General features: G+C 55.4%; 1 protein-coding gene across 3 annotated transcripts; it reads left to right on the plus strand.

The window, feature by feature from the left end:
• Positions 1 to 1,906: 1,906 nt before the first annotated feature.
• Positions 1,907 to 49,310, plus strand: IGSF9B (immunoglobulin superfamily member 9B). 3 transcript variants are annotated; one of them, XM_030829056.1, is made up of 22 exons: positions 1,907 to 2,171; positions 12,462 to 12,659; positions 14,512 to 14,658; positions 20,814 to 20,965; positions 21,280 to 21,397; positions 22,564 to 22,705; positions 22,996 to 23,141; positions 25,751 to 25,893; positions 26,169 to 26,309; positions 26,395 to 26,511; positions 26,940 to 27,090; positions 28,225 to 28,348; positions 30,851 to 31,026; positions 31,982 to 32,208; positions 33,038 to 33,122; positions 35,208 to 35,369; positions 35,715 to 35,760; positions 36,484 to 38,139; positions 38,774 to 38,853; positions 39,586 to 39,631; positions 45,886 to 46,007; positions 48,584 to 49,310. In XM_030829056.1, the coding sequence occupies exons 1-22, from the start codon at positions 2,108 to 2,110 to the stop codon at positions 48,790 to 48,792; spliced, it is 4,452 nt and encodes a 1,483-aa protein (XP_030684916.1). In that variant the 5' UTR covers positions 1,907 to 2,107; the 3' UTR covers positions 48,793 to 49,310. The 3 variants fall into 3 exon arrangements, with proteins under 3 accessions (XP_030684916.1, XP_030684918.1, XP_030684917.1); XM_030829058.1 differs by lacking the exon at positions 12,462 to 12,659; XM_030829057.1 differs by lacking the exons at positions 38,774 to 38,853; positions 39,586 to 39,631 and having other exon boundaries at positions 28,225 to 28,336.
• Positions 49,311 to 68,996: the final 19,686 nt, after the last annotated feature.

Genomic DNA, 68,996 nt, shown 5'->3' on the forward strand with positions numbered 1-68,996 from the left:
AATGGTGAGGAACTGGGGCCAGCCTTTGTGGAACCAGCACTTTTCTCTAGGCCACAGTTAGCTGCTTAGAGGTTGTGGGAGCAGAAGGATCCTGTTATGACCAATTCTGCAGATGGATTCCAATATATCTTTACAGTCCTGGGTCCCTGGGAAAGTGTGTAAGAGTGTGTGTGTGTGTGTGTGTGTGTGTGTTGGGGGTGGAGTTATTCCGGGTCATGCCACCTGGAAATCACTGCATCAGTGAGGCCTGGAGCAGCTCACTTCATTGTCCCCAGAAAGGCATCTTTGCCCAAGAAGAGAACCAAACTCATGGCTCAGGGAGAGATAGCCCCAAGTTATGCATCTTGAGTGTGTTTGCACGGGTGGAGGGGTGGGTAGGGTAGAAGGTTATTCAACAGTCCTGGTTCTCCAGATCTATCTAGGCCCTCGACCTTTATCCATGTGCGCACTGACTGCTCTGTTGGGGGCCTCTTTCCGCCTCCCGGCTGGCGGTGAGCTAAGAGGCTTCCGGTGTCAGGGAAGGCTCCACCTCCGGTGTTCAAGGCCACTTTCCGTGCATGTGTGTGCACCTGTGTGCACGCTTTCCCAGAAGCAAGTCTCCTTCTTGTTGTTCTGGGAGCTTCGTGTCCTGGAGCCAGGGCTTTGTGGCTAATGAGTGCTCTGAGAGGATGAAATTCCTGAGCTCTCGCTCGCTGACCCTCTCTGCCTTCCTTCCTTGGCCAACAGCCCATCCCAGGGAGCGGTGTGATTCTTACCACTGCCTTCACTCCTTGAAAGAACAAACATCTTCACTGCAGCCTCTGAGCGCTGGTGTGAGGTGATTGTTTGTAGTAGATGTTTCCATGACACTCATTTATTTCTTCTGCAAATACAACTGTATTGGGGGAGGGGACGGAGACAGGCTAGGGTAGGGAGACTGGAACATGAGAAGACCTTCCAGTTTCCTATTTACATTCCTCTGTAGGATGAGAAGCTCCTTCCCTTTCCCTGGGTCTCCTCCATCCCAGACTCCTAAAGCTTCCCTCAAACCCATCTTGGTTTCATGCGGCCGAGACGGGGCTGGGCTCCGAGTAAGGTGGGGAGGGGAGGAACCATGTGCGTGAGGAAGCAGCCTTTATCAGGAGAAGTGGGAAAAAGACCCAACTTTGACTGCTCGGAGCCGGGATTCAGTAATGATGACCAGCACTGGGGTGGAGTGTGCGTGCACGAGTGTTCCTGAGGGGTCTGTGGCACTTCGCAGCTGAGCCAATGACTCACTCTAAATCTTAGCGACTTTGAGAGGTCATTTTAGTCATCCCCCGGTCTGCATCACGTTTGGAGGGGGTGGTGCGCTGCTCTGGGGACGTGTCTGGGTGCGGAGGGAGTGGGGGTGGGGAGGCGGCGCGTGACCTCTTTGAAAAGATCTCCGGCGAAGGACGTTCCCCAGCTCTCCCGGACCGCCGGCCCCTGGGTTTCCCCATCATAGAATCAGCCTGGTCCTCTCGGGAACTGCTTTTTGCCGGATGGAAACCGGATGTTGGGTTCCATGAGTGGGCGGGGGCTCCACTTCCCTCAGACCTGTCCGGGGTCATTGAGACCCGTCAGGGTCCCGTGAGAAGCTACCGCTTCCTTCACCAGAAACTTGCCACGCAGTGTGAGCCGAGAGAGAAGCGAGCAGAGACGCTATACCGCCTTCTCCCCGGCAATGCGCATGATTCTGCGGCTCTGTGCTCGCCACACTTCAACGCACCTTGAAATGGGCTCGCCTCCTTCGCGCCGCGACGGGCGGAAGGCTGAGCCAATCGGACCCCGGGCTTGCGGGCGGCGCCCAATAGGCGGGCGGCGGGGGCGGTTCCGGAGGCCCGGCCCGGCTAGGCTTCACCGTGGACCTGGCTGCGCTCCGCCCGGGCGAGTAGTGCAGGTGCCGCTGCGCCGGGGCCGGGGAGGCGCGCGCCGAGCCGAGCGGAGCCTAGGAGGGATGGAGAGCTGGCCACCCGGGCTGCAGGAACACCGGCGCGGGGCGTAGGCGGCGCGAGGCGGGCGCGAGGCGGGCGCTCGGGCGCGAGGCGCGTGCGGGCGCGGGAGCACTTTGCGATAGGATGAGGCTCCGGGCTGGCGCGGTAGTACTATGATTTGGTATGTGGCCACTTTCATAGCAAGTGTGATCGGCACCCGAGGGCTTGCGGCTCAAGGTGAGTTGAAGTGCGGCGTCCCTCCCCTGCCCCTCCCGGCGCCCTCGGCCCCTCGCGCCCGGCCCCTCGGTTTCCCGGTTCCTCGGCCCCCCGGTTCCCCAGCTCCCCAGCGCGCCTTCCCGCGGGCGAGGCTTGGGCTCCGACGCGGGCCAGGCGCGTCCGGGAGCACTGCCGGGGAGGGCCTGGGGGCCGTGGGCTGGAGGGGCGGGCGGGAAGGGGCCAGAGCCCACGGGCTGCCGGGCACTCGGGGAAAGGACGCAGTGGAACCCAGGTCGACTTCGCCTACGACGGGCCCCACGGTGCACACCGGCGCGCCGAGCCCGTCGCCTCCTGCCCGGCGGCCGCCTCCCAGAGCTGCGGGAAACTCTGGCTGCGGGAGTTTGCGGTCTCCGGGCAGGCTGCAGCACGCTCGAGCCCCGCGCCGCGAGGAGCGCCTGCAGGGAGGCGCGACCCGGAGGATCCCTGGGACTCGCGGCACCCGCGTCTAAGGCCCCGGGTTCGCGCGGCCCTGCGGGCGTCCATCGCTCTGCTCGCGCCCCTCCTGCCCACACATCTTGGCAGCTGGAGGTCGGAGCCCCCTAGCAGGGGCGCCCGGTGAGAGGAGGATTGATGAGGCCGGCTTTGAGGTGTGTCCGCTTTTGGCTGGACCCGGCCGGCCCCCGCGCCTCTCAGCCGCACCTGGGCCCCGGCCAGGCAAAAGTTCCCCGGGAGCGCGCCGCAGCCGCGCGGGCCCCACGCCGCCCTCCCCAGGCTGCGAGGCAGAGCTGGCTGGGGGCGGGGGGGAGGGGGTCCCCACGCTGTGAATCCGAGCGGAGGGGGGATTTTCTCTTTCCGCTTTCCTGGGTCTGAGCTGGGGGAGACGCAAGGGGGGAGCCACCGAGTTGGGCGATGCGTGCGTGAGCGCGCGGGCTTTTGCTTTGGAGATGGGCAGAGCGACCTACAAGCCTCTGGGTGGCACCCCCGGCTGTCGGCCCTTGTATGGAAGTGGGAGCGGAGCCTGGAGGGTGCCAGGACTGTGAGCTCAGGGCTGTCAGCGCGCAGACACGACCCGGCTGCGGGCAAGTTCACCAAGCCGGAGGAGATGGCGGCGGGAGAGAACCCGCTGTGGGTGGGAGTCAGCAGGCAGGACTCGCCGACAGAGAACCCTCTCCCAGCGGCATGGGGCACCGGGTGGGCCGGAGGCGCCTCTCACGGGGTCCCCTCGTCACCCGTCTGTGCAGGGGGGTGTGCTTCAAGAAACTTTCCGGAATGGAATGAATATGTCGCCTCTGCTTCTGAGGGGGGGGTGGTGGTGTCTGAAAACAGAACGAGCAGAGGGCGAAGGGAAGGGTGATTTTGTTAACTGACGTGTTGGTCCGGGCGGTTTTAAAACTCTTCATTTGTCAGGTGGGAACACTGAGGCAAGGGTGATGGCGGAAGCTTACGGAACGGGGGGGGGGAGTGGATGTGAGGTGGGTCGGGCTGCGCTTGACAGTCTGCCTGTAGCCTCATCCTCTCCCCCATTTCCTTGCCGTCTTCCAATGCCCGCATCCTCCTCCCCTCCCGTTTTTGGTATGTTCCTGCTATGGGACTGTCCCTGAAAGCACAAAAGGATGAGCTGGGATCTTTGAATAGAAAAGAGACGCTGAAGGAAGGCTCTGAAATAGCCTCCAAACCGAAGTCAGGGTGGGCAATGGACTTCTTTGCAAGTTTAAGGCCAGAATAAAGGAATATGAGTTTATACTGCAGCAACACACAGAATCGCAAGATGGAAGGGCTTCCCAAAATTGAAGGCTGCCCGGCATGAAGGTTATGCCCTCTTTCAGGGTGCAGAGGGGTCCTTCTGTCTGGAATGGCTGGACACGTACCCCTGTCTGGAAGCAGAGTGTGACCTTACTGGTCTTGGGGTCTTTTTTAGCCTCAGTTGCTCTGTGTGTGGTAGTTAAGGACCTAGGTCTAGAGCCATATGACTGGGATGCAAATTCTGGCTGTGCCACCTGCCGACCCTGTGACCTTGGACAAATTCTCAACCTCTCTAAATGTCACTTGCCTCAATAGAAAATGTGCTAATAGCATGTACTTTTAGGGTTTTTAGGTGGACATGAGTGTTATAAGGAAACAAAACAACTACCTGTTATACAGTACGTGCTCAGTAAACATTAACATTATTTTCTCAGTGTCCCTGGGATTCCAGGATCCTCCTCAATTTCTTTCCCTTGGGCCATTCAGGGCACTAGGAGCTGAGAATGTGTTGCGGGGAAGTTCGGAAGGCTGCCTGTGTCAGGAAGTAAGACCCCTTTCTGGGCTGACCTTGTCTGGGCAGAACCTCTTGTCCCTGGCATCCCAGGGACACGTGTGCAGGGTGTGCAGGCCTCAAAGCTGCTCGGAAGTCCTTTGCAAGGTCTCCAAAGCTGGAGTGTTGTCAGTGGCCAGAGGTTTATGGAAGGACACAGCCCGGGAAGTGAGGGCTTACAGCACACAGCCTCTGGAGGGAGAGGGTGGGCGCCTGCTTGTGTGAGCAGCACCAGCCAGTGTTCACATGCTGGTGAGGCTCCCTGTGAGAGCTCAGCTGTTCCTTGACTGGCAGAGGTGACTTCTGGGGCAGTCCCTCAGCAGGAGGGACTTTGAGATGCCACCCTTAGGATTTGGCCATAGCAGGGGCTGCTCTGGCAGAGGGGGGAAAGGGATGATGTTGTGTTGGGACCTGACTCCATCAGCCCTCGGGTGCGGGACAGAGGTTGGAATGGGCTGAGTGTGTGTGCCTGGGAGGTGAGTAAGGTCAGTGGACAGGTTGGGGGAGTGTGGAGAAGAGAGGGGCTGGAGTGGTACCCAGAACCTGGAAGACAGTGATTGGTGTAGACTCAGACGGCTGCTGAGCCAGTCCGGGGGAGTTCCTACTCTGTGGGAGGGCCCTGGGCCGTGCTTAGCTGACTGTGGACCTTGGATAGGGGAGGAAAGTCCCAGACTTTACTCCCACGGCTGCCTCCTCTGTCTGCCACAGATTCTGTGGTTGCATTATCCCTGACTACAGTGTCCCCAAATACAGCGAGGTTCTGACTCAGATCCTGCTGGTAGTTGGGCCATTGCCCTCTACTTTCTACCTGGCCTTGACCTATCCTTCTTCCTTTTGGTAACGAAGATGGGAGGGTGGGGGTTTGGACTCAGAGGTTGCTGTCAAGACCCCGTGGTGAGCCTATCAGCTGAGAAGGACTTAACTCAGGAAGTGGTCAGCGGCTGGATGGATGTGTGTGTGTATCCTCAGCACACACACGCTGGGGACCGGAGTGTGTCTGGCAGCCTGTGCCCTGTGGGAAGCTGGGGAGACGGGGATGTGGGAAGGGCTTGGCTGAGGGGCAGTGGGAAATCAGCTTTCAGCCCCGGGCCTGTGGCCCTGCATGTGCTGGTCCTGGAGTTGCAGGGTCCTAGACCTTGAGTGGTTTCGTGTTTATGGCTCTGAGACAGAAGTCTGGGATCTGGTTACAGAGGAGCAGAGTCTGCCTCGCTGGAAAATTCTGAGCCCCAGCATCACTCTGGCCCTCACTCCAACCTCCTGTGCCTTTGCCCTCTCCCCAGCCAGGGTGCTGGCTGTGTCTTCTTCCTTGGCCCTCTCTTCCTCAGTCCTACCAGGTGCTTCAAGATGTGGGGGTGGGAGATAAGCTCCAAAGAGGGCTGGGCCTGAGATTTAAGGTAGCTCTCTCCTCCACATCCTGTGGCCTTCTCAGGTTGGGGTGCAGGGTACTTAGGGAGCGGTCCCCTTCCACCTGCTTCCTAGAAGAGGTTAAGCAGCTTGTGTGAAGAGTGGATCTGAATGGACAAAGAGCTGCAACTGCTGAGAGCTTCTAGCTGTCCAGAAGTGTGTGTGTGTGCACATGCATACGTGTGCACGTGTGCGCGCATACACACGTGTTCCTATATGTGTGTACCTATGTGTGTGCCCCTGCATGTGTGCATATATGTGCCCCTGTGTGTGTATGCATGCCGGCATGTATATGCATTGCATATGTGTGCACACCTGTATGTGTGTGCACATGTGCCCATACGTGTGCATGCACACGCATGTATGCCTATGTGCACATACATGTGAAACCTGTATGTGTGCATGCCCACGAGTGCTTGAGTGCCTGTGTGTTTGTGTGCACGTGCGTGGAGTGGCAGGGTGGGGAAGTTAGTGTGCAGACACGAGGTGGGGGCCACTCCCCTCCGTGCTGCAGCCCTGAGAGCGGAGAGACCCTTGGAGCCAACTTCTTGCCTTTGTGTCCCCTCCCGCTATGCCACGGTGCCCTTGGTGCTGGAGTCTAGGCAGCACAGAGGTTACCAGAGTGGCAGGCCGCAGCCCTGGGCCTCTGTGTCTCCCTGAGGGTGTGGCTGTGGTCTCAGTTGCTCACTCCAGAGGACTCTGGGGTTGGATACGCAGCTTATGCCCCTTCCCCAAAAGGCGCTGCCCATGGGTGTGAGCCCAGTCTGCTGGAGGCAGCTGACCTATTTTTCTTGGGAATCTTCCTGCTTTTCTGTTCTCTCTTGCGTGAATAAGCAGGAGATGGGGCCTCCAAGAGGGCTCTGGAGAAAGAGTCGGAGTGCGCCAGGGCTGGGAGGAGTCTCAGCCGGCCTGACTGTCCTTTCTGAGAAGGTCCCTCTCAGCCTGGCTTTCTGTCCCCCGTGGCCCCTTGCCTCCCTCCTGATCGTGTGTGTCCCCGAGATGGAGCGGGGGCCTGTGACTTGCACACAGGCACAGACTGTACGAGGTGAGTCACCGTCTTCATTTTCTGGCTTTGGAGTAGGAATGTTGATGTTGCCCGGGGAGTAAACACGGGACTTCGGCTTCCCACGGACTTACTGCCTCTATCTGGCACCTTACCACGGAGCCCAGCCTCCTGGGGGCCGAGCCCACGGTGCCCTCAGTTGGCCAGGCTGCCTGCCGGCTGCAGGGGTGTGTGCACCTGGGCCCTGCGAGTGCCGGTCAGGCCTCTGCCCAGGTGGGGAGAGGGGCAGTGGGGGTGTGGCTTTGCCTCTGCTGAAGAACCATTAAAGGAGTGGAGCAGAGATTGAATTACCGACTTCCTTCCTGCCAGTTGCTCCTGGGGAAAGGACTCTTGGAAATACAATCTAGCCGAGAGCAAATTAAGGTTGCTAATAGCATCCCGGCCTCACAGCTGCTGGGGGAGCCCAGCCGAGAAGGGTCAGGGCAGAGCGGCCACCGCAGAAGGAAGGAGCCTGCCGAGCTTGTACCTCCCCAGTGCCTCCCTCTCCTTAAGGAGCGGCTGGGGCTGCCTGACCCCTGGCTTCCAAACCTGAGAGGTTTGGTGGCGAGTGGGGGCCGGGAGGGCTGTGAGGGCATGAAGGGGAGATCACTGAAGGGTGGAAATGCTCTGAGGTGCTGTCGGGTTGGGTGTGGGGGCTTTCCTGCAGGCAGAAGGGTGTCCAGAACAGCCTGTACCTGCCTGCCTTCCTGTAGGGAGAACAGGACACCGTCGGCGTTTTGGGCCAGGTCTCTCCCCCGCCGCCTCGTCCTTTCTGGGTGTTCGCTGTGCTTTGGGTCCCGCCTTCCTCCTGCCTTCCTCTGGGCGTGTGCCTCCCACTTTGTGAGAGCCCGGGTCTGCCGGCTTCCTGGAATCTCCTGGAGCCTCCTGGCTTATCAGGGAGGAGGGGTTGGGGGACTATTGGGGGCTGTGCCTTTTTTGGACTCAGCAGGGATTATTTTTAGGCTGGCAGATGGAGGTGGCGGTGGCTGTCGCTGGTATTATTAGACAACAGGCCTGTGGTTTGGAAGTCTGGTGCCCGGAGGAGGAGGAGGCTGCAATAAGGACTTGTACTAATGAGCAACGGATGCTGGTGCTCACTCCCTTCCCCGCTTCCCCAGCCACCAGCCAGACCCAGCTAGGGGTCTCAGAGTCTCAGGCAGAAGGCCAGGCTCCTCAGAGCTGGTCAGAGCCCACCCGGCCGCCTTCTGAGACAGGCCCACCCTATGGTCCTAGGCTTCAGAGTCTGGACTGGCAAAACCTGTCCCAAGTGTGGGGTGGGAGTTGCCGACCGCTGGCTCAGGTCCTAAGAAAGGGAAAAGTGAGGGACAGTGGGTGAAAGGCCTTGATCCTGGGGCCTGGGTTGGGCCAGGATGACCTCTGCCCCACCTGCTTTCTGAGAAGGACAGGGACACCACCCGTGCACCAGGCACAGCTGGAACTGAGTAACTTTGGGTGAGCGGCGCAACTCCCTGTTTGCTCATTTTTCAATGGGAGACAGCGGTACGTGTGTCAGGAGGCCATTGTGGGCAGGGACTGAGATTCCCTGTGTTCCCAGCACAGAGCCTATTGTGCAGCAGGCATTCACAGCACGCGAGGCTTGCGTGCCAGCTGATGCTCGCCCGGCCCTGCTCCTCGCACCTTGCCCTGCACACCTCCCTCTGTATTTAGAGCAGTCCTGCTTTCAGGTACCCTCCTCCCCCAGCCCTTCTCTGGCGGAGGATCTCCAGGTTGTGAGTGCTAGACATGGGCTGTGCCAGGCCCTGGACGCCTCATGGTTCTGCACAGGGGTCCAACGGCAGCCCTGGACTCAGCCACCCACTGGGTACCACCTGGCCCACAGAGCGGGAGATTTGTACCCCGTGGGCTTCCCAAAAGGTCAGCCAGACCTCTGGGGGCTACCTTATCTTTCCTTGCCCTCCTACTTTCTCTTCCCCACCGTGACTGCTCCAAAGGGAGCTGGGCACACCCCCAAGATACAGATTTACTAGGTTCTGGGCACCGCTATTTGTGGCCTTCTCTAAACAGAGTGAGACCTATGGCACCGCATGGGTACCTTTCACTGTGCCCACCCCTGACAATGCCAGTTTTCCCCCTTTGAGGGAGGAGCCTGGCCCCTCTGGGCTGCTGTGATGGGAGAGGGGCTCAGCACCCTCCACCCTCCCCTTCCTCTCTTCCTCCTGTTCCTCCCCTTCCTCCCCACTCCCTTCAGGAGCCAGCCCCTGCCCCTTCCAGTCTCCAATCTGCCCCCACCCAGGCTCTGGGGTGTTCTGACCGTCTGTGTCTGTGTCCAGCTGGCCTGAACTCACCCTCCCAGGGCTGGGCTCCGCACCTGGCCCCTCCTCCGCTCTCCTCTTTGCTCTCTGCTTTGCACCTCTTTTGCTCCTGGATGTGGGTTTGGTTTCCCCCTGTATTTGGGTTTCTCTATCTATCCTCCATCTTCCCTCTTTACTGCCAGGCTGATTACTTTTTTTCACATTGAGCTTTTCTGGAGAGAGTGTGTTATTAGACATACTTTGGCTCAGAAACGATCAGGCTTAGGGAGAAGTGCTTGTGGGTGATGGAGTGAGAGAACATGCCGTGTGTGTGTGTGCGTGCATGTGTGTGTGAAGGAGATGACAGAAAACCAATAAATATTCTAGGATCCAGAAAAGCAAGAGGGCTTGGTGCGAGGGTGGAGGCCAGGACATGGGCGCCCACACCACGGCTTTATTCTAGGGAAGCTCCCTGTCATTTTGTCTTGCTTATCCTCTTTGGGATGTGTCCTCTCTGCGGCTGCCTCTCCCTGGTTGAAAGGGTCTTTGGGAAGAGATGCTGGGAGGGGACTGCCTGCCTTGGAGGTAGGCCTTGGATTGGGTGCTCAGCGCTTAACCCAGGGGCTGGCTGGGGTGGAATCCCAGCGCTGGGGAAGGTTTGAAGAGCCTGCCTCATTGCTGTGCAGTGAAAATGAGGCCGGCTCTGTGCAAATGAGCAGCCTTACAGCAGGAACCCACGTCAAAGCCAAGCCACCTCCTGGCGTCGTCTCCTAGAGCCCTCCACCTGGAAGCCAGCTCACCAGAGCAAAGCTTCACTGTTGGAGGTGACTGCTGTCCCCCTAGGCCTCTGTTCCTCCTGTCTGGGCCCTAGGGCCAAAGCCCTGGGAAGGAACCACCTTCTGTTGCCCTCTCTGCCCTCCTCCAGGTAACCTGGCACCTGGGAATAACTCCCTCCTCTTCCCATAGGCTCCTGTAGTTTCTTATCTCCTCACAGGTCTGTGCTGTAGACACACACACACACACACACACACACACACACACACACACCCCTTCTCTGCAAGCTCATGGCGCCCATTATTCACCCATTCCTCTTGGTCCAGCATCTGCCTTTGTGGTCCTGGCTGCTGGGAGGCAGGCTCTCCTGCTGAGGGCCCCTGGGGCTGTGGGGGAGGCGAGGCTGCAGCTGGGCACTCTCCCTGCTTTCCCTGAGGGGCTGGGATGCAAACTTAGCCTGAAGCAAGGTTGGGGGTGGCGGAATTGGGAAACCTGCTGGGGCCTCAGGCAGGTGAGTGCAATGCTCTGCTCTGCTCCAAAAATACTCTGTGATCTTAGCTCTTTTCTCTAGAAAACAGTGATGTCACCGGGAGCCAATCAGCTTCTGGAAGGGCTTGCCTCCTCCCCCTTCCGCAACTTGCAGGGGAGGGGGAGGGGGAGGGGGAGAACAAGACACACAGAGATGACATACAGACAGACACGGAGAGCCACAGACACAGAAGTACACACATGCAGAGACGGAGCCCTTGCATACAGAGAAGCAGGCAGAACCCCTCCCCTTGCATGAGCCAACCGAAACACACACACACACACACACACACACACACACACACACACACACACGCTGGTAGACAGAAACAGGGAGAGAGATAGGCAGGTAGACACAGTCACCCACACAGAGCAAGAGCTAGAGAGAAAGAGACAGAGGGAGACACAGAAAGACATGGAGAAGGAGCAGGAGCCAGACAGAGATGGACAGATAGACACATATGCAGAGATGGAGCCAGCAAGACAGATAGGCAGACAGACAGACACACAGAGGAGCCAGCAAGGCAGACAGACAGAGATCCAGAGATGCGAGAGAGAGAGAGAGAGAGAGAGAGAGAACACAGAGGAGCCCGGCATGTGTGTGTGCGTGCACAGACACAGAGAGGTGGCCAGACACAGACATGAAGGGATAAGAGACAGCGAGGTGCACACAGGGGTCCGAGATGCAGAGAGAGTTAGACCGAGGCACTGGAATGGGGAATGGCAGGGGCTGGTGCTGCCCTCCTCTGGGCACCCTCCCCTGCAGGAGTCCCCAGCTGGCTCTGTCTTTAAGCTGCCGCTTCGGTACTGCAGCTGCTGTCCTAGGTGCTGCCCTGGAGAGTCAGGCGCCCGGCCTGCGACCAGAAGGGTCTGGGGCTGGGGAAAGCTGTGGTCAATTGGCGGTAGGGGGTAGTACCAGGGAATGAAGGGGGTGAGGCTTCCCCTCAGCCATCCTTTTCCCTGGGACGTTACTGGACAAGGTGACCTTGTGGCCTCCCTGGCCCTGCCTGGCAGTGGAGCCTGGCGTGGGAGGAGGGCTGCATGCCTTCTTTGGGCCCAGGAATGGTGCTGCAGCGCTTGTGGTGCGTGGCTGTTCCTCTCCGCAGCGTCCTCTAGCTTGCGGTGGGATGGAGGCAGGGGTGGTCCTCCCGCCTGCTGCCTTGCTCACCCCCTCTGCTGCCAGCCAGGGTGGGTGTCCCTTATCCCACCGTCTGATTTCGTTTTCCTCTGCCCAACGTGGGGACAGCCCTAGGATCTCCCTCCTCCGTCGCCAGCATCCTGCTCTCCTAGTGGTGATGTCTGGGGCTTGGGCCCCTCCCACTCCCCCCTCTGCGGCAGGGCTGGCAGAACTGTGCTGGGAGGAGGGGCTGGAGAGGCCGGCTCAGCCTGCGGGGTTTCCCTCTGGTGTTGCCACGAGCACTCGGCTGAGCTTGTTAGGGATTTCCCTGCTCCTGCATGGAGTACCCTTGTTTTGTGCCGTGCACATCGGGCTGAGCTGGGGGTGGGGTGGAGGAGGAAGGCTGGCTCTGTCATTCCCACCAGGCTGTAGTGGCAGGTGTCCTGGTGCAGAAAGAATGTTCCCTGTGCACGGGCGGCCACAACTGGGCAGTGCTGTGGACCTCCAGAGGGGTCCGGGCCCCTCACCTCCACGTCCTGGACTCCTTGTAATTCTTGGGGCAGGATGCCAGCAGGGGTGGGGCCGGATGACGCCTGCGGCTCTTTGAGACTGGGGAGGGAAGAGCTGGCGTGTAGGGCTGAAGAGAATGGCTTCCATCTCCTTTCCTCCCCCTTCCTTTCCCCCAAGTTGTGGATGCTTGGGGGCCCCAGGACAGAGGGAGGTATGAGCAGCGAGGGGGAGAGGGATGGAGGGTGCGCGTGGGACCCTCCTGGGAGGGCACGGTGGCCCATGGAGGGCAGCTGGTGGGGGGCGGGGTGACCCTGTGACACGGACATGGGGCTGCTGGGGCAGGATCTCTTTGTCACCTCCTTTCTGTGTCCAACCTGGCTGTCCCCATCAGGCGCCCACGGCCTGCGAGAGGAGCCCGAGTTTGTGACGGCAAGAGCTGGGGAGAGCGTGGTCCTACGATGCGACGTGATCCACCCAGTGACGGGACAGCCCCCACCCTATGTCGTAGAGTGGTTCAAGTTCGGGGTCCCCATCCCTATCTTCATCAAGTTTGGCTACTACCCCCCACACGTGGACCCTGAGTATGCAGGTGAGGTCTGGGCACCCAGTTTCCTGCACCTTCCCCATCTGGAGTCGGCTCCTCTGTGCTTCCCCTCTGGCCCCTACCTTTTCCTGACCAATCTTATTTTCATTTTTTCTTTTTTATTATTATTATTATCATACTTTAAGTTTTAGGGTACATGTGCACAATGTGCAGGTTTGTTACATGTGTAGACATGTGCCATGTTGGTGTGCTGCACCCATTAACTCCTGACCACTCTTTATCTGTTTCCCAGTGTCTGGTTCTGCCTGGTTCCTCCCATCCTTTGTCCTCTGGTAGGTTCTAATTAAGTGGTGGGAGGAGAGGGAAGTGGAGGTGATGCAAGGTAAAGCCTTCTAAACAGCACCGCCTGGGGTGTGGAGAGAGAGGGCTGGGAGCCATGGGGGAAGCTGGAGAGGCCTGGGTGGGAGAGTGGGATGGAGAGGACCGCAGGCTGAGTCAGGCAGCCCTGGGCCAGCATGGCTTTCCCTGCTTGGCTGCACCCACTCCTTTCCTCTTGGCTCTGAAGTCGGGGCGCCTTCCCGTCCTGAGCGTATGGATGAATCTTTGGCCTCCCACCGTTTGCAGGTGGCTGGTCTTTGCCTCCTTGTCATGCTGTCCTCTCCTTCTCCTGGCCCCGTCTGTGTCCTGCTTGGCAGTTACTCCTGCCAGCAAAGGCCTCGTGACTCACTGCCGCTGCCTGCCCCCCAGCCCGCAGGAGAGGAGGGCGTGGGTGTGTGTGTGTGCGTGCGTGTGCGTGTCATTAAGCAAGCGTGTGTTGGGGTTGAAAGGAAGGGAGGAAGCAGGCAGGGCACTGCCTTCACTTTCATCTTTGCTGGTGGCTTCTGAGGTCTGCCCTGCCTTTCTCAGAATGCTTCCGTCTCTGTCCCTCTTTTGCTCCTGTGCCTATGTCTCATGCTCTCTTTTTGGCCAGGGTTGGCTTTGAGAGTCTAGTTTTTAGGCAGATTGCCAGCGTCAGGACAAGGAGGAGAGCAGAGGTGCTGTGATATTGGCTGTAGTGAGGAGTGAGCTAAGAGCGGGTGAGGTGGGCTGACCTCGGGGGCTGCTCCACCCTGCTGGCGTCATGGAAGAGGCTTCTGCACCTCTGGCCTCCTCATTGCCACATGTGAGACACAGATGGCATCCTACTGGGGCAGGGGTTAGAGCTGAGGAAGGGTGCCTCCAGTATGTTTGCTCTGATGGCCAACCCATTCCTTGTTCTCAGGCTTCTGGGCCCTGCTGCCCTCATCTCCTGGGGTCACTGGGCTTTGGTAGGATACATAGTCTCTCTGGCACTGACAGCAGGACCGGGAGGGGACCCTAGCATCCCGTTCCCCAGCCTGCCTTCCCTCTGCCCTAGAGAGGGAAGCTGGGTGAGCCAGTAGTCCTGGGAACGCTGCTGGGATAGGGATATTGCTCAGCCTGAATGGAGGTGCTCCCAGGTGTGCTGGAGACCCCCCATCCATCCTCTTCTGTTGGCACTTTTTCATTCTCTCTTTCCCTCTCTTTCATCTCTTCTCAGCTCTGTATCCATCATGCCTTACTTTTGTCTCAGGAGACCTCCAAAAGAATGAGAGTATTCTAAGAAACTGAGGCTGCTCTCAATGCCAAGTCATTGAGTTGCCTTGCAGGCTGGGGCAGGGCCAGATGGGGCGGGAGAGTGGCTCTGTGGCCAAGGTGCTATGCCCTTTCCTTTGCCACCTGCTGCTGGAGGTGGGTGCCAGCTGTTATTCTGCAGCCCTGCCATAGGGAATGGTATGAAGATTATGATGAGTCCCCTGTCTTTAGCTGGGGCGGGGGGCAGGGAGCTGCTGGCCTTCCCTGATGGCCTGTGGGGCTTTTGTCTGCTCTATTCCCCCAGGCCGGGCCAGTCTTCATGATAAGGCATCTCTGCGGCTGGAACAAGTTCGCTCTGAGGACCAGGGCTGGTACGAGTGCAAAGTGCTCATGCTGGACCAGCAGTATGACACCTTCCACAATGGCAGCTGGGTCCACCTCACCGTCAACGGTGAGTGAGGGCTCCTTCCGGGGTGGGTCCACCTCACCATCAATGGTGCCTGAGGGCTGTTTCCGGGGTGGGCCTGGAGGACTGCCCCGCGGGCCTGCCCCAGGGGAAGCCCTTCTCCCAACTGCATCCCACCCCTTGCCCCCCTCCTTGTTGCTGTGGTCCCATGAGACATCAGCTCACTCCTGCAGTGTCCCCGCTGCTGTCTTCCCGAAGCCTGTGCAGGCAGTGCAGGTGCCCAGGAGCGGCAACTCCCTGCATGCATGGTGCTGTCAGAGTCCTTAGAAGGACATGGGAAGCTGCTGCTTCAAACCAGGAGGGCTGAGGCTTTAAGGTGGCAAAATGGGTCACTGCTGGGATGATTTCCCAGCCTTGGGAAGACCCTGCTACCCCAATTCTGGTGGAATTCCTGGGGTCCCAGAGTTAGTCTTTCTTTTTAGATCGATGTTTAGGTTCTCTTCAACTGTATTCATTTGATTAGTATGTACCAAGGGTGTAGTGTGTGTCCAGCTCTGCAGCTGATGATGGATAAACACTGTAAAGCAGACCGCACCCAGCCCCTGCCTGTGCGGGGTTTACCAGGTCGTAAAATGCAGGCATCCTGGGAAGAGTCACAGTTTTAATGGGCGTCAGTTATTACAGCTCAGGTTAAATGCCTTGTGCTAGATAACATGCTTTTCAACGGTCTGGGTAAGGGCAAGGAAGCCCCAAGAGCTTGCTGAGCTCCAGGAGTTGGGCTGGGCTGGGGGCCTGAGTCCCCGGCGGTGACAGCACTAGGGGCTGGGTCCTTGGGGTCTCCCTGGAGGGAGAGTCTCCTCTTTGTGTCCCTGGAAGGAGGTACTCTGGAGGTGCTAGAAGGCTGGAACCATGGAGAAAATATGAAGGAGAAGTGGTCCCCGTAGTGGGAGGAGAGCGGGTTTTAAAAAACATTTCGTTTTGTTTTTTGGCCAAAAAATTAACAGTGTGTCCTTCATTATTCCATTGATGACAAAATTTGTATCTAGCCACCGCTGTGTTGCAGATACTGTGCTAGTTATTGAGGCTTCAACAGCGTGGGTGCTTGGGTGTGCCACATACAGCTTACAGTCCTTGAGACCATAGATGCTGTGGTTAGAATAGAGAAATTGATGTTCCTGGCTTGGAAGCTTCTCTCAGTATTGATCTGCCCTGAAGGATGGCTCTGTCTGCCCTGCCTAGGGGGGCTGGGCCAGACCTGTGTTCCTTTTGGGTCTGAGAACTTGTCTGCGGCCCTGGAAGAACAGAGTATGTTATGTTTTAGCAAGATCACTGGCTTTGAGAAAAGAAGCCTTAAAGCTGGTGGCCCTCGGCTGGTGTGGGTCCCTCCCTGTGGGAGGTGGCTGGCCCCTGTCATTCAGTCCCAAGAGACTGATTGAAGCATATTTGAAATCTTGGGGGGATTGTTCCGACCACCTGGTAAGCTTTTGAGTCACCGCCTTTTGGTGCCAGCCGTTGCGTGAGCAGGGAATAGGAGCCCAAGCAAAGTGTAATTAGGAAGGCAAATCTGCCGCTAAAACCTCGCCTCGATGAGCACCAGGCCGAGGGTCCCTGCATTGCTTCCCTTCTCGACTGTGCTGTGTTCTGAATGGGAGGGTGAAACCATCTTGGGGCACTGCCTCCGTTCTTTTGCATCACCCTGATTGGCAGTGTTCATTTCAGGAATCTGAGACACCAGGCATTCAGTGGACGTGTGTATGACTGGAAAGTAGAATCTCACTTCAATTTTATGTTCTAGAGCGTATCTGTGTTAGTTTGCGTGAGTGGGAGTTGGTTCTTTGGGAATTCCTAATTGCTTTGAGTGGGATAAGCATGGAGCAAGACCTTTAAAAGATGAGGCTCATTTCATAAACCCACTGTGTACCAGCTGTGTGGCTCTGAGCAAGGTTACTTACCTGTCGGACTTCCGGTTCCTCAGGGGGACTGTGATTTGCGGGGTTGTCGTGAGGACCAGGTGAAATGCTGGATCTTGCACAGTGTCTGGAGTGTTAATTACATGTGGGTAATTGTGTGTGAGATGCTGGCCATCCTCCTTCTCGAGAGGAAAAAAACAAAGTCAGGCGAAAATCTAGTAGCAGGGATATCAGGCCGGAAGGTGTAGAGGACTTTGGTAGTTTTGTGAATCTACCAACAGTTATCCATTGGAAACCTAGTTTCGGATGTCCACTCTGTGGCAGGCTGTGGGAATACAGCAGGAGGCATGACTCTGTCCTTGGTCTTAAGGAGACTTCAAGAGACTGTCACATCCAGAGATTACTGCAGTATGGCTTTGGGAGCACAAAAGAGGGAGAGCTTCTCTGAAGAAATGGCCTCTCTTCAGAGACCTGCCTAGGGAGGGGAGTTTGTCACGTGCAGGTGGGAAGTGGGGTGGGGTCCTTCAGGCACAGTGGACAAGCGTGCTCGGAAGCCCAGAGCGAGGAGAGTGTCGCATTCAGGGAACATGGGCAGGCTGTTCGTAGGGAAATGCTGGGCGGGAAAGCTGGGGACGGTGCACCATCTGCTCCAGGCTTGAGAACCAGGGCTGGTGATAAAAGATGCTTTTCCATAATCAAGGCACCTACCTGCGCACGGGCAGAACAGAACCAGCCCTTCCGAGGTGAGAGATCTGCTTTCTCCTCTTCTGCTTTTCTCTTCTTCCCAAGTTCGAGTCTCCTTCCAGCATAAATATTTCCGTTATTGAAGGAAGGAATCCAGGCACCAGCATACCGTTGCTTTCAAACTAGAATGTTTAATGTCAGGCGTTTTCTGACGGGGATCACCTTTGGAAAATGAAAGGCCAGTGAACAATTAGAATCACAAATTGTCTCATTTTCCTTCTGTGTTTTCTTTGAAGACCGGTTGGGTGGAAACAGACACAATTATTTCTTTATCACATATAAAATACCCCAAAAGCCTGAGCCAAGCCTTCCTTTAGGTTGGTGAATTACATGGAGGAGAGGGCAGCCTATTTCTAACCTGCACTATTAATTACAGGGCACTTGTAAAAAAGAATTAAGCCTGGAAATGCAGCTGGCAAGCTAACATCTAATTCAGTAAATAATTGAGAGTCAAACCATTATTTTCCTGAAAACTAGAAATTGTTCAACGTACTTTCCTGATTAGCACCTAAATAATAAAGTAATTATGTAATTAGTGAGTAATTTGTCACTTCAGGATATAAATTTAATTTATTATCTTTTCTTTTAAGCTTGGCACCAGAGGTAATAGAGTCAGTATCTATGTTAACTGTATTTCAAGGGGCAGGCCGGGCAGGCAGGGGCTGTGTCGGAGATGAGCACACACTCTCAGTGAGAAGAGGCCTGCACGTTAGGATCCCAGGACCCCTTTACAAGGACGTCGAATAACTTTTTGCCATTATTTTTAGTATATTCTTAGACACTGGATAAGAATTGATTTTTTCGAGGACGTGCGAGGTGTATGTTTTTGCATGTGATGACGCGTGCGAGGACGTGCGAGGTGTATGTTTTTGCATGTGATGACGCGTGCGAGGACGAGCGAGGTGTATGTTTTTGCATGTGATGACGCGTGCGAGGACGAGCGAGGTGTATGTTTTTGCATGTGATGACGCGTGCGAGGACGAGCGAGGTGTATGTTTTTGCATGTGATGACGCGTGCGAGGACGAGCGAGGTGTATGTTTTTGCATGTGATGACGCGTGCGAGGACGTGCAGGTGTATGTTTTTGCATGTGATGACGCGTGCGAGGACGTGCGAGGTGTATGTTTTTGCATGTGATGACGCGTGCGAGGACGAGCGAGGTGTATGTTTTTGCATGTGATGACGCGTGCGAGGACGAGCGAGGTGTATGTTTTTGCATGTGATGACGCGTGCGAGGACGAGCGAGGTGTATGTTTTTGCATGGATGACGCGTGCGAGGACGAGCGGGTGTATGTTTTTGCATGTGATGACGCGTGCGAGGACGAGCGAGGTGTATGTTTTTGCATGTGATGACGCGTGCGAGGACGAGCGAGGTGTATGTTTTTGCATGTGATGACGCGTGCGAGGACGTGCGAGGTGTATGTTTTTGCATGTGATGACGCGTGCGAGGACGTGCGAGGTGTATGTTTTTGCATGTGATGACGCGTGCGAGGACGAGCGAGGTGTATGTTTTTGCATGTGATGACGCGTGCGAGGACGGAGGGGGGGGGGGGGGCGAGGTGTATGTTTTTGCATGTGATGACGCGTGCGAGGACGAGCGAGGTGTATGTTTTTGCATGTGATGACGCGTGCGAGGACGAGCGAGGTGTATGTTTTTGCATGTGATGACGCGTGCGAGGACGAGCGAGGTGTATGTTTTTGCATGTGATGACGCGTGCGAGGAAGAGTGAGGTGTATGTTTTTGCATGTGATGACGCGTGCGAGGACGAGTGAGGTGTATGTTTTTGCATGTGATGACGCGTGCTCCTGCATTCATTCAGTGGCGACCCTCCGTGTGTCCCTGCTGCACTCGCACTGAGCTGCAGGCTTTGGGGATGAGAGATGAAAGTGGTCTAGCTATGGTCTCACTCTTAAGAAGTGTTTTGCGTTTGCATTGGAATTGGCTTGTAAGTCTGTGTGTGTGTGAACACCACTCATTTGTTTGTTTCATTCTTTTGTTCATTCGACAAATGTTTGCTGAGCCCTTGGCTACTATATCCAGGAACTATGCTAAAAGCAGGGCATGTGGTGACCTGCGCAAAAGGGGGCTGCTCTTAAGGAGCCACCATCCTAATAAAGGGGACGGGTAAGAAACAGGTAAACACACAGAGAGAGAGACAGAGACTTGTAAGTGACATGTGCTTTGAAGAAAATGAAACAGCGCCAGGGAGTAGAGAATGCTGGAAGTGCCATCTGAGATGGGATGGGCTGCCCAGGTAAGGCAGCATTTTAGCAAAGACTTGCATGAACCAAAGGAGTGAGATCCAGGTATGTCGTTCTAAGCAGGTAGAGCCGCACATGCAAAGGGCCTGAGGTCAGAAGTTCTTGGCGCATTTGAGGAAGACAAAGACAGCCAGTGTGGTTAGAGTGTGCTGGGAGGGAGAGGAGGCTGGTGCCACAGACAGGACCAGATCCTATAGCGCTCTGAGTAGTTCTCGGGGCAGGGCTGTGTGGGGAGGGCCCTGCCCAAAGCTTCCCGTGAATGCCTCAGCGGCTCCTGAAGAGATGATAGTGATGGCGGTGGTACTGGCAACTTGTGCATTTTACAAGCTCCTTTTTACATGGTTATTCCTCACATCATTTCTGGAGGGTAGGGGAGTTCGGTATTTAGGTAAGACCCAGAGAGGCTGGGTAACTTGTCAAGCCTCCCAGAAGTGGCAGGCTAATGCTTGAACTTGGGTTCTGAGCTTCGGGTACCTTGAGATGAGCTCAGCTTGACCTGCGCCAGCCTAGTGCTGTGGGCCTCAGGGCTGGAGTTCAGAACTGGGGGCCTCCTTGCCATTTCAGAAGACTCTAGAAGGGGTTAAGATTGACCGGATTGCTTCTACAAGCAGCTCAGGCAAATGGGACTGAGTCTGTTAAAAGCCGATTATCCAAACAGGATGGAGTTTTAATCAAATCTCCAATGCAGGGGGGAAGATGACCTGACATAATCAGAGGAAGATGAAGAAGGGAGTGGCCTTCAGGTGGGCTGTCCACCTGCATCCATGGAAGCCAGAGAGGGAGGAAGCTGGATGATTTTCTCAGCAGAATCTGGGAAAATGAGGCTCCGTGTAGCCTTGGCTTGCATCTGTGTTCGGTCTTGGTAGGGCTCAGAGGGCAAGTGTCCTGGAAATGCCGGGGCCTGGCTGAGCTGGGGTTTGAGAAGTAGGAGCTCGTGTGTGTCATGGATCATCATAAATGGAAACACTGAAGGATGGTAGCAAAGCCTGAGGAGCTGGGAGCAGGCAGTGTTTGTAAGGGCCACCCTAGAGTAGATGCTCAGTTAACATCGGTGACCTGGGAATAAGCTACGGTACAGAATTTGGACCCAGCCACGCTGCGTTTGGATGCAGGTCTCCCTGCCAGTGATGTTGGTAGGCAGAAAGTTTTTCCCATCCCCACCTTCCTTCCTTTGTCCTTGTGTTCCGCAGAGCCGCAGTGAGGGTGATGTGCGGGGCAGGCACTGTTGTTGCAGGGCAGCGACGTGGCTGATGCGTGTCCTTCACCTTTGTGGTCTCCTTTGCAGCCCCTCCCACCTTTACAGAAACACCCCCCCAGTACATCGAGGCCAAGGAGGGTAGTAGTATCACCATGACCTGCACAGCTTTTGGGAACCCCAAGCCCATTGTCACCTGGCTCAAGGAGGGGACGCTTCTCGGTGCTAGTGGGAAATACCAGGTGAGTGTGGTTCTAGGTTGGGGCCGCTGCAGTCTCTTCCCGTTTCCCCAGGGCAGCCTCCCACTGCAGCCGACCCCTGATGCTACATGCACAAGCATAGAGGAGGCTGGAAAGCCATGGCCTGGCTCAGCTGCAGGCGTCTCTGTATCGCTGGCAGGAGATGGGCAAGGGGGCACCTGCCCTTTGTGTCCTCCAGATGCATCTGTCCCTGTGGTCATCTCCACCTTAGCGTCTCCGACTGCATCTCCCTGTTTGAGGGTAGCAGCGGTGGGTGTGAGCGTGGGTGCTGAGCTCCATCTGTTTTGGGCTCCCAGGTGAGTGACGGCAGCCTGACAGTGACATCGGTCAGTCGGGAGGACAGAGGTGCCTACACCTGTCGAGCGTACAGCATTCAGGGGGAAGCTGTCCACACGACCCACCTGCTTGTCCAAGGTAGGAGCCATTTCCTCAGCCTCTTTACCCCCGGGCTCCTGCGGGGACGTCCAGCCCGGCTGAGCTACGGAGGGCATTTTCCCAGGGCTCAGTTGGGGCTAGTGGAGGTGCAGGCGGCCATGAGGACCTGTGCGGGGCTCCTGTGTGCCGCCTGCTGCCCTGGTCAGAGCTCCCGCACTGGCTGCCTGGGAGAGGGCCAGGCCCACAGGCCGTGGCCAGGCCCACAGGCCGTGGCAGAGAGGCCCCCGCTGTGTGGGTTTCTGGTTTCTCCTTCTGTTCAGATAGCATCTCTACCATGTCTCCGCCTCCCTGGGAGAGGAGACCTCCCTCGGGTCATCTGGCATCAATAAATAAAGATAGAAACTCAATCCAAGCCCCAGACATTTAAATAACACAGTGGGCATTTGGCAGAGCTGGGGTCTGTATCATCAGCACAGGGAGATGCCAGTCTGCCCTGCCTGGAGCCCCAGAGTCCCCAAAGAGGGGCCAGGAACTGTGCAGGATGGGGCAGTGTCCAAGTCGGGGGGTCTCTACCCTGTGCTGAACTCGGCCCCCAGCTTAGCCTGCCCAGCCCTGCCTCCTGGAGGAACTCGGGGGCTCTGGGGGTTGGTGGCGGCTGCACGTCCCTCCTGCCTCTGAGTGCAGAGCAGCAGCCAGGGCCAGAGGCCCCTCAGCAGCTTGGGTGGAAGCTGTTCCCTCTCGGGGGAGACTTGGCCGCAGCTGCCCGCTTTGTCTGCACAGCCAGCACCAGGACTGCTGGACTTCACCCTCTGCTGACTCCTCGGCCCCTGCACCCCCAGCTGCCCTCTTGATTTCTGGCTGGGGAGCAGCACATGGCCCTGACTCCTTGAGATGGGAGTATTCCTCGCTCTAGATTTGAAAAGAGTTGCCTTTCTCCCTGCTGCATCTCTGGCTCAGGCTTTGCTGGGAGAAGGCAGGCAGGAAAGGGGTGTGTGTGGCGGCTGGTCTGGGGAGCCTGGTGCAAGGGCAGGGGTGGTGGACAGGATGCCTGAGCACAGACAGCATCTGGAAGTGTCTCCATGATAGCTGCCCCCATCGCAGTGTTGAGGGCACCCCTTCCTGAGGCACTGAGGGCTCCCAGGAGGCCTGGGTGCTGCTGCCGTCCCTGATCAGGCGAGGTGGGGTTTGTTCCCTGCTCTCCCCAGGGCCCCCTTTCATCGTCTCCCCTCCTGAGAACATCACCGTCAACATCTCCCAGGATGCTCTGCTCACCTGCCGGGCAGAGGCGTATCCGGGCAACCTCACCTACACCTGGTACTGGCAGGACGAGAACGTCTACTTTCAGAAGTGAGCACCCTGCTCTGACTTTTCAGTGGGGTCACCACCCCAGCCCCCACGGGCAGGGCCCCTGAGCAGAAATTGCACGGGCAGGCTGCCAGTGGCTCCTGGAGCTGGGGAAGGCGGGCGGTCTGGTATGTGTGTCTCACATGCCAGGGCCAGGGGCTGCATGGAGGGTCCCTGGGGATGCCAGGGGCACGAGGTCTCCATGCCACATCTGGGGCAGTGACGGTGACTGGTTGTCTGCGGCAAGACCCCCTTCTGCTCGCCCAACCCCCTGTCCCCATGCCGCTTTGCAGTGACCTGAAGCTGAGGGTGCGCATCCTAATCGATGGGACCCTGATCATCTTCCGGGTGAAGCCGGAGGACTCGGGGAAGTACACCTGTGTGCCCAGCAACAGCCTGGGGCGCTCCCCCTCCGCCTCGGCATACCTAACAGTGCAGTGTGAGTATGGGTGTGGGGGAGCCTGGGTGGTGGGGCTCCCAGAAGGTTCTGGTGTTAGCCAGACTGTAGGCTGGAGGGTAGCAAAGACCAAGCATCATTTGGGGGCATGTGGGTGGAGGAACGAATGAGGGAAGAAGGAGGGACGGCTGGAGAGGAGGCCGAGGCCCTGGCCAGTCGGGGTGTACCAGCTCCTACTTCATTGGCCAGGCGTCGCTGTTCAGCCAGTGCATCTCATCAGCTCAGTGCAGGCTGCACTCAGGAAGGCACCTTCGAGCAGTTCCTTCCGAACAGCGGTCCTTGGGCTGAAGGCTGGCCTGCACCTCCGTGCCTAGAACCAGTTGCTCTCTGGTGCTCTTTTCTCGGGGGTCTTATGGAGCATAGCCCAGGCCGGTGCAGGGTTAGGTTTCTCCCAGCCTCACTCCCTGCCTTTCCACACCGCATCTGTGTCGGGGGTGATGTGCTCCAGCTCCTGCGCCCGCTCCCTCTGGCTTCTGCGGCCTCTCCCCTTGGGTGGCTGGAGATCCAGATGAATGAGCTGCTCCTCACCCAGACATTCGAGGGCTTTTGTGCAAGCACCACCATTCAGCTTGCTGATCTTTAATACTGAGCAGCCAGTTGCTTTCCCGCCCCCTGGCAAGCTGAGCCCTGAGACAGAGAACGATGAGTAATGAGGAGTAATATCTTCCTTTTGATTTGTGGATGGCCCTGTCACTCAGGCAACAAAGGCTGGCATTGTTGCTGTAGACGACAGACTCTCCCTCATTTGCCGGCTGGTGTGGGCGGATTGCTCACACCCAGCGACAGGGAATGGCAGGGGTGAGAAGTGGAACAGTCTGGAGACAAGACCGGGGTCAGTGTACGAGCTGAGGACAAGTGGAGGACGGCTAGTGGCCCTGGAGGTGGAGCTGGTCCGACGGCTGCGCAGAGCTGGATGTGGACATTCCACCATTGGTCGCGGTGGTGGAGCACGCTGCGCCTGCTGAGCGCCATCGGACCCCTAACCTCGCAGTCTCTCTCTTTCCTCTCTATGGAGTGCATCGCCTCTCTGCTTCTGCCGTCAGCCACTTAAAGGACTTTTGGTGTGCTGTATTCCCAGGCCCAAGCTTTAGAGAGCCGTGAGGCCCAGGACAACAGATCTCGCTCCCCAGACCTGCAGCGGGAAAAAGCGAGTTGAGAAGTTATTCATACGTGACTTAGGATGTGCCCAAGCTGTGCTGGGGTGGGGAAGAACTGCAGTAAGGAGAGACCCGTCCACCACAAAGGTGTGCCCCGTCCCTCTGTGCTGGACGCAGGCTGTGCCACCTGGCACGGAGGTGGCCATGGTGGGGCAGGAGGAGCCAACAGGAGGTGGCCTTTGGATGACGAGCTGGCCAGGATGAAGGCCCCTCCTCGAAGCCATAGGCCATCTGTCTTTCTGGAGACATGTTTTGGTTTTCCCTGTCTCTCCTCAGCGCCAGCGTCACCACCCACTCCCCCTTGTCCTTTTTTACCTCCTTCCTGTCTTCAAAGAAATTCCAGGGGGTTGAGATTTACAGGTGGGTGAGACAAGGATTTTTATTTCTGCTAAAAAGCAGCGTTCAGAGTATTTCTCATTCATAAACCCTTTGAAAACCTTGGAGGAAAAAAAAAAAAAAACTCTACCATACAAAAGTAGGAAGCTATGTCTAAATATATAACTCGGCCTGGTATTTATGTAACACTGTTCTCCGAAGAGCTCAAAATGCTTAAAAGATACCAGCTCATTCATCCTCATTGCCTTCCTAGTTCTGGATCCTTCTCCTTAGCCCTCAGGGGAAATAGGGGAGTACTGAGAGGAGGTGACTCAGCCGGCATCACAAGAGGTGTGGGGTTCTTATTGCTCCTCCAAGAGCCAGGTCCTGCTCTGTCATCAAAGTTGGAGTGCAGTGGTGCCATCATGGCTTACTGCAGACTCAGGCTCTTGGGCTCAAGTGATCCTCCTGCTTCAACTTCCAGAGTAGCTGGGACTACAGGTGTGTGCCACCATGCCCAGATAATTCAAAAAATTTTTTGGTAGAGTTGGAGTCTCGATAAATTGCCCAGGCTGGTCTTAAACTCCTAGCCTCAAGCAGTCCTCCCACCCCAGCCTCCCAAAGTGTTGAGATGACAGGTGTGAGTCACTGCACCTGGCCTGATTCTGCATTTCAGCCGCAGAATCAGATGGGGAAATGAATCCCAGGAAGGCTGGACAACCAGCAGAATGGGGAGGAAAAATACCCCCTTGGTGGTTAAGCCTAGATAGTCTTCTTTTGGCTTTGGATGTAGAGGTGGGGACTGCTTGTTGCTCAGGAGACTTTGGGATAAGGAGCTGTTGGGGAAGGGTGTGGGCCAATGCTGGCTTTGAGGCTCGGAGTCTAGGAACTGAGAGAAATGGACACCGAGAGACCTCGTTCAGCGGGTGAGGTCCATGGTAGAAGCATGACGGGCACTGAGGATTGGAGCAGGCTCGGACGTGCCTCCAGACATTCAGAACAGAAGTTCTGAGCACAGCACCTGAGCTGGTGCATGGGCTGCCTCCAGCCTGCGTTCTCACCTGGCTTCCCTGTGTCTGTCTGTCTGTCTGCTCTCCCACCTGCGCTTCCTCTGTGCAGACCCAGCCCGTGTCCTCAACATGCCCCCTGTAATTTACGTGCCCGTGGGGATCCATGGCTACATCCGCTGCCCTGTGGACGCAGAACCACCAGCCACCATGGTCAAGTGGAACAAGGACGGCCGCCCCCTGCAGGTCGAGAAGGTGCTAGAGAGATGCATGTTGAGGGTTGGAGTGAGGGCTCCCCCCAGTACTGTGATGCCACCTCTGGGCTCTGGATTTCTGCCAGGACTCCCGGCCCCTTCCAAAAGCCCTGGGCAGACAGAGAGCTGCTTCCGTAGGGGTCTGTGGGTGCCGCCCGCCCCAGGCTGGAGCTGCTGTGCCGTCCTGCGTGCTGCCTGGCCCAGCTGGGACCCAGCCTGGGATGGAGCGCGGAGTCTCTGACCAGCGTTCCCTGCCCTATCACCTGTGTCTGGCAGAACCTGGGTTGGACCCTGATGGAGGATGGCTCCATTCGAATTGAGGAGGCCACAGAGGAGGCTCTTGGCACTTACACCTGTGTGCCTTACAACACCCTGGGGACCATGGGCCAGTCTGCCCCTGCGAGGCTTGTCCTGAAGGTGAGGTCCCGGGGCTGTGACGGCCTCCATGAGCTGGGCACCTGGATCCCCGGCCTCACGCGGGTGCCTGTGCTTTCCTCCCCAGGACCCCCCCTATTTCACGGTGCTACCAGGCTGGGAGTACAGGCAGGAGGCCGGCCGGGAGCTGCTTATCCCCTGTGCGGCCGCGGGGGACCCCTTTCCTGTCATCACGTGGAGAAAGGTACCTGGGCCCTGGAGCCCCTGGGGCTGCGGGGAGGTGTGAGGACCCAGCGAGCCCTGGGGCTGCGGGGAGGTGTGAGGGCCCAGCGAGCCCTGGGGCTGCGGGGAGGTGTGAGGGCCCAGCGAGCCCTGGGGCTGCGGGGAGGTGTGAGGGCCCAGCGAGCCCTGGGGCTGCGGGGAGGTGTGAGGGCCCAGCGAGCCCTGGGGCTGCGGGGAGGTGTGAGGGCCCACCGAGCAGTTCCATTCTGGACCTGCCCTGACCAGGCTAGATGCTGAGCAGTGAGCTGACCCTGAAGAGCAGCAGGCACTTGGGAGGAGGGGCAGCATGGGCGGGCTGGGGTCTCAGGCGTGTCCTCCCCATCTGCTTCGGGCTTCTGTCCTCACCCCCATTTCTGTTCCCACCCTCTTCCCTGCCCCTTGTTCACCAAGGTAGGGAAGCCCAGTAGAAGCAAGCACAGTGTCCTGCCCACTGGGAGCCTGCAGTTCCGTGCCCTGAGTAAGGAAGACCACGGGGAGTGGGAATGTGTCGCCACCAACGTGGTCACGAGCATCACTGCCAGCACCCACCTCACCGTCATCGGTACGTGGCCGGCAGGGCTGGGCCGGGCGGCGGGGCCAGAGCAAGCTGGCTGGGGGTGGGGTGCTGGACGCTGGGAGCGTCCCCTGGTGGCCGCTGCACTCTGCAGGCGTCCTTCCTAAGTCAGTCCAGCCCTGAGCCCCGAGTCCAGCACTTGCAGCCTTTGCCCCTGTGGGCTCTGTCAGGAAAGGGCAGCGTGGCTCCAGTCCTCAGGGAGGTCTTTTTGGGCACAGGCCTGGTATCCACAGCAGCCCACCTGAGGGAAAGAGGCTGGAATGAGGGAGACGGGGACTGTGCAGCATCTCAGATGAGGGCAGAGCTGAGACCTGCAGGCCAGGCCTGGCGTGCAGAGGCTGGGCAGAAGGAGGTTTCTGGTGTTCTGTGTCTGGGCGTTCCCGTTTCCGACTGCCCGAGGCTCGTGTCCCAGGACCTTCACCTGGACCCTCTCAGCCTGTTCTTCTAGGTCCTGACGGCTATAATCACAGTCACAGCCAATGCTTTTTGAGGCTTTACCGCCAGTTTTAGGTTCTGTTACAAGTGGTCTGCACAGCTCGTCCTTCACAACTCGGGAGGTGCGAGCTGGGGTTTCTCTAGCGTACGTTCCTCGAAGCAGAGGTTGGCGTGGCCCGAATGCTTTCTCCGGCGTCACGTCACTAAGAAGTAGGGTCCGGGAATCGAAGCCAGGATGAGCCTCCTGACTGCTGTGCTGTGCTGCCCGCATGCCGGCATTGGGGTGGAACGGAGTCGTCTCATGAGGCCAGAGAACCTTACAGGAGGGGGCTCTGTGGCTGTGCCTGCCACCTTAGGAGAGAGTGTTTCTGTGCTCACCAGAGAAGCACAGGATTTGGGCCAGGACGAGGAGGGCTCTGGTTTCTGTTGGACCCATTCCTGATGCTGTGATCTCCTAGTTGAACTAGACTGCACAGTGGGACAGGCTTCCTGCTCCAACCCCACTAACCAGTAGGGTCAGGGGATTCAGCACCTGAGAGCATCCCTGTCGCCCCCATCCCTTCACTTGCAGTATTGTGCTCCACTGCCATGCGCTTCAGCCTCTCAGGTTCCCTACAGCCAGACGGTGGGCACCCAGCCACGTGGCTGAGTTCTTTTCAGTCTGAGAGGTCTCCACTCGATCTCCAGGCACCAGCCCCCATGCCCCGGGCAGTGTCCGGGTCCAGGTCTCCATGACAACTGCCAACGTGTCCTGGGAACCAGGCTATGATGGAGGCTACGAGCAGACATTCTCAGTTTGGTACGGACCTCTGTGAGTCACCCCGGCATGCTTTGCTCTCTGCTTCTCCCCTCCCCCGTCTACCTGCAGGCCACCCTGGGTGGGGGGAGGTAGGAGGAGGCTGCAGTTCCTGGCCTGCCAGCCCTGCACAGAGTGAGGTGGGTTGAGACAGCGACGAGGTCCTTGTGGGTGACGGGAGGGGTCTGAAGGGACTCTGGGCATGGCTGTATCCCTGTGGCCTGAGGGGTCTGGGCCTCTCTGTGCCCTCTCCCTGCTCACGTGCTGCCTTGTTTTGCATCCTGCTTCATCCTCTGGAGCCTGGAAGAGACTCCTGCCCTTCAAGGGCTTTGTGAAATTGCCCAGCCTTAAGTGTAGAGTCTAGTTTTTAGAACTTTAAATTTTTTTTGTATTTTTGTATTTGTAATTTTTCTGGGTACATGGTACATGTATTTGTAGGTATGGGGTACATGAGATATTTTGATATGGGCATGCAGTGTGTAATAATCGCATCAGGGTAAAGGGGTATCCACCCCTCAAACATTTGTCCTTTGTGTTCCAACAATCCAATTATACTCTTAGTGATTTAAGAATGTAGGATACATTATTGTTGCTTGTAATCCCCTGTTGTACTGGCAAATACCAGGTCTTACTGGTTCTTTCTCACTATGATTTGTACGTGTTCACCCTCCCCACCTCCTGTAGTCTAGTTTTTATTCTGTCTCTTCCCCAGTGGCCACAGAAACTGGTGTGGAGAGGTGATACTCATTTCCTAGCCTTGGGGTCAGCCCCTGCATTTTCTCTCTAGGACTGTCTGTTTCTCGATTGTTTTCATTCCTCTGTTGTCAGTTTAGCCAGATGCAGTGATTTGAGATCTTTGCGCAAACCTTAGGGTAGATACAGATCTCAAAAATGTGCCAAGCGGGGTGAGGGCAGGAGGAGAAGGAAGCCTAGCTGACTCCTCCCATCCCCCCAGGGCTGCCCCTCCCTACACTCCTGTTTGAGTCAAGAGTGGCAGCCACCTGCTCTGCCCCGGGGGTGACAACCTTGAGCTGGGAGGGCGAGCCCCTGAGTGCCTTCTTTTAGATGTGTCTCTCCAGCCAGGCTCAACTCGAGCCTGGGGAGGAGGAAAAGGCAGGCGCCGGGGGCAGCTCAGGGGGTTCAGGGAGACCCCTTTATCCACTTCTCAGCAGCGAGGGCAGTTTAGAGGGGAACCGCTCTGTCTCCCATCACGGTGGTTCGGTGGCTGCTTCCCAGGCGGAGTGTCCTGGGTGTCTTGATTCTGATGGGAGAACTGCGCCTAGATGATGGGAGTTGCAGCAGCTCACCTTCCATCCCCTTACTCTGTTCCTCCCACAGCAGTGTGGGGGCCCTAACCTGGTGGCTGCTGTGAGACTGGTGCTGCTCAGCACCTAGGTGTCCAGGGTGGGATATTTGGTGTGGCCAAATTGTCTTTGGAGATGCCTGGGTGGCAGGTCTGGGCATACAATGGGGGGCTCAGGCGTAGACTGGGGCTTCCCTGCTGCTTGCGGCGCTGCTCCACGCTGCTGCCCATCTGCACTGCTTTTCCACACATGGCTCCTCGCTGCTTTGTTGCCTGGGGCAGGGAAGGGCGGGGCCGAGGTTGGGGAGGTCCCCTTTCTGCCTGCCTCTAACTCCGCGTACTGACTCCGACGTTTGGCGCCGGCTTCTTTTTGTTCTGCTTTCCGCTGCCTCAGCTCACCCTCCTGGGCGTGGATGGTAGTGAGCCGGGAGCCCGGGAGTGGATCCTGGAGGGCACCCACCAGGTTACATCTCAGGGCTGCAAGGAGAGGGCCAGTCCCACAGGACCATGTCTCCTCCCTGTGGTGATGTGGCAGCACTGCACCCATAGCCCGCCGGCTTGGCTGGGAGTTGGGAGCCTGTGGAACAAGGGAACACCCTCGGCCCTGTTTTCCTACTCTCCATGCATAGTGTGACCTTCTAACCCTTATGGCCTTAGGGATCCCGGCCCCACTGTGGGGAAACCCCTGGTCATTATGGTCTTATACCCTGGACATCTCAGGTGACTCCAGTCTGACTGGATGAATGAGCCCTGTGGGTTACCCGAGGCCCTACTTCAGCTGTCCCTGGGGGTGTGTGCAGCCAGGTCCCGGGCTCCTTCCCTCGTCCTGCCGCTGTTGAGCCGCTTATCCCCACACCCCAGTGTCCCTACTCTCCCAAGGCAGAGCTTGTTCTTAGGGTTGTGACCAGGGTGGGATTCTCCCACAATGCAGCTGGTAATCCATCTGACCAGTGTCCTGAACATGACTTGCACTTGCACCTCAAGGCCCCTTTGGTAGAAAAGGTGCCAGCTGTGGTTGGTGACCCGGCATCAGGATTGGCACAGGCAAAGCTGGGCAGGTCATCCACTCTGGGCCATGCCCTCTTCTTGCCCTTGAACCTGGGAATGCCAGGCCCACCCGTGCCTTCTCCCTGAGCACCCTGCATGCACCCTCTTCTCTCCAGTGTGACCCACCCCACCCCTCGTCCCCTATCCTGTCTCTCTCTTTTGGCCAGGATGAAGCGGGCACAGTTTGGGCCCCATGACTGGCTGTCCTTGCCAGTGCCGCCAGGACCCAGCTGGCTGCTGGTGGACACCCTGGAGCCTGAGACAGCGTACCAGTTCAGCGTCCTGGCCCAGAACAAGCTGGGAACCAGCGCCTTCAGTGAGGTGGTCACTGTGAACACTTTAGGTGAGGGCCCGGGTGGGATGTTGGGAGCGGGGGTTGGAGAGGTGGTAGGGGCGGTGGCCCAGGCAGCTAGCAGTTGGTCTCCTGCCGGCCGGGAACCTTGCTGAGTGCGCCGCAGAGCTGTGTCGTCTGACATCCCCGTGAGGATGTGTTGTGGTGTCTGTGGGGTTTGCTGGTCCCGCATCAGCGTGCTGTTGGCCGAATTCCTGTTGCTTTTTCAGGTGGAAGAAAGACACTTAGAATTTTTTCTTTCCTTGTCAGGCCACATGTTTGCCATTTCTGCGGCTTTCAGGGGAGATTGGGCATCCTCCCTCCTTGGCAGCGCCTGCCAGTTCTTGCCTTTGGCCCCAGCCTCACTGGGCGGTAGGCATGTGGGTGCCTCCCGCCGTGGAGTCTTCTAGGCCACCTTCCCGGAGGCAGCCTCATACTCCTCCCTGCCTGGCCACAGTTGTGTTTGCTCTGGAGCCAGAGGAAGGGCCGCTGTGAACAGGCTTTTCCTAGGTGGTGTGGGTGGCACGACTCCAGCCCCTTTCCCAGAATCCGCTCCTGAGCGGCCGCCAAGGTGGACAGCAGTCTGGGATGCTCACCCCCAGTCCTTGGCACCTCTGTGGGGCTTCCTGTTGACCCCCAAACCCCGGCCAAGAAGGGAATGGAAAGAGCGACGGCTGTGCTGTCAGAAAGATGTCCCTAGCTCCCTGGAAGAGCACAGGAGATACTTTGATGACATTTAATTATTCCTCCTTCCCCATAGTGCCCATTTCTCTTCCCTTTTGCAGTACACAATTCCCTCATGTATGTTCTTTAGACGTACTTTGAAGGCAGAACCCTGAAGCCCTGGGCCCCCGGGCCCTGACTCTGCTTCCCTCTGGGCCCTGACATGTGCACAGGAGCGTGGGAGCGCGGTGGCTGCCCTGGGCCTTGCTGATGCGCTGTGGTTCTTCTCCTTCCCCCGCCGCAGCATTCCCTATTACAACTCCAGAACCCCTGGTGCTGGTCACCCCACCGAGGTGCCTCATAGCCAATCGGACTCAGCAGGGTGTGCTCCTGTCCTGGCTTCCGCCTGCCAACCACAGCTTTCCCATCGACCGCTACATCATGGAGTTCCGCGTCGCGGAGCGCTGGGAGTTGCTCGACGATGGCATCCCCGGCACCGATTTAGAGTTCCTTGCCAAGGGTCTGTCACAGGTGAGGGCGTTGCTTTTCCTTGCTGCTGCTTCCCAAATCCTGGAAGCGACAAGACTCCAGAGGCACTGGAAGCTTTGAGTGACCAACTTTGGGTGTGTGAGGCCAGCCACATACTGTACCACCTCACCACTGGTCCTGGATTCTCCCAGACTCGATACCAAGGCCTGGACTCCTCAGATCATGGTCCACAGGCTCAGGGCCAGCTCTGGGGCAGCGGGGACCTGTGTTCTACTGAGGGTCCCAGTGCCGCCCCAAGCTGGGCAGGGCAGGCTGAGAAGCCAGCAGGAGTAATCAGAGCAAGGGGCCCCTTGCTGAGCCTAACCTGGGGTGGGCAGAGAAATTCCAAGAAGAATTCTCTTCCACGTTTGTCCAGGGAAGGACCCTCCTCCAGTAATTTAGAGTCCCTGGGGGAAAGTGCATTATCCGTTTTTCCAGTAGCCCCGTTAAACTTGGATATCTAGCTGGGGAGAGGAAGCAGCTGGTTTCATAAGATACAATCTCATCTATCTTTCTGTCTTCCTTCCTGGACACTTATTTATTAATAGTGGTTGCTGGAGTCAGCTCCCAGTGGCCCTGGAGAGCCTGTTGCACATATCTCTTCCCAACGCTTTTGGTGACCTCACGTTCGTAGCTTGAAGTCAGCCATTGTAAGAGTGTTTACACCACAGCAATTGGCCAGTGCTACCATCACTTAGCATTAGACACTTAGCAGTCCTCCCGTGCTTTAGGCGCCCTGCCCTTTGCAAGGCTGTGTGCAGGATGAGTGTTTGTGGGGACAGTGGTCATCTCAGGTCCCTCGGCTGACTGGGTATTGTCCCTGGGGCTGTAGGACACGTGGTATGAGTTCCGGGTTCTGGCCGTCATGCAGGATCTGATCAGCGAGCCCAGCAACATCGCCGGTGTCTCCAGCACAGGTATTTTGGGTTGAGGGTGCTCTTGCAAATATAGGGACATAAGTCCCAGAGCTGCATGGGGGTCGTTTTGTGAAATGGCTACTCCACGAGGAGAGGCTGGATTGGAAACTAAGGAGGTGCCTGGTTGCAGCTGCACGAGTCGTAGCCTTTCTTAAGCCCACCAGACCCCTATTTCCATGATGCATGCTATTTCATGAAGCTCAGAAGCTGAGTTTCTGACACTTGTATAAGACAGCCACAGAAAGAAATTCAACTAATCTCCTCATTATAGTAGTCAAAAAGGACTTGATTGAAGTGCTGTTTGCTGTACATTTTCAGTTTCCTCTTGTGGGGGAGGGGCCGTGAATCGGAGGAAACAACAGGTCAACCATGTTTATCAAATGCTTGTGATAGACTTCTTTATAATTATGTGGGTTTTATTTGGAAAATTGTTGTTTGGTGTTTTCCTCTTCCTTCCTCTCTCTAGATTTTTAAGGCTAAATAAAGCCAATCCCTAGCATTTTCTCCATTTATCTTTCTTTCTCTTGGCCTTGGTCCCATTTCTACACATCTTCTCTCCAGCTATAGTTCCTGAGACATAGCAGGTTCCTCTGCCAGTGAAGGGGTTTCCTTTTTATGGGAAAAGGCTTTTGCTTATAAGCAAGTGATGGCATCATTTCCTTGGGCACCGCTTACCCAGAGACCCCTGGGAACAGGTGGCAGCGACCTCGTCTGAGGAGCTCAAGCAGCAGGACTTGTAGAGTTGGGGAAGTGCTGGTGTGGGCACACTGCAGGGAGCACGAGAGCAGGGGCAGGTGTGGAGTGCGATTTCTGCTTTATACATTAGGCACCAACGGGCTTTAAAAAAACAGTTGTGACCTACAGGTAGCAGAACCCACAGTCCTCCTTGACTTCTCTCTGGGGAATAGACTCAGAGTTGGAGGAACAGGGATGAGAACTTGCATCCAAGGCTGCAGCTGAAGAAGGGGTGTCGTGTGGGCCCACCCCTGACCGTTCTGTGTTCAGTAGCTCTATGCCAGCTCCTGGCAGGAAATGTGCCTCGTCAGACGCTTCCACATGGGGGAAGGAGGAGGCAGCAGCCTCAGCATTCCCTGTATTAGGTCCTCCATTTCCAAAGGCTGCAGCTTTCATTTTCCCCTCAGACAATCAGCATCATCTGGATTATTTTTATCCATTATTATTATCGATGCAGCAATGAATTCTGGCCAAATACATTCCAATCTATGGATTCTGCCTTTGCTGAACCTAAGCAGTGGCACTTAGCGACATAACTTTCCTATGAGTATAAGATGGTAGGCTGGGGTCCAGTCTTGGCTCGGTCATAACGAGCTCTGTAGACTTGGGCAGGAAAGGAGGACGTTCACCTCCTTATGGTGAAACGAGAGATTTGGCTCCATCTCTGCTGTCCCTGCCGGCTCTAGGGTACTTCTGTACCTGAGATGACCAGGGTGCGAATCTTCAGGACGTTGCATGCCTTGCTAGAAGGGGAGAGGATCTGAATTTTGTAGTAATAATCCCTCTTCCTGCAGTAGTATTTTATCCTCAAGTTGCCTTCACACCTGGGCTCTCCTTTTGTAGAGACACCATGGTGTGAGGCAGGAAATCCCAGACTGGGGGCAGGCAGCTGCGTTCTGGTTTGGGCACTGATGGCAATATCCACATAAGCAGGTCTCTCCAACTCAGCGGATCAGAGCTCTCTCATTTAGAGAATGAGAACAGTATGTGTGTTCTGTGTAGCTCATGGGGTTAACATGAGAAGAGCTGATAACATGCATGAAGGTGCTTTGCAGAAGGCAAAACCCTAGATAAGTATAGATTACTCTTGAAGTCATTATCCCCATGGGGACAGGCATAGATGTCTTCTTCTTTACACCCTCTGGAGAGATTGACTTCTGTAGACTCTCCTCTCTTCTTCCTCTTCGTGATGCCATCCAAACCTCTTCAGTGCTAGAGTTCAGCTTGGAGCCTGAGCCTTGATACTGTCTGTTCTACAAAGACAGGATGAAACACTTGGGGGCTGAAGGTCGGAGCAGGTGAGGTCCCGGGGAAGGATGGGCTCATGAGTGCTCCCCACCCTCCCTGCAGACATCTTCCCGCAGCCGGACCTGACCGAGGACGGGCTGGCGCGGCCTGTGCTGGCGGGAATCGTAGCTACCATCTGCTTCTTGGCAGCTGCCATCCTGTTCAGCACCCTGGCTGCCTGCTTTGTCAACAAGCAGCGCAAGCGTAAGCTCAAGCGCAAAAAAGGTGGGTGTCTGTCCCCTTCCCTTGCTCTCCCTGGCCCGGTTTCAAATGCTCCCCATCAAGAGAGATGGACCATTTTTAGCACGGCCCCCCTTGGAAATAGGGACATTGAGATCTTGTGGGTAGAGCTGCCAGTGAGACTTGATTGAAAGTGGGGGTAAGAAGCAGGGGTGGTGAGGAGAGGCTGCTGGGGCCCAAGCTAGCATGAAGGCAGGGGCCAAAGATGCCCTCTGTGAGCAGCTCCTTCCCCGTGCGGTGGTGCTCCGGCCCCGTCAGCCCCTGCGGATGATCGTGCTGCGTGGTTGCTGGTTTGGCCTCAGCAGCCTCTCCCCTTCTCTTTCCTTCCAGACCCTCCACTCTCCATCACCCACTGCAGGAAGAGCCTGGAGTCTCCGTAAGTGTCTCTGATCCTGGGAGAACTGTGCTGTTCATGGCAGGGGGCGCGTGGGTAGACCGCTCGCTTTACCCAGCCCCATCTCAGTGTTGCTAAACCATTTCTTCTTGATTGACCTGTGTGTTAATTGTAAGTTGTCCACACTGGTAGAGGGAGTGGCAGTGCAGATGATCCAAATTAGCCAGTAATCAGTTTCTCTTCAGCCTTGGAATGTATTTCTTTAGCGTTTTCCCACCCTAGCAGATTTGCCTCCTTAATATGTGTTGCTTAAGTTGATACTAAAGTGAGCTTGCTTGTCTTGAAAAGAGGGGAATGAAGCTGGAGGTGTGCTTAGAGCACAGCAGAGAGGGGGCAGGTCAGCACAAAAGTGAAGAGGGGGGTGTTCACTGGAAAGATGGATGATGGGGGGGGCCGGGCATGGCGGCTAACACCTGTAATCCTGGCGCTTTGGGAGGCTGAGGCAGGAGGATTGCTTGAGGCCAGGAGTTCAAGGCCAGTCTGGGCAACATAGCAAGACCCCGTCTTTAAAAAAAAAAAAAAAAAAAGGAGCATGCACGTCCAGACAGTGGAGAGTTGGTCAAAGCATTTCACACCACGATATGCAGCCAGTTTTCTTGAGCATGAGGATCCTGGGTGCTGGGTGGTTGCCGAGAGAGGGAAAGGAAGGCCTGGCCAGCACACTGCCCCACCTCATCCCCTCCCGGCTCTCGCTCCTCCTTGCAGCTTGTCCTCTGGTAAGGTGAGCCCCGAGAGCATCCGCACGCTCCGGGCGCCGTCAGAATCCTCGGACGACCAGGGCCAGCCCGCGGCCAAGAGGATGCTGAGCCCCACCCGCGAGAAGGAGCTGTCGCTGTACAAAAAGACCAAGCGGGCCATCAGCAGCAAGAAGTACAGCGTGGCCAAGGCGGAGGCCGAGGCGGAGGCCACCACGCCCATCGAGCTCATCAGCAGAGGCCCCGACGGCCGCTTCGTGATGGACCCTGCCGAGATGGAGCCCTCGCTGAAGAGCAGGCGCATCGAGGGCTTCCCCTTCGCCGAGGAGACGGACATGTACCCCGAGTTCCGCCAGTCGGACGAGGAGAACGAGGATCCACTGGTGCCCACATCTGTGGCCGCCCTGAAGTCCCAGCTCACCCCTCTGTCATCCAGCCAGGAGTCCTACCTGCCACCACCAGCATACAGCCCTCGGTTCCAGCCCCGCGGGCTGGAGGGCCCCGGTGGCCTGGAAGGTCGGCTTCAGGCCACAGGCCAGGCCCGGCCCCCTGCGCCCCGGCCCTTCCACCATGGCCAGTCTTATGGGTACCTCAGCAGCAGCAGCCCTGGGGAGGTGGAGCCGCCCCCGTTCTACGTGCCAGAAGTGGGCAGCCCCCTGAGCTCCGTCATGTCGTCCCCGCCCCTGCCCACCGAGGGGCCCTTTGGTCACCCCCCCATCCCCGAGGAGAATGGAGAGAATGCCTCCAACAGCACGCTGCCCTTGACTCAGACACCTACAGGAGGGCGCTCCCCTGAGCCCTGGGGCCGGCCAGAATTCCCCTTCGGGGGGCTGGAGACTCCAGCAATGATGTTCCCCCACCAGCTGCCACCCTGTGATGTGCCCGAGAGTCTGCAGCCCAAGGCCGGCCTCCCCCGAGGACTGCCCCCCACCTCCCTGCAGGTGCCCGCGGCCTACCCGGGCATCCTGTCTCTGGAGGCACCGAAGGGTTGGGCAGGCAAGTCGCCCGGCAGGGGCCCTGCCCCAGCGCCCCCCGCCGCCAAGTGGCAGGACAGACCTATGCAACCTCTGGTAAGCCAAGGGCAGCTGCGACACACAAGCCAAGGCATGGGTATACCTGTGCTGCCTTACCCCGAGCCGGCTGAGCCGGGGGCGCACGGCGGCCCCAGCACATTTGGCCTGGACACCCGGTGGTATGAGCCCCAGCCCCGGCCCCGGCCTAGCCCCCGGCAGGCCAGGCGCGCCGAGCCCAGTTTACATCAAGTGGTGCTACAGCCTTCCCGGCTCTCACCTCTGACCCAAAGCCCCCTCAGCTCCCGCACTGGCTCCCCTGAGCTCGCCGCCCGTGCCCGGCCTCGCCCGGGCCTCCTGCAGCAGGCGGAGATGTCAGAGATCACCCTGCAGCCGCCGGCCGCCGTGAGCTTCTCTCGAAGGTCTACGCCGTCCACAGGCTCCCCCTCCCAGAGCAGCCGCAGTGGGAGTCCCAGCTACCGGCCCGCCATGGGCTTCACCACACTGGCCACAGGCTACCCTTCCCCTCCACCCGGCCCCGCCCCTGCTGGGCCTGGCGACAGCTTGGACGTGTTTGGACAGACGCCCTCCCCTCGAAGGATGGGGGAGGAATTGCTCCGACCAGAGCCCCCGCCACCCACGTTACCTACTTCAGGGTGAGTGCGCCGCCTCTTCCGCCACCCGCACCTGGTCAACTTCCTTCCCCACCCGCCTCGCCCTGCCCTCCACCCCGTCCATCCGCCCGGCGACAGGGCTTGTGTGGACATGCTGCACCAGCAACCCTCGGGAGAGGAGTTCTGGCCGCCGCGGCATTGGCAGGGTGCAGTCGCTGGGGTGGAGCGGGCCCACCTGCCCAGGTGCCCTGCCGGGAGCATGAGGCGTCTTCTCCAGCAAGCCCTGAGCTGTCAGCGGGCGCGCCACCTACCAGGGAGCGGCGGATCACAGCGAGTGCCCTCACGGGGGTGGACCCCGTCCCTCTTGGAGTTGACGGCTCTCCGAGTCCCTGTGGTCCTGGCATCGGGCAGTGGTCCTGGGGTTGCCCACACACCTCGTGTCTGGCCTCCTTTTCTTCCCCGGCCCCTCCTCCTTGCTAAGCAGGACCCCGGAGCCTGACTTCTCCAGGCCATCAGGCCAGGGGCCTCCTGTTCCCAAACTCCTGGCCCTTAGCAGCCCTAGTGAGCGCCGGACTCCAGCCCCCTCCTCAGCCTCTGCTGGAGGCCCAGAGAAAAGTGTCAGGCCTTGTGACCATGTGCAGGACACGTCCCCCACCCCCACCTGTATACCTCGCAGGAAGCTGCAGAGAGACAGACAAGCTCCCGCGACCAGCCCGCCTGGGAGAGCACTCTCTAAACTAGCAGCTGGTATTCCAGGTACCAGAGCCTGGACACCTGTCTGTGCCTCTTCTTCTCTCATCCTTCTCCCCTGCCGTCCCCCCTCCTCCTCCCCCTGCCCCTCCTTCCTTCTCCAGTCAGTCTTTCTCTCTCCTGCCTTCCTTCCTCACCTTCGTCTTTGGGTTGACCCGACTTGCTCGGAAGAGCCGGCCACGCCTCTGTAGTGCCCCTGGATACCCCGTCCCCCCGCCCTCTTCTCTCTCTCTTTCTCTCTCTGGCTCCGTCCTTTGGTCTCTCTTCTTGATGTAGCCGCCTGTGGAGGGAGCAGAGAGTTCCAGAGGAGGCTGGCCTGGTGGAAGGCAGGATGGGAGGTGGTCGAGGAGGAGGGAGCCCAGCGCCCTCCCCCTGCCCCGTCCCCCACCCTCCCTGGTACCTGGAAGTACAAGGTCACCTCCCACCCCCAGCCCCACCGCGGGCTGCTCCGGGGCCGATGAAGGGGGTGCGGGGCTTAGGGCGCAGGGAGGTGCAGGAGCCGCAGCCGCCGCCTGTGCGCGGGAGGTGCCGCGGCCGCCCTGTCTGTGCTTTGTGCGCGCTCAGCTCATCTGCTTCCTTCCATCGTGTCTGGGTCTCCGTCTCTCTCCTCCTCCCTCCCCCACGCTCCGGCCTCGCCTCTCCGGTGCTCGCTGTGCCCCTCCCTGCTTCCCTCTGGGTGTGCGTGGGCGGTGCTCCCCGGCCGGTGTTGATAACTGCTTTGTTTCTGATTGATCTCAGCTATCTGGGCAGTGTTGTCGAGACAAGCCTCTCCTCAGCTCAATAGGTAAGGGAGCTCCTCGGCTGGGCGGGCGGGGGCGGGCAGGCGGACGGGGCTTCGGCCGGGCCATTGCTTCCTGGACAGGGGATCCAAACCATGTCCCCTCACCGCCCCGTGGGGTGGCCGCTGCCGCTCCTCGATCCCCACGGCTTCTGGGTTCCCCACATCGAGCCACGCTCGGCACCGCCTAGCTGCCGCTTCTGCCCCCCACGCCCCACCATGTCCGGCCCCTCTAGAGCCCCCTGCGGCTCTTCTCACTCCGACGCCTCGCCAGCCTGCTGCCAGTACACCCAGGGCCTCCCACAGAAGCCCTGGGGCCCTGCATGCACCCCGAAGGGGCCCAGAACGCCTGAGATCTGCTTTGCATCTCTGTACCCTTGGGGACCTCTCTGGGGCCCCTCTGACATCCAGGAAGAGCCCCCCACCCCCCGCACCCTATTCTCCCAGCAGCCCCAGGCATAGCATCCCTTCTCCTGGGGTGGCTGGCCCCTCACCAGCTTCTTGAGATCTTCGTGGTATTAGGCTCTCTCGAGGAGCACAAGGTTGGGATGAGCCCCACTTCTTCCCTGACAGTGAGGTCCTCTGCAGGGTCAGGTCCCTGCAGTCTTATGGGGCTTTGTAGGGAAACGTCATCACTCCCCTGTGCTCCTTGACTTCTGCAGCCTGACCTTGGTAGTCACAGGACTGAAATGTGACCTAGCCCTTGGGCCCACATTGCTTTCAAGATCCCTGTTGTAGCCTTGTCGACCTCCCTGGGTCACGCTGTTGGGAAAGGGTCTTAGGAAGATCTCTTAGGGGAGGGGGCAGGCTTCCCCTGGGCAGACAGGCATTGAGCTGGAAAGAAGTGAAACCCCCAGGGACCAGCACTGTGTCCCTCCCCCTGCCCCCGCAGTCAGCCTCTCCCTGAGTGTCCTTCCAGGTGGAAGCTAAAGGAACTTGGGCATTCAGGGAGCCTTTGAGTCCCTCACAGAGACTCAGGGCCACCCAAAGCTCGCTCCCTCTCACAGTAGCCTGACAAGGTGCTGCCTCTCGCCACGGACCCTCTGCCCTGTGCCTGGGCACACACAGGCATCGGGCACCTGCATGGGAGACAGCGAGCCTCCCGTCCAGGTGCTTCTGGCTTTCCAGGCGAGAAGGAGACAGGTGCCTTCCCCACCTAGAGATGTCAAGGGAGATTCATTTTCCTAACCAGGGTTATAATTCTCATTCAGTCCTAAGAGTGGCCTCCATAAAGAGGACTGCCCTGACATTTCTTTACCATCTGTGGCTATAAAACTGTCAGCAGCCCAGAGGCCCTGGAATTGTGGGTGAGGCTGTCTGGCATAGGGTGAGTGTGAGGGCTGTCAGGCAGCGTTTATGAGCTCACCTGCTCCGGGGCCCTCCTGTGGCCAGAGACCCACTGGACTTCCACCTTCCCCAGCTCCCTCCCTGTCCCAGCTGTGACTCCTCCACAGCCCCCAGAGGTGTGGGAGCCTTAGACTAGCTCTCACCCCAGCTCCTGGAAATTCCTAGACTCCGCTGTCATGTGTTACTCCTCGCCCCTTCACTCAACTCCGTTGACCCTCCCGTTTCCCAGTGTCCCCACTGTGCCAGATCCAAGAGAAGCCCGCTCTCCTTTCACTGCTGTGGCAAACCCAGAAACCAGGGGCAGCGGTGAGGGACCATCGTTTCTCTCCCGGGCCTGGCCAGCATCCCCAGCCTAGGAGAAGGAGACCCTCCCATCCTGAGTCAGCCCCTCGGTGCTGGCCTCTCCTGCCTGCTGGGAGCCTCCCCGGTACGGCTGCTGGGCCCTGGGGAGATGCAGGCTCTGTTCAGATGCTGTCTCCATGCTACACCTTTGCATGTGTGCCCTCTCGGTCTTGCTTGGAGAAGTTGTGACAGCTCTTGTCCACGTGCGTTCTCACTGTTTCTTTTCCCTTCAGTTCCTCTCCTGTTCCTTTGGTCCATATGTAGTTGTTGCCCTTGCCTCTCCTCTTTTCTCTCTCCCTTTTTTTTCTCCTCTTCCCAACTCTCTTCTCAACACGGGGAGTTGTATTGCGTGGACCTGTCCGTTCTGAGGACTTTGGGGAGGCCGAGCCAATTCTTAGCTCCCGTCTGAGCCTAGTGATGCCCTGTCCTCACCTCTCCTTCCACTCCCTTTCCCGTTCAGGCTGACTGTCACCGCAGGGAGGCAGGTGGGTCTGGAGCATGGAGTGGCCCCTGTCCTGGGTCAGCTGTAGGAAGGGGCCCCTTTGGAAACAAGCCTCTGCCAGGTTCTGAGGCAGAGCACTGGTCTGAGGCTGGCCCTACAGAAGGGTTCCATCTTGTGGTCAGCGGGGTGGGCTCAGACCTGCAGATTCCTGCAGGGGGCCCACCCTTTCCCTTGCTATGGCCCGTCTGTGAGTGGCTTTCCCCTGCCTCCATCAGTGTATAATCAGGCAGGTGGTGTTTGCTCTCAGGTGATTAGAAGAGGAGGAAAATGCCCATCAAGCCACTGCTTCAGCCTGTTGGCCAGGGAACACCTGAACAGGGTCATAATGGTCAGCTCCTGGGCGTGCTGAGCTAAGGAAATATGCAGCGGGTTTTGACTTTCCCTGTCCTGAGGCCTCCACTTTGACCTGGCTGCATCTTTCCCCAGCGCTTCTGGGTAAGCTGAGAGCTAAGCAAATAAGACCTCCTGGGCTACCTGGTCATGATTTGGGTTTTGTATGGATTTTTTGAAAAGAGAGAAATAGAGTGTTGGCTGGGTGCGGTGGCCCATGCCTGTTATTCTAGCACTTTGGGAAGCCAAGGAGGGCAGATCTCTTGAGTCCAGGAGTTCGAGGCCAGCTTGGGCAACATAGTGAAGCCCTGTCTGTACAAAAAAATACAAAAAATAGCTGGGCATGGTGGCACATGCCTATAGTCCCAGCTCCTTGCGGGGCTGAGGTGGGAAGATCGTCTGAGCTGGGGAGGTCGAGGCAGCAGTGAGCTGAGATTGCGCCACTTCACTCCAGCCTGGGCGACAGAGGCCCTGTCTCAAAAAAAAAAAAAAAGAGAGAGAAGTAAGTTCCAGGCAATTGTCGGTAGTTCTGTACTGCAAAAAACACCTCTGTGCGAAGGCTTTGAGGCCCTCATCTTACAGTAACCCCCTGACTTCCTGGAAGAAGGGAGCCCCAGGGTTTGTAGCATTCCTGCATGCTTTAGAACAGTATAGGCTGGTTGGGAAGAGAGCTGTGACCTTAAATTCTTGGAGAGCCCAGGACTGGCTTCTGGTGTAATGGCGTCATCTATGGATCAAACTTAGATTTACCTGACAGCTGAATTCCGGGGATAGGATGGCGTTGTTTCACTGAAGCTTCCCATCTGAGACATTGGTACCAAGAGCTCCATGACCAAAGGGCCCCAGGTGGGGCGGGCGTTGGCAACAAACATGGTCACCTTCCTAAAACAGGGAGGCAATTCGATTGCACAGGGCTTTACATGCTGTTGGTAAAGTCTGTTGGGTCACATTCTATGCGTCTTTTCTGTACCATGTGCCAAAAGTAGACTCATTTTGCCTGCCCCGCTTCCTCCCTCCTGTTCTGCCAGACACCAGCTTTTGTTTTTTCCTCCTGCATTGGGTGAGGGTCTTGGTGTGTCCAGAGCCTTCTTTTGTCCTGTGGCTATGCTTTGGTGCTGAGCCCAGAGCTAAACAGGTGGACAGCAGGTATCCTGGAAGGGCTGGAGCTTGGCTGTTTCTCAAGTGCCTCTGGTCACTGGATCATTACTGTTTGGGAATTTTTGCTTGAAGATACAACTTAAGCAGGCTCCTCTCCAGCCCTGGTCTGTCTTACCGGGGCTGTTCCACCAAAGCACAGAATGTCAGTGCTAGCCTCAAGTACGTTGCAAGGCAGATCTGTTTCTCAGGTGTGGCGGGGATGCCATGCTTTTCTTCTTTGTAGCTGCTATACCTGTGTTGATTGGGAAGATGCTGGAAGGGCAGTTGAGAGGTGAGCCTAATGTTAAGAGTCTTGGCTCTGTCCCACGATGACTGGATTATTCGACAGGTTGCTTACCTCTCTAAACGTCAGTGTCTCCATCTGAAAAATGGGGGCATTATAGTAGCTACCTCTCAGGTTTGCTGTAGAGATTACAGGCAGTTACTGTACAGCAGTGCCTGCTGTGGTAAGTGGTAAATCAATGCTAGATGATAAAAATGACAACAGTGGTAAGATGTTGATTCCAACCATCATATCACCCCTGGAAGTTTCACCTGGCTTGAAGAATCCCTAACAGTTTTCAGGACACCCCGTACCAGTTTCTCTCGTGCCTCAGCGGTCGCCCTGGATGACGTTGGAGAGCACTGTTCTTGCTGGTCATGCGCCTCTCTGACCACACGTCGCCCACCCTGTGTGGTCCTCCTGAAGAGGCCGGCCAGGAGACAGAGATCGACTGAACAGGTGGATTCACATTAACTTTCCTTCTAGGCAGCATGAAGAAGCCTCAGTCGAGGATGAGAAGGGGTGAGGATGTGCCATCCACACTGGGAAGGTGTGCTCCCTCCCGCCCGGGCACCGGCACCCTTTGTCTGCCTTCCCACTTCCTTCCCAGCTGCTGCTGCACTACAGGATCTCTCTGGGTAGACTGGCACGTTTGGCCACTTCTTCACGAGAGGGCTGTGTGTGCCTGTGTGTGCACCTAAGGGACCCTGTGTGGCCTTCTTAGCTCTGCTGTCAGGGGCTATGGAAAGTCAAGAGGTTGACCCTGACCTGAACTTTGAGGGAGCCTTTTGAAACTTTATGGACTAAAGGACTAGAGGATGATGACATCCCCCAGGAAGATGGAGGTCACTGCATTGCCAGTGCATGCAGGAAACCCCAGAGACCAGAGGCTTGTCTGCAATTAGTGTGTAAGTCTCCTCTTCCTGCCTCGCTGCCAAGATATTTGATGTTGGGGAGAAGAGGCTGCAGGCTTCGTATCCCTCTTAACATTTTTTTTTTTAACTTCAGACTGCTTGCTGACCTTTGGGGTCTTCTTTTGCCCTCACAGCATTGTCTGTCCTACCTCTTTTAATCAGGACTTTCCAAAAACTGTTTGCGATGGAGATAGGGGAGGGAGTTGGGGGCTCCAGGAGAAGAAGAGCAAGGCGCGCCCGTCCGCCGTGGCCCCAGAGCATCCTTGCTTCTCTGATCATGTGCTAATGCCAGCGCTGGTGGGAAGACAGAGTGACCTGTCTCTTTCTCTTTCCCCTTCATTCCTCAGGCTCCAAGTTGGGTTACTTTGAGAAGAAATGGCATTGAGAACATGTCTTCTAGGTTTTCCTCTTTTATGACTCTTGAAAGATTGTCTCCAATATGCACTGAATGTCACAGACTGCCCCTCCTCTCAGCTCTCTTGGCTCCCTTGTGTACCTGGGCTGCTGCACAGGTGTGGCCAGACTGTGGACCCTGTCCTAACCGTGCAGTTGATCCACCAGGCACGTGACAATCGGGATGCAGGAAGAGAGGCCAGTACACGTGTTCTTCTGTTCCAACAGCCTCGTTTCTCTGTTGAATCCTAAAATACAGAGGTTCGCCACGTTCTTGTTACAGACAACAAGGGCTCTGGGAGGCTACCAGATTTGGTTGTTCTGCCGTCATCTCCTGCCACCTTCTCCTGTTCTCTTACATGGCCGAGGAGAGCTGAGCCTAGTCTGCAGGGTCGAGGGGACACTGCCCTGAAAATGCTGGTGTATGACAAGTCTTCGTGGCTGTTAGCTGCTGCTGTTCTGTGGGAATCTTGCAGCTGCAGGAGAAGAAGCTGGCGAGGCTGGGTTTTGTGCAGCCTGTCTCACTGGAGGTCGGGTTTCTCACTTAGCACCCCCTTTTCTGGAGATGGAGGACGGTTCACGGGGATGGGAGCTGCTTGCCCCCTGCCCTAATGTGCCCTTTTACTTTCCATTCAAAGGTCTTGATTGTGGTGATTTCTAGGAACTCCAGACGTTGAGCCTGCTTCTGGCGCTGACACTAAATGCACCCCAGCCTGAGTTACACGGGAAGGGCTTCCTGTTAAAGTCTCTCTCCCTTTGCTAGGGTCTCCTGACTGCTCTGCAGGGTGGTCTCCATCCGAGGTGGGCCACGCTCCTGGAGCTTTCTGCTGGGTTTTCTTCTTTCCAGGAGCAATAGAAAGGCAGGTGTCATGGAGCCATCGTGGGCACCTTGGGCTGTGTAGGACTGAACTCTGTCCTGCTGTGGGTCAGCTACTTGGCTTTCTTCCAGCCCCTCTTCCAAGGCCTCACACATCCGGGAGCTGACCTGTGGCTCTCTGGTTGTCCTTTCCAGAACACTTGCACCTGCACCCGGGAATGCTGCTGCACCTGAGAGGCTGGAGGCTCTGAAATACCAACGGATAAAGAAGCCCAAAAAGTCATCCAAGGGCTCTTCGAAGTCAAAAAAACGATCCGGTAAATGATGGGCACCACCCACCCCGCTCCTCCCACCTTGCGTTGCCGTTGTCAGGAGGGTTATTGAGCTCAGGGTCCCAGCCTTGGGCTTCCTCTAGAATGGAATCCACAAGCTTCCCTTGTCTTTTGTTTCTTTTTTAACGCTATTTTTCAAACAATACACAAACATAATTTTCATATACAAAATGAGAAAGATAAGGGGAATCTATCTGATTGCCCTCCCAATTTGTTTCCACTCACCCGGAGAACTGTCGTTTTCAGCATGTGTGCCTTCGGAAACTTTTCTGTGCCCACAGCTTCAGAAAATGTATCCTATTGTTTTAGTGTGTTTTCAAACAACACAAATAGTACAGATATATTTTTCCACTCTGCATTTCACCTTGCACATAACTCTATCTCTTTACTTACTTCCCCTCTATCATTTCAGGCCTTCTAGTGAACACAGGCATGACGGGACCCCATGTGGAGGTCAGGGTACATTGCAGCCTGGGCCCAGCCTCTGCAGGTTGGCTACACCCTTCTCAGTGAGATGGAGTGAAGCCTCCTTACCCCACAGAGAGGGCGTCTCTATCGAAGTCTGTCCGATGTGTATCTAGCAGGGATAGGTAGCTTCTGAGTGCAAAACGAATTGAGCCCTCTTTAAGACTAGAAAATTCTTTAATATTTGTTAAAAACCCTCTTTTCGTGAATGGTTTTAGGAGTGTTGTGGCAGGCTGTCAAGGAAGAGTGCTGAACGGTGGCTTTGCAGAGCTTTGATAACTGTTGTGGAGTAACTCTCTTTATAGACAGGATTATGGGAGAGTGTTATACAGAAATTCAAAGCCCCACGAATCTCTGGGAGACGGTGATCACTTATGATCACTTACCCTTTGGCTGGTACTAGCACACTTTCTGTTTACAGATGGAAATACTGAGGCAGAGAAAAAGAAAATGAGGTTTTTAGGGCTTGGGTTAGAAACTGGAGCTCAAAGCTGCATTTTCAACCAATTTAAGCCCATTCTTAACCCATTTAAGACCCATCAATATATATTTTTTATATATGTATAACATATATTTCTTTATTGCAAAAAAAGTCACATCAGAGACCTGCATTCTCTCTTGTTTTGATGGCAGTGGTCCTGTTGCCAGTTCTGTGTGGCATCCTCCAAATGTCTGTCTTTAGCCCAGGTCCCTTCCCTGAGGTCATGGCTCATTTTTCCAGTTGGCAGCTGAATGCGCACTTGGGTGTTTCATACACCTTTACGATGTCTAAAGCAGACTTATTGATCAGCCTCTCCAGGTCTGCTTCTCCTCAGCTCTTCCTCAGTTTAATCACTAGCACTCGTACCCACTGGGGTGTCAGGCCCCTTGACTCCAGATTCTTCCCTTGCCTTCACATCTTATGTCGAGCCCACTAGGTAATGCCTGTTAGCTCAGCCTTTGCAACATATCCTGAATCTGGCCACTTTCTGTTGTCTCTATTGCTAACTCTGTGTTCTGAGTCACTGTCTGTCCCACCTTGACTATTGCACTACCTCGTGGCTGGTGTTCCAGCCCCATCCTTGTACCTTGCACGTGGACTCCACACACAGCCACCACAGCGAACTGTAGGGCACGTAGCAGCATCCTCTCTTTCAGTCACGAACACACACGTGCAGGCGTGTGCACACATACACAAACACACACTTCAGATTAAAACCTTCCCGTCGTAACCAGATTCCCATCGTAACCAGAACAGATTTCCAGCTTCTAGATGCCCTGCCTGTCTTTCTTGCCTCACTCTTTTCCAACTGAGATGACCTCCCTCCTGTATCGGGGACACACCACATTTACCCTTAACTTGGGGCTTGCACACATGCCATTTCTTCTGTTGGGAATAATTTTTCTTCAGATCTGTGGAAGGCTCATAATTTAAGATGCAATTCAAGTGTTAACCCTTTAAGGAGCGGAGTAGTGCCTCAGTTGGCCCTATTTTATCTTTGTAGTATTTTCGGTTACTGCGAATTATATTTCTGTATTTTTAACGTCTTGACAGTTTTTCTCTTCCTCTGCACCCTCACATGGATGCATAGTCTTTGAAGCTAGCAAAGGCATTCCTGATTAATCTCCAGAAGGGCCATGAGGCAGAGGAGAGGCCCGGGCAGTCCAGGAAGGGTCAAGGCCTGACTGTTGCATGCGATTAAAATCTTGTATAAAGTCGGTCATTGCTTGGGGCAGATGAGAAAGATGCCCTGAGTCCCAGCCTGTTCCTTCCTGATCCCCAGTCCCTAGAATGATGCCTAGTACTCAAGAGGCACTAAAAGAAATATTTGTAGACTGATTGAGAAAGAAATGAATGAGAAAGAAAATCCTCTCCATTCCACTTTCTTAACTCTTATTCCAGTGAAAGGAGCAGGGTCAGGTTGCTGGTTGTCTTAGCGGAAAAGAAGTGGTTTCTCTGCAGCAATTCAGTCTGGTCTCTGTAAACTCAGGTGATTCCTTTGTTTCAACATTAGAAACCCGGAACAAATGCAGGTGGAAAAGGTGAGCGGGCTGCGTGCTTCCTTTTCATCCGCTTGCTTCTCTTCTCTTTTGCGTCCCTCTTCCTTTCTCCCTAGACGGTTCTGCCTCCCAGACTCAGCAGCTTCCCAACTCTCAGGTTCTGTGGCCCGATGAAGCTGTCTGCCTCCGAAAGAAGAAGAGACATTCTCGTCCTGACCCCTTTGCCCGGCTCTCAGACTTGTGCCACCGCCAGCTTCCGGAAGACCAGACAGCGATTCTCAACAGTGTGGACCACGATGACCCAGGCCATGCCACTTTGCTGTGACTCCACCCCACTCTAGGTGTCCCCAGGGAGAGGTTGCTGGGCTCAGGCAGGGAGGGCCGCTGTGTGGGGGTGTGTCCTCCTCCGCCTGCCAAGGGCGGCCCAGACCTCTGTCCTGCATGCCCCCTCTTTTGCCAGAGCGGGTGTCTCCCTCCAGATCCTGGCCGCCTGTCTTCAGGACGGAGGGTGGGCAGACCTTCCACCTGTGGGTCGAGGTCAGGAAGTGGATTGGAGACTGGGCAACACCTGTCTCCTCCCCTCCGCCCCCCCCCCCCCCCCCCCGCTTCACTAGGTTGATTTTTCTCATCTCTTCCAATGTCTTTGGAAGTGAAGAGGAAAGCAATGGCTTTTACTGCTCTCTGCTTCTGTTTCAGTTTTTCAAGTCCTGGAAGAAGGCTGGACTTAATGTCCATCTTCCACACCCCACATATATATAGATATAGATACAGATGCATATGTCTGTAGTGTGGGTTTCTCTGTGTGTGTATATATATATATATATATATGTACATTGAGGCAAAGTGCTGTTGCTCTCTGTGGTCAGTGGAGGCAGGAGGAGGAGGGCAGTGGCCAGCTGGGGTTTACGAGCAGGGCTGGCTGCACGTTGGGCAGGTGCCTGACATCTGTCTTGGGGGATTCTTTCCCCCAAAACAAGATCCATGTCTCTCAGCTGAATTCTCCGTGTGCAGAAATGGGGCCTTGCTGTGATTCCCGGCTGCCTTCTATGGGGGTTCAGCAATGAGTTACTGCAGAACTAAATTCGAGCCTTTATTTCTTGATTCCTGGGTGAAGAAGGGGTGGCCAGGCACCCAGACCTGCATCTTTCTTCCTTCCAGCGTGGCTCATGCTGCACAAGTAGAGGCTACTCAGCCGTGGGGCTAAAGCAAGCCCCTGGTGCACAAATCCAGCTCATCCATCGGCACCCTTCCGCCCAGCCAGGCCGTGAGCTCTGTGGCCAAAGGCTCCCCCACTGTGGAGCCACCTGTGCTAGCGCCAAGCTGCCGGCTCTATTTATACCGTCTCCGGCTCAGCACTCTCTGTAGCGCTGTTCCACAGCGGCTGATTGGATCCTCCTTTCCTTTTGTGGGAGCTAATTCTCCAGATTGATTAATTACCACTTGTGCGGAGCCGCCTGTGGCTTTCCCCGCACTCGCCACGTGCTGCCTGCCGACTCCTCTCTGCCCTGGGGCCTTCCTCCTCCGTGGACCTGAGCTCCAGGGGGATGGGCTCAGGTGAAGCTAGGGCGCCTGCTGCTGCTGGGGCCTGGGACGCTCTGGATCCTGCCCTCTTTGCCCAGTTCCATTCTGTGGCTGAGGCGTAGGAATGAAGGCGGGAGGGGTGGTGAGTAGGGTCCGGGCACTGACTCTTCGTCTGCCAAAGTCTCGTCCTGGTTCAAACTCTTAGCATCCAGAAGCTTCCTGAGATCATCTTCCCACTAAGATGTCTCTGCCGGTAAGATGTGGTGCTGCCCAAGGACAGGGCAGAAGGCCCCGAGGGCGGGGTGGAGGGCAGATCTGCCCCTCCCCCACTCTTGTGTAGGAGCCCCCCTTCTGGCTTGGCTTAGAATGAAGGTTCCTTGAAGTATTTCCTTCTTGGTGCTGCCGTCTTGGTGGGTTTGGGGGCACCCACCTCTCCCGCGTTCCCTGCTTGGACGTGAGCCACGGCAGCACTGGGCGGCTTCTGCTGGTCTCATGCAGCTGCCGTGAGCTTGGCCCAGTGACCTCGCAGGATGAGGCCTTGGATGGCTGCTGTCTCTTCTTGGCGTTTTCATCTTAGGGGATGGACTTCTCTGCCACACAGGCCCTGATCCTTCCTTTCCCCCAGGGAGCTGAGGACCAGCTCCACCCTTGAGGTTTACCGTGCAAGTCACACCACCGCAGTTCCTTTCTGAGCACATCTGAAGGGGTCGTGGTGAGAGAGGCACACAGGGGCTTCTGAGACTGGGCCGTGCACCCTTGGGGTGGAACCTGGGCCTTCCGGTCGATGTGCTTCTCTGGGGCATTGGAATCCACTTGACCACTGAGCACCAGCTCTGCGAGATGGAAGAGCACACAACTCTTTGTGTTCTTTTTTCCAGGTAGCACACCCTCTGCCCCCGTGCTGTGATGTGCTACTCGCTTGGGCGTCTCTCCTGGGGGATGATGGGAGCCGGCTTACCTGAGGTGTTGGGGTGGGATTTGGGGGCTTACCGCAAGCTGACGTGCAGCCTTTGTGCATTGGCAGTGTGGGGTTTCTCCCCCAGCGGAGCTCAGGGGGCTCAGCCAGGCCCTGGGATGCACTGGGACGTGGGCATCAGGCTGTCAGCCTTCAGGATGAATTTGGCCTACTTTTCTGAGTACCATCCTGGGAATTCCAGCCCTCAGGTTAGAAGAGAAGAGGAGATGATGAGGTAGAAGGCTTTGCTTCTTTCGGATGTCATGAGAGGCTGAGATGCTCAGGCTGTGGCCGTGCCTTCCAGGGCACTCCCGTGCTAACCAAGGTGCTGACTCCTCCGCTTTCCTCTGGCAGCGCCCAGGACCTCAGCACATAGACCCAACGCGGGGAGTCGTGCTTTTCGCTGGTCACTGAGTGGCCGCTGTGCTGTGGCTTCCCTGGCTAGGGCAAGGACGTCAGGTCTACCCATCTCTCAGTGGCCTGCCACTCCTTCAGCTCCCATGAGGGCTTCCTCCTGTGACAGTGTCCTCGGAGGCCAGCAGCCCTCCTGCACCCCGTGGACGGCGATGGAAGTTGGTGGAACACAGTCCCCTCTCTCCGTGGGACAGAGGGGGAAGATGTCACAGGCACGAGTTTAGGTGCTGGGTGTGGGCGTGTGTGACGGCGTGGTTGTGAGCATGTGCGTGATGGGGGTGTGACCACCTCTGGGGACCAATGTCCTTCATAGTCTGCCTTTGAGCAATGGCAGTGACTACTGCTCAGCTTCTTAGGACTTCTCGCTCACTCTGTGGGAGATCACACCTTCCAAACTTCCCCTCTTACGGTCTGGAGGCCTTGCAGTAGACACGGCTCAGATGTAAACCTGCTCCTGTGTCTCAGATGTGTCTGTCTGCCTCTTCAGCATCGTGGCTGAGAGCAGTGGCTGTTGTAGTGTCAGGTGACCCCCAGACCAGGAAGAGGGTGAAACGGTTCTTAGTGGGGCCTGGACAACTGCATTTGCGTGGGGAGAGAAGATGTACGACGTGGCAGAGAGGCGAAGCCTGTCTCGACCTGCTGGTGGGCTGCCGTGGGCTCCCTGGTACTGAGCGGGGTCCTGTGCTGGATTGTTGGGGTGGCTCTGGGCCCAGCGTCTGGGAGTGGCCCTGCCTGCGGCCAGTCTGCCTCTAAGCAGCTTCCCTCGGGAGACTGGGGGTAGGACAGGCCTTTTGAGATTCTACTGTCTTAACAGGGAGGACACCTTTTTCCCAGCAGGCTGGCGGGGTCTGTGCCGTCCTTTGAGGTGGCCTAGTCCCACAGCCATGCGCTTGGGGGAGACTGGAGCCGGGTTGATTGAGCCGAGTATTTCTTGTTATTTTTCCATGCTCTCTGTCTTTATTTTTGATTTGTGATCTAAAATATTTGGGGTTGAACTGATTTAATTTATTCCTCTGCCCTTTTTGTGCCGAGGAAACTGGGGTAAGTTTCAAATGTGAAATGTTCTGATTTTATTTGGGGTGGGGGACAAGGTTGACAAAACAGTAGCTTCTGGGGAGAAACAGATTTCACGGAGCCTCCAGCATCTTTGGCACTGCCCACGATCTGAATCTCCAGGGCTGAAGACTGCGTGGCTGGAATCTGTTTCTTCCCGTTTTGTTAGCAAAAGCCTTTTCCAGGCTTGGGGGCGGGGTGGGGGAAGAATTGTACATAAAGTACATTTTATTAATATGTAGAGAAACCTAGGAAAAGAAAAGCTAATGGTTAATCTTGGGCTTGCTTTGCTTGCATGTAAAGGAGCTTTGGGGGCACTGCGGGGATGGTTGGGGAGCTGCAGGAAGGGGCAGAGGGTGGAGCCGAGCGGGTCATGGAAGGCCCTGTGAGCCCAGCCTCTGCGGCACTCTAGGAGCTGTGCACATTCCCACCGGGGCTTCTAACCCAGCCCTGCCTGGGTATCTTGAGATAAAGTGGATCTAGTGGGTGGTGTGTAGAGCCCCATGTGGCTGTGTGTGTTGCTTTAGGGAGAGGGCCAAGGAGGTGTCTTATTGGCCAGATCTAGATTGACTAGGGTAATGGATGGGGCAGTGGTGTTTCAGGAGAGGGAGTTGGAGAACTGGAGGGTTGAGGGGAGGCCTGTGTGCTTTGCCAGGTGTTGGTGAGGCTGGAAGGGGCACAGAGGGTGTGGTCAGGCATGGGTTAGGATGGTGAGACCACCCCAGGGGACACCAAGCCTCAGCATCTCTTTGAGTCATGTGATAACTTAGTTACTTGTAAGGGTGCAGGGTACACACTGGGGGATCATCCCAAGATGACGAAGAATGATTGCCTATGGGCGCTTGGCTGGGGAGTGGTGGCCGTGCAGGGCGTGTGGGAGGGGGATCTGGGCATCAGGGACAGATTGTGGGGTGGGGTCCTGCATGTGAACGCAGACTGGACCTTGGGAGAGGTCTTGCTTCTTAGCTAGATCTTCCTTGCTTCTTCTAGAATTAGCCTCTAACACTAAGTGCCCAAACCAAACATGGACGTCTTCTTTATATTGTATTTCAACTTCATTTGTTTTGTGGGGCTCCTCAGACCCAAAGCTGAGAAACTTGTCTTGAGATGCCCATCCTATCACCAGCTCTTCATCAGTGGAGAAGGAAGTGCCATTCTCGTTTTCCTAAGCTGCAGTGGTGGGTTGCCTCTCTGTCCACAATCGGAAAATGTTCATGGGCCCTGGTGATGGTGATGGTGATAGAGAGGAGGAACTGGAGCCTGACGTGCCTTCATCTCCCTTTCCTCTTGAGGTAGAGAGGCTTCCTTCAGGCCATGAAGTTGCACAGTGGCTTCCTGAGGCCTTCTCTTTACTTTCTCTTCTTTTGATAGGCTAAAGTCACTAGTCTGTGGTGGAGGTGGGAGGGCAAAAGAGTTTCACCTGAAACTCTTGGCTTGACCAGGCATTCTTCTCTCTTTAATTTCTCCAGCTCTGCTTCTTTTTAGATTAAGAGGCAGAATGAAAAATCTCTTCTTTAGAAGAAGTCAGTAAACCCAGGATCAAAGCCCAGATTGGACTTCCGCACTCCTACCAGCTTGCTGTTTGGCTAGGGGTACCCATCACCACCCTTCCCTCTGACTGCGAGTGAATCCACACTGGTCCAGAGCCTTATTTCTGGGTTCCTGTCTGTACTCTCAAAACCTTCTTTCAGGAGCAAGTATAATAACCCCACCAGATGTTCTGTGTGTTGGGTTGCCGAGAAGGTGGAAGATTTTTTCAACCTCGTTTTAAGCTGTTAGAAAAACACTCAGATTGAATTTGGTCCAAAGACACCACCATCCCCTGAGGGATCCCACGTAGGATAAGGACAATGGAAGCATCCATACAGGGGTCATTAATGGCCACTCACATCTTAGAGAAGGAAGAGTCCGGGTATCTTGGTTGCCATGTACTCTGGTGGAACAGTGGCCAGTCATTAAAATCACATGGGTGTTGTCTTCTGCGGCGTAGAAGGCAGTAGTAGTAGTTAGGGTTTTGGACCAGAGCTAGTGAAAAGCTACCGGCTTTGGAGCCCTGGCTGGGAGAGCTAGATTGGACAGTTTTAGCCCCGTGGCTCAAATGCTCAGCTCCTGTCCCTGGTCCTTGGTTGTCACCATTCCCATCGCACTAGATGGGGACGTGAATGGCGGCCTGGGCCTGCCTTTCTTTCGGGTCTTGAAGAAGTGTGCTCCACCAATCCTACCTCTCCGTGGCACTGGATTTCCTGGATTTATTTTGGGAACTAGGGCAGATTCTCCCTCGCCACCCCGTATACACACCAGTCAGCTTCCCTTCCCTTTTCCTCTCCCCACTTCTGTGTGGCTCCGGGGATTGTGAACATGTGCGTGGTTTACGATGGGGAGGTGGTGGGAGGGGCAGGGAATCTCGGAGGGCAGGGGGTTGGGCCGGGGAGGGGACTTGCATTTTCAGCCCTCCTCACGCTGGTGGTAGAACCCAGGGCTTTGGCCTCCTTTTGGCATAGGGGTCTATGAAGCTGTATTTCTGGTGGAGGGATGGACCTCCTCACGGTCGTCTTGCAGTTCTTGAAAGGGTAGTTGTCAGCCGCTCTATCAATGAGGATTTATATGGCCTCCCATGAACAACGAGAGGTGTGCCATGGCCGACGGTGTCCTGGCGGGGCTGGAGAAAGGGGATTGTCTCATGTGTCCCTCTGCAGGCACCAGGTTGTCCCCCTGGTCTCTAACCCCCAGCCAGCTGTCTAGTCCAGTGTTTCTTTTCTGGATTCAGGAAGTAAGTGGGGTGTGTGTGTCTGTGTGTGTGTGTGTGTATGTGGTGTGTGTGGTATGTGTGTGGTGTGCATGTCTGGTGTGTGTGTGTGGTGTGTGTATCTGTGTGTGGTGTGTGTGTGGTGTGTCTGTGTGGTGTGTGTGTTTGGTGTGTGTGTTGTGTGTATTGTGTGGTGTGTTGTGTGTGGTGTGTCTATTGGGTGTGGTTGTGTATGTGTGTGGAGTGGTGTGAGGTATGGTGTGTGTATCTGTGGTGTGTGTGTATGTGTGATGTGTCTGGTGTGCGTGTGTGTGATGCAGTGTGTGTGGTGACTGGTTTGGTGTGTGTGTTATGTTGCGTGTGGTGTGTGCGTGTGTGTGTGGTGTGTCTGGTGTGTGTGTTTGGTGTGCGTGTTTGGTGTGCGTGTACTGTGTGTGGTGTGTGTGTGCTATGCGTTGTGTGTATTGTGTATGGTGTGTTATTGTGTGTGGTATGTGTGTATTGTGTGTGTGGGTGTGGTGTGGTATGGTGTGTGTATGTCTGGTGTGCGTGTGTGTGTGTGAGATGTGTCTGGTGTGCGTGTGTGTGTGATGTGTCTGGTGTGCGTGTGTGTGATGCGGTATGTGTGTGGTGTGTGTGTGTTGTGTGGTTTGGTGTGTGTGTTGTGTGTGGTGTGTGTGTGGTGTGTTTGTGTGTGTGTGGTGTGGTGTGTATGGTGTGTGTGTGGTGCGTGTGTGGTGTGTGTTTGTGTGTGTGGTGTGGTGTGTGTTGTGTGTGGTGTCTGTGGTTTGTGTGTGTTGTGTGTGTGGTGTGTGTGTGGTGTGTGTGTGGTGTGGTGTGTCTGTTGTGTGTGGTGTGTGGTTTGTGTGTGTTGTGTTGTGTGTGTGGTGTGTTGTGTGTGTGGTGCGTGTGTGGTGTGTGTGTGGTGTGGTGTGTGTGTTGTGTGTGGTGTGTGTGGTTTGTGTGTGGTGTGTTGTGTGTGTGTGGTTTGTGTGTGTTTGTGTTGTGTGTGTGTGTGTGGTGTGTGTGTGGTGTGGTGTGTCTGTTGTGTGTGGTGTGTGTGGTTTGTGTGTGGTGTGTGTGTTGTGTGTGTGTGTGGTTTGTGTGTGGTGTGGTGTGTCTGTTGTGTGTGGTGTGTGTGAGAGAGATTTGTACAGATGCTGATTTGCCTGCATAGCGTCAGGCCCAGGAGACCCTCCTTTGGTTGGCTCTTTTGCTAGACAACTTCTGTTTGGGTAGGAGGGTCAAATGAGTAATGCACCATCTTTAATGTATTTTTTATGGAGACTGTACACAAAATTATATAAATCTACAGAATTGGTTGTATTTTAAGGAGAGAAGGGAATGCATGTGGGAGGCAAGGATCATATGCAATCCTGGAGACTGGGAGCTTCGGGCGAGCGGCCCTCGTGGGGCGTGGGGAGCGGGAGGGCAATTGATGAGTGCCGGGCAAGATGGGCAGGGGCGCGTGCCCTCTGCACACATATATAAATATAAAGAAAACCTAGATAAAGTCTATATATCTCTATATCTATATGAAGGCATAGTTTGCTTTATTTTTGTACCTGTGCTTAGAGATGTTTTGAGCAGTGCTACCTTCCCAGGCAGTCTGCGATACTAGCTCATGCCTTGATGCCACCTCCTTCCCTGCTGTTCCTTTGATATTCTCTCTATTCAGAGTTACTTGGGTCTTTCTGATGGAAATGTGTATATATGAAAAGTTTGTAAAATAACAAAACAAATAACCCACCTGCAGGAAGGACAGGTGAGCTGAAGGTTGTGTGGAGCTGCAGGATCTGATAGCCCTAAAGAACCAGGGCCCGTGTGTCTCTCGCCACTTGGGAGGGATGTTGACTTGAACTTCTTTGCAGAGGTGCTTAACAGGACAAGGCTGAGGAGATGAAAACTGTGACTCCATCCCCATGTGGCTGTGGGAAGGTACCCAGTTCCTCAGAGAAAACCTGGCTTCACAGCATTAGAAAGGGGGTGGTTGAGACTACCTAGGGACCTACGGTGACACCTGTCTTGGTTTGTAGCACTGTAGCTCAGACAGCTCAGACGGCTCCTAGAGGGTGTGGCAGTGGGCGAGTTTGAGAGGCTGGCTGCATGGGCTTGATCTTGGAGAGCACATGGCCCGTTTAGTGTTGCTGCAGATTCTTAGAGCCAGTGTGAGTGTGGTATGTAGTATAAATATGTCATCTGTGTTTTTTTTCAGTTATTTTTAATTGGAAAGTAAAGTGCCATTGCAAATAGGATGGTCCAATCCCGGGACACTGAGTGGAGGGTCAGGAGTGAGAGATTAACTCTGGGCCAGACTGGGAGAATGGGTCTCAGTGGAACCTTCCTTCTGGCCTCCAGCCGGGGACTTACAAAACTGAACAGTGTATTGGCAGAGCTGGACCCACAACGGGAGATTCTGGGGAGCAGGAGTTCACTTGTATCTGAGCAGGAAGCAGTGCGCCCTGAAGAATACCTCTCTGAGCAAATTCCAGACCTCACACATACGCAAGGGCTCTGCCTTGCAGCCTCAGCAAGCGTCTCCTGGTGCTAGCTCCTTCCTGACTTGCCCAGAGCTCAGAGTGATGTATTTGAAGCCGGTGCTGGGCCAGATGGTGCAGGCAGTGAGGAGAGACTCAGGACTGCAACCTTTCGGCTCCTTATTCCTGCTCATCACTCAGAAAAGGGCAGTACTAACCCCTTTCCTAACCAAGACGTGGCACTCCCTAAGAGCTCTTGTCTATAGAGTTTGGTCCTTAGAGGAAGGCAGATGCCTTCAGTGTGAGAAGGGCTTGGTTGACAGTTTGGAGGTTTTATGGGGAGAGTAGGTTGGGGTAAAGCTTGAGTCTAACTCTTGATCCTTACATGGACCTATGAGGCCCTGCCATTCAGTCAGGCACTGTCCTTGGGTCCTCAAGTTAACTGCTGAGAGCACTTCCCACTTTCCAAGGACGCTGAAGGGAAGTGGGCTCTGTCCACGCAGCTGGAAGGGCCCAGTGCCGGCGCCACTGGCAGTGTGTCCATCCTTGCCTTGAATGATCTTTCTTGCAGGCTCCTGCAGCTGAGTGTTTCTTGTAAGATTTTTCAGGGGGATTGGGCAAGAAGAAGAGCTGCAAATTCTGTTCCCTTCCCACCTTGAAGCCTTCCCAGGCCACCACGGTCTCTGCACGAGGGAGGCTTCCATTACCGTCCTGTTGGCTCCTAGACCCACCATCCCCTCTCTTTCCGTGGACTCTGCCCGACTTCTGGGCCACATGCAACCCGCAGAGTAAACCGCTGCAGCACCACGGGCACGGCCTAGGGCTTGCGCTCCCCCAGGGCCAGCCCAGGGTTAGGTCCTCAGCAGCATCAAGTTCTGGGAGAGCCACTGGCCCACATGTCACCATTCTATTCCCCAGCCTCCAGCTGGACTCTGCATTTTGGGGAGGGAAAGGGAAGATGGGGCCATAGCCCCTACCTTGAAATTGTACAGTGCGGAGGGGATGTTAGTGCCTACCTGTGACCTTTCTGCTCCACTGCTCAGCAAGATGAGGTAAGGGTGGGTGTCAGAGGGGACCTCCAGCTTCTCTGAAGAGCCAGCTCTTAAGGCACTTGGAGCAAAGGACACTGAGATCAGCTTTATGTGGAGTAAAGAGGAGGCCTGGGAACCGCTTGTGGCATCAGTTGGGGCGACAGGTGGATGAGTGTGCTCTGATGGAGCTTTTACGGCCCACAGCCACTGCCAGGAGCCTGAGCTCTTCCCCATGCTTGGGACACGTTCCTTGGTCCCCACAGCAGAATGGACATTGAATTTGGTGCTTTTCCCTTTTGGTAGAAGGTGGAGGTATCTGAGGAATTGTTTCTGTCTTGCTACCTCTGTCTGCTGTATAGAGCAAGAGTCGGGAATAGGGAGATCTGTGAGAATCGCTCTCCCATGGATCAGTGCGAGCCCTGTCCCTCTTCCCCACTGTCACCAACCAACAGCTTGGGGAAAAGGCTTTGTCTCGGATTTTTGCCGCGCGCTTCCACTCCTCTTTGTGGTAGATGTTCATGTCGACCCAGTTTGGACAGTCTGAAAGTAGGAGGTGGGGGAAGAGGCAAGCCTGCACCGCACACTTCCTGTCCGTTGGGGGTTGACAGTGGCATTGGAGGGTGGGCTCTCAGAGTCCAGGGACTCGGAGGAAGGTACTTGATGGGATAGTCTTGATTCTGGAACTTTAGACCGAGGTGTTAGAAAGGGGAATTGTTGGCTAGGGGAGAACAGCAGTTTAACGCTCCACTTGCCAAGTTGTATGTATCAGTGTCAAAAGGTCTTGACCTCCCATTCAGATTTAATTTCCTAACTGTCATTTGTGGGGCTGGGGATAGAGGGCCCAGAAGGGGGCGCTGTCACCAGTTGCTGCTGCTTTTCTGCAGTCACTGACGTGAAGGGACCACACCCTGCTTCATGTCAGCGACTCCTGCCCCTTGGTCTTCAGTTTTTTCCTCTTCCCCAGGAGGGACTTTGATCATGCAGGATAGAATTCTCCCATCGCACACCTGGGGGCAAGTTTTAGCTGAGCTTCTTCCCTCCATTTCACCTGGTGGTCTGCGGACACACAGAGGGTGGGAGTGAGCAGGCAGTGTGGGTGGGGAGGGGCTCCTGATGCTGCCTCCCCCAGACCCCTTACAAACTCTGTACCTCCCGGTGCGCGGCAGCCTCTTGCTGTAGTTCTTCTTTTCTGGATACGACTGTCAGTTTCGTCATGAGATTTCTTGCTCTCATTTCGAACTCTTTCTTTCTTCCACTTTCTTTGGGGGTGACCCCCGCTCCATGCCAGGTCTTCCTGTGAAGACCGTTCCAACCTCGTTTCCATTTCTTGAATGTTGAGTATTACAACATCACTGCGCTAGGGTGCTTCATGGTGCTGTCCTCGAAGAGGCCAGTGGGGCTGAATCTCCTTCCTCCCACTGGCTCCTGATATCTTGCTGTATTTTGTCTTCTTTCTGATTTTTCCCTAGGGATTTGGGGTGGGTGACTTAGGGGCGGCTTTTGTGTTCTCCCTCTCTCTCTCTTTCTTTTCTGTATGTATGTATGGACTGGTTAAAGTGAGTCTGGGCAGCTGATTTTATGGTATGGGTTGGCTGACTTTTGTTCAACATTAAAGACAAACCAACAAATTGTACAGCTGCACACAGAACACCTTTGAGTGTGAACTTGAATGACAACTAGAGGCTTACTTTTTGAACTTCAGGTATGTAACTCAAAAGTAAATAAAAACACTATTTTTTCAGTAAGCTTTTTTTTCTTCTAAAAGATGACTTAGAAATCAAACTATAAGAACATGAAATCGGTGCTGTACCAAAGCCTTATATGAACATATTCTACACTCTGTATAACCTGTCTGTGAGGAGCTCCCTGCTCTATCACCCTCTTCTCAAAAGCCTGGGAATGCCAGCGCGTGCCAAGCCTGGGGCTGGGTCTTGGGGACCTGTGGGCCAAGGGCACCCTGGGAAGCAAAAGATGACAGTGAGGATGGGACACCCTTCTGTTGCCTGAGCAGACTGCAAGGAAACCAGGTGTGTGTGTGTGTGTGTGTGTGTGGTGTGTGTGTGTGTGGTGCACCTGCATATATATGTGTGGTTTGTGTGTGTACCTGTGGTGTGTGTGCGTGTGTGTGTGTGCACCTGCATATATATGTGTGCGTACCTGTGTGTGTGTGTGTGTTGTTTTTGTGCGTACCTGTGTGGTGTGTGTGCATGCTGCTATTGTGTGCACCTGTGGTGTGTGTGTGCATATATATGTGTGCGTACCTGCATATATGTGTGTGTACCTGTGTGTGTGTGTGTGCACTGCATTATTGTGTGGTACCTGTGTGTGTGCGCACCTGCATATATATGTGTGTGTACCTGTGTGTGTGTGTGCGCACCTGCATATATATGTGCGCGTACCTGTGTGTGTGTGTGCACACCTGCATATATATGTGTGCGTACCTGTGTGTGTGGTGCACACCTGCATATATATGTGTGTGTACCTGTGTGTGTGTGTGCACACCTGCATATATATGTGTGTGTACCTGTGTGTGTGTGTGCGCACCTGCATATATATGTGTGTGTACCTGTGTGTGTGCGTGTGTGTGCGCACCTGCATATATATGTGTGCGTACCTGTGTGTGTGTGCACACCTGCATATGTGTGTGTACCTGTGTGTGTGCGCGCGCACACGCAAGAGAGTGAGAGCGAGAGAGAGCTCACAGGTGTACAATGTCATAGTGAATGTACTAAGTACGAGCTTGAAGGGAGACCCAGGTTGGCTCTGGGAGCGGGGCGGTGTGGGAATGATGGGGGGATGCTCTCTCCCCCGTTTTCTGCCTCCTTCCCTTCTCCGTCAGGGAAGGGAGGTGTATTGGAAACAGCTACACTCTCAATCAGGTGCTTTTTTTCCCTCAAAATCTCCAAACTCAAAGCATTTATAAGGGGCCCTTCCAATGGGCAGGCACCCCCAGCCACCAAATCACAGACTTCCAAGAGTGGGAGGAACTTTCTCCTCCCCAGCCCTCCCTTGGTTTCCTGGGGAAGAGGGTTCTTCCTGCAGGGCCCCTGGGCATCCTGCTTGTGGGCCTGGGCCTATAGACTGCCCTGCCCCTTCTTCCCAAACCACTGAGAAGACCCCACTGGAGAGGACCCCAAAGCCACGCCTGCTCTACGGCCCTAAGCAATAGACGCCTGCCCTGGCTACTGATGATGGTGATCCCTTTGGCCTTTGACTTGCCAGTTAAAAATGGAGTGACACCCCAGACTCAATTAGGAAGAGAACCTGCAGCCTGCCTCAGCTCAGGCTACCACGCCAGGCTCCACTCGCTGGTATTTCCAGGCTTGCTAAGTACTAACCAACTCATCCCCAGTAACACTGCATGTTCATATCCTGAATTACAAATCAAAATGAGCAAACACGTGCATAAGCAAATGAGAAAAAAGAAGGCACACATCAAATGACGAGATGTGCAGCCAGTGAAGGTACCCCGGGAGTGTTGCAAGTTAAACTGATGAAAAGACGTTTAGTATTTAATTGCTCCTCATGTAACATTACTCTGCTTCAGAAATGTTTTGTATTTTGATATAAATAAACATTTGCTAAAAAAGTTCATTTTCTAATTTTTTTTGTACCTAGGGAGTACTTCCTGATGTTGTCTCTGGCCCTAGGTCTCCCTAACCAACCCACTTTAAACTCACGACTCAACATGATTCTGAAAGGATTTGCGGCTGGGAGATGAAGAGGTTGCCTTTCGTTCATTGAACACACACGTACTGAGTTTATACTGTGTGTGTCACTGTTCCGTTCACTTGGGGTGCACAAGTGAACAGGCCAGACAAGACTCCTGCTCCTGGAGGGCTTTTATTCTAGTGGTGGGGAGAGGGAATGAGTCATTATTGCACTAAGAAAGTGACATCGAATGGCGTAGGGCAAAAAAAAAGGAGCAGGGTAAGGGGCAGCTGACGTACAGAAGGAAGGAGGGGCTGCGGTTTAGGACACTATTTTAGGGTGCTCAGAGAGGGCCTTGGGAGGCAGCACTGGAGCAAAGGCAGAAAGGGGGTAGCTTGTCTGGTGAATGCACACACTTCTCTTCTGCTTTGTAGGCTTTTTGCACTGGCTTTTCAATTATGCGATGACAGTAATTTTTTGGTTGGACTCTGTCTAAATGAGTCGCCAGCCAGCAAGTCCTGCTGGCCCTCGGCAAAATCTCATGCAAGAGTCAGGTGTGATGGCCCCTCTGTCTCGGCCTTTCTTTTCCCCGAAGGGGAGGGATGGTCAGGCTTCGGCATCTCACTCTGTCTCCTCCAGGGTAGAGTTTGGGGACTTGACTTCCTGCCCTGGCCTGTCCTCGTCGTCCCCTTCTCATGCTGGATGTAGGCAATGCTCCCCTGTTTCCCTAGCAACACCTACTGGGCTATCTTCTCATTTTACTTGGGATTTAGGTGGAGATCAGATGCCAAAATAAGATATTCCTGTTTCTGCCTACCAAGAGGAGAAAACAGCCAACGGACAGAAAAATAGGTCCATGTATACATTAAAAACCTTTGCCATGTGAAATTCCCTAACCGCTGTGAGATGGGCCGTTCCGCCAGGCGGGCCCTGTGTCCACACAGCTTTCCTCTGCCTCAGTGATCTGCCACAATTCTCTTTCCTCCCTAGTTTCCATTCGCTCTTTTCCTCTGCCCTCCCCTGCTCTTAGCAGGCCATGATGAAAATCTTTTTGATGTGTCTTCTATATTTGGTCTTAATTTGTAAAAGCAGATGCGTGGAGTGTCTCGCAGTCTCTTTCTTACGTATAGGTGAACGTGGCCCAAGTTGCCAACCCCACCCTGTGAGAGCCAGCTCTTGGCTCATCCCCGAGGCTGTGGGCAGTGCAATACTGCATTCCCAGCATGCTGTCGGCATTCTACAGGTGCAGCTGGCTGACCTCACAATCCTGTAACATTCGCAGGCTCTCTGGCAAAGCTGAATTTTAAAAAAGTAGTGAGAAAAAAATAATTTTGGTCAGGAGGACTGTGTCTGTTAAATTTAAGAGACTTTTGCCTCTTTTTAAGATTGGGCCTAAATTCAGGTGCTCCGTACTCTAAGAAACCCTTTCATTTTTATTTCATTTGATGCTCACGATAACCTCACAGGTTAAGTAAAATAGATCTGATTTATCTCTTTTTTGGTCAGAACCAATGAATGAGCCCTTCACTTCTCCTTCGCTTCCCCTCTCTGCCTCCCTCTCTCCCTTCGTCCTTTCCTCCCCTCATCGCTGCTCAAAGGCTTTAAGGCAGCAGGAAGTTACCTAGAAAATAAAAATGAGGCCCAGTACTTTTTCCCTTAGGCCTCCTTTCAGGTCCACATGACACAGTCCCAGGACACCCGTGTTCCCCAAGTGAGGTCATGCAGCCCCTTGAGTCTAGGAAATGGCACTTGTGAACCCTGCTGAGCAATGCCAGGACTTTTATTAGTGGAAGTTTGGGTGAATTATGGTGCCAGAGAAAGGGTTAGGGGACACCAGGTGGCAGCAAACTTTCTGGGCTTTCTGCACCTTGAGATTGTGCTGATTTCAGGACCTAGGCTCTGCTTTGAGGTTTTGGGGAGAGGCCGGGCTAGTCCTGGGGTACTCAGGAATCTGCATCATCACGCAGATGGTGTGCTGTAGGTAAACTAGCCAGAGTCTCCTGTGCCCCCAGCCTCCCTTTTTGGGCTGTTTTCCCCATTTCCATGGAACCCTTTCCTCTGTGGTTGGGGCCTAGGAGCTATCTGTCTACAGACCTAGTGTTGAAGAATTGCATGATGCCTTGGTTCATCAGTCCAGAGAGGTGGGCAGCACCCTGCAATTCCCGTCCTAGATTGATCACTGCTTTTGCCAAGCTGCTTTCGCCTGTGCTCCTCAGCCTTGGTGGAGAAATTGCATTCACGGTGGCTTGCCTTCGCCCCCCCACCCCTGGAAAAAGTCCTTGTCCTGCCTGTGCCGTTAAGAAAGAGGTGACCGGCCGGGCGCGGTGGCTCACGCCTGTAATCCCAGCACTTCGGGAGGCCGAGGCGGGTGGATCACGAGGTCAGGAGATCTAGACCATCCTGGCTAACACAGTGAAACCCCGTCTCTACTGAAAATACAAAAAATTAGCCGGGCATGGTGGCGGGCGCCTGTAGTCCCAGCTACTCCGGAGGCTGAAGCAGGAGAATGGCGTGAACCCGGGAGGCAGAGCTTGCAGTGAGCCGAGATCGCGCCACTGCACTCCAGCCTGGATGATGGAGCGAGACTCCATCTCAAAAAAAAAAAAAAAAAAAAAAAAAAAAAAAAAAAAAGCGGGGGGAACTTGGGGAAATCCCTTGGCCTTTCTGAGGCAGCTTCCCACAGGGAGGGAGCCAGCCTTTCTTGGCAGGAGACACATGTCTGCGCAGACGCACCGGGCGCCTGTCCAGGTCTTCGGGGACTGCCCTGGCAGCACAGGCTGAGTGCAGGGGTCTGCAGCTCAGTGGCATCCTCCGAGGAGAAATCCACTTTCTCCTTCTTGCAGGCAAGCCCCCTCTCTATGGCAGATGATTATGGAGCATTATCTCGCTTGGTTTTGAGGGAGAAGCACGCCCTTTCCACCCACATGAGGAGGAGAAGGGAACCGCCTCTTAGCACTTCCAGGCACTCCTCAGAAGGCCAGTGACTGGACCTCAACCTTCCGTTTCATCTCCTTCCTGCTGCCATCCTGGTGTGCTGCTAGGGCCAGCTGTGCCGCCTCTTGTTCAGCTGTGCCGGGGGTAACTGGCGCTCCGTGATGGGTCAGGGTGCTTGGCTCCTGTGTCCTCAGTTTGGGGCCTTAATCGTCAAATGGCAACAGGAAGTGTCCCTTCACACCTGAGGCCCCTTCATCCTCTCATGGGTATGGGCCTTCGCAGCGGCAGCTCCTTGACCTAAGTACAGCCTTTCACTGCGCTTCGTTTCACCAGCTCCCTGTGTGTCCGCCTCACTAGCGTAGAAGCCCCTTGGCAGTGGAGCCCCCATCAGTGCTGTTCGCTGTTGGAGCCCCAATGCCTACCACAAAAGAGAGACTTGATATTTATGGACAGAATGAACGACTGGTCAGAGAAATGCCGATGATATTTGGCATTATTTAATTTGGAGGTCGTTGGTACCCATGGGAGGGCAGCTTCAGTGGTGTGATGGGAGCAGCGGCCGGCGGGGAGCTCCCTGAGTGTGGGCAGAGCCACTGGGGACTGTTATGCAGACAACACTTCAGACACCAAGTGTTTTAAAATACAGTGTATTAACAGGGTATCTGAGGTATAGCAAGGCCTGCACGTCAGAAGACAGTTGTCACTGAAAAGAGTTTGTTGCAGTTCCTGAGAGGAAGCAGCACACCACGCCACACCCCAGGGCCACTTGGGGAAGCACTGGAGTCGGCCGGGAGGCAGGGGACCCGGGAGCCGTGGGCGGGGGGCTTCACTGTGGTTTCCCTGGGAAGGAATGGGCGAAGCAGGGCGAGCGGGCTCAGGATTGTCTAGTTTCAATAGTCGTAGCGGGCTTCGGGACACTGGTACCCTAGGTGTCTAGTGCTTGGCCCTGGGTGATTAGGGCAGGACTCTAAGACCCTCGGAGGAGGTTGTGGGGTGTGGGCTCTGGATTGGGTGGGTTTGTATTTAAAAGGGCATTTTGGGGTGAGTTACTGTCTCTAGGAATTGGCTAATCCTGGAAGGGGCAGTCCCTCCGGGGTCAGCAAGGTCTCAGATGTCAAAGCATCAGAAGACAGAAAATAAAGACAGAGTTCATATACCGCATAGCAACAGGGGAGAGAAAGGGGATGGCAGTTGGCAGGGTGTGGGTCACTGGTGGGCATTGCCTGAGTTTTAGCTGGAAGGGATTAAAGCACGCTTCCATGCTTCTGGAATGATCCAGCAGAAGATACCAAAGATACCAGAGGGAAAGGCGCTCAGGAAAGGAACAAGGTCCTTGATAAGGAGCAGGGAGGAGCAGGACTGGCCTGCAGGGGAAGGCGCTGGGCAGCCAGGGGCCAGGAGGGAGCTCTCCTGCCGTGGTCTGCGTTTCTCAGGAAGTGAGAAGCAGGGTATCAGCTGGAAGGTAGAGGGGCTGTGGGGGTGGCGGAGGAAGCCTGCAGAGAAGCGAGCCTGATGGGGAAGCGCTGAGGATCACTGGCTGTGCGGAGTCAGTATGGGGCTGGTGATTATGAATGTGTGGTAGTTTATCCCGAGATGTGGATTTTATAGGAAAGTGTGATGGAGAGAGTGGGGCAAGGTAGTCGAGAGAGAGGGTGAAATAATACTCACAAGAAACCATGGAATCCGAGGTTGGTGAGTACAAGAGACAGGATGAGACGCATAAATACAAATAAAGTGATGGGTCCAATGGATCCGAGACTCGATGACTGGCTTTTGTGTTGCAGGCAGTGTTGGGTCTCTGTGCTTGAAGAATGGGGGCTTGCAGGCAGATCTGGTGCTCATAATTTAAAGGAACAGCATCTGGTAATGAGCAGGCCCATGGTGTGACTGAAAGTGGTTGGCTTAGGTAGGGTAGAGAAGTTCACTGAAGACATGCTCAGAGAATGAAGAGCCCAGGGCAGTGGCAGATTCCCTGTGGGGAGGGTCCATTCCTGGGAATAATGACTCGACTTGGAAAGGGGAAGACTGGGGCAGGCGCTGACATTTTCAACAAATGAGAGCATCTTGAGGATGGGGGATGTCAGCAACGAGAGGGGAGGTGGCCAACCCAAAAGGCACATGTCTCAGAGGAGCAGTGTGAGGAGGGAGAAATGGCCTGGAACCAGCAGAGAGGCCTGGCTTTCCCACAGCCTACGTTCTAATGTAGGGATCCAGCCAGTCACTAGTCAATCAACAACACAGTCACTGTGAAAGTGTCATGGGCATTATGCGGAGAACCAAGTAGGATGGTGTGGAGTGACGGGTGGGTTGTAGAACTGAGTAGGATGGTGTGGAGTGACGGGCGGGTTGCTTTCGGTTGGGTAGCTAGGGAAGATGGCTTCGAAGTCACATTTAAGCCTCGTCACATTGCTGAGAAGGGGCCAGTCAGGTACAGTTCAGCAGAGAAGAGCCTGCCAGGCAGAGGTGCTGTTTCTGCAGACCTGAAGGTAGGAGTGGATTTGGTCTGTTTGAGGAATAGAGTGAGCCGTGAGTGGGAAAGGAAGGAGAGAGCAGCGGAAGAGGATGAGTGACAAACTCTGTAAAGGGGAGGGAGGGTTAGATTGTATTCCTAGGGTGCTGGGAAGTCATCGGAGAGTTTTAAGCTGGGAAAAGCCTTGATCTGATTTATGTATTAGAAATACCCTTCTGACTGCTGGTGGAGAGCAGACTATAGGAGGGTGAGAGCAGAGGGAACAGAGAGATGACAATGCCATCCACAGTCCCAGCAGAGAAGCATTTAGACCAGGACAGCCACAGCAGAGGCGGAGAGGAGGCGGCCAGTTTGGATCGTGTGGGAGAGGCAACAGGCTTGCTGAAAAGCTTGCTGTGAGAGTGAAGAAAAGAGAGGAATCAAGAATGACTCTGGCTTTTGACCTACGCAACTGAGAAAGAGGACTGAGGGAGGAGGAGGTATGAAAGGGGACAGACATCAAGAGTCGTAAGGTCTGAAACGGTCATTAAACTTCCCATTGGAGGTGTCGGGTCAGATGCCACTAGACGTGTGGGCCTGGGATTCCAGAGGGACCCTATCAGTGTAGATACAGGTCAGGGAATTGTCCTCGGAGCCTAGAAGGGGAGGGTAGACAGAGAAGAGAAGGGGTGCATACAAGCCGCTGAGTGTCGCGTAGAGGTAGGTAATTAATGATGTTGACAAGGCAGCCTCAGTGGCACGGTGGGGACAGAAGCCCCATGGGAGTGGGTTGACGAGAAAGTGGAGACAGTGACTGTTGACAAATCTTGGGCGAGGAGGCAGAGGGGAAGTTCCGATGGCGCAGCTGATTGCTGAGTGGACATTTCCCAGGACATCACAGCTCTAGGGCTCAGAAGCACTGTGGGTGCCCAAGTGTCCTATCCAGTTCCCCTCTAGTAGATGGCTGTGCCCATCCCCTGGCTTCTTTGCATGTTGGTGGCCCATGGCTCACAGGTGCCTCCCACCCTGCTCATCACTGGAGAGGTGCCCTTGACTGACATGAGCCCCCTTGCCCAAGAAATGCCAAGCTCCTCTGCCAGGAGTGACCCCCAGCTAATGGCTGGCACAGGGATATAAAAGGCCACCTTCTTGCCTTAAAGAGAGAGTATCTCTATGATGCTCTCCAGGATCAGGCCACAGCTAGAATTCACCTGAGATGACATCCTTCATCACTTCTTTCCCCAATCCTGTCTAGCTGTCCTTACTTCTTTAGTTTTTTTCTTGGATATTTCCACAAT

The sequence above is a fragment of the Nomascus leucogenys genome, chromosome 15, assembly GCF_006542625.1.
Source record: "Nomascus leucogenys isolate Asia chromosome 15, Asia_NLE_v1, whole genome shotgun sequence".
NCBI lineage: Eukaryota > Metazoa > Chordata > Mammalia > Primates > Hylobatidae > Nomascus > Nomascus leucogenys.

What these genes read in the sequence shown, in the direction of transcription:
- IGSF9B (XM_030829056.1), top strand. Translation starts at nt 2,108, where the DNA reads ATGATTTGGTATGTGGCCACTTTCATAGCAAGTGTGATCGGCACCCGA. An exon ending in GCCCCCTGCAGGTCGAGAAG is followed by an intron (nt 25,894 to 26,168) that starts GTGCTAGAGAGA and finishes TGTGTCTGGCAG; the next exon opens with AACCTGGGTTGGACCCTGAT. An exon ending in TAAGCTCAAGCGCAAAAAAG is followed by an intron (nt 35,370 to 35,714) that starts GTGGGTGTCTGT and finishes CTTTCCTTCCAG; the next exon opens with ACCCTCCACTCTCCATCACC.